This window comes from Astatotilapia calliptera, chromosome 4, assembly GCF_964374335.1.
Source record: "Astatotilapia calliptera chromosome 4, fAstCal68.1, whole genome shotgun sequence".
NCBI lineage: Eukaryota > Metazoa > Chordata > Actinopteri > Cichliformes > Cichlidae > Astatotilapia > Astatotilapia calliptera.
The window spans coordinates 28,111,447-28,183,535 of NC_137425.1; the positions used below are offsets into that span (position 1 = coordinate 28,111,447).

At 42.3% G+C, this 72,089-nt stretch overlaps 2 protein-coding genes and 1 long non-coding RNA gene across 5 annotated transcripts; 1 reads left to right on the forward strand and 2 right to left on the reverse strand.

The window, feature by feature from the left end:
- Window positions 1-31,050: 31,050 nt before the first annotated feature.
- Window positions 31,051-40,840, reverse strand: nfil3-2 (nuclear factor, interleukin 3 regulated, member 2). 2 transcript variants are annotated; one of them, XM_026165863.2, is made up of 2 exons: window positions 40,515-40,840; window positions 31,051-34,161 (listed from the first exon to the last, which is right to left on the reverse strand). In XM_026165863.2, the coding sequence occupies exon 2, from the start codon at window positions 33,624-33,626 to the stop codon at window positions 31,755-31,757; it is 1,872 nt and encodes a 623-aa protein (XP_026021648.1). In that variant the 5' UTR covers window positions 33,627-34,161; window positions 40,515-40,840; the 3' UTR covers window positions 31,051-31,754. The 2 variants fall into 2 exon arrangements, with proteins under 2 accessions (XP_026021648.1, XP_026021649.1); XM_026165864.2 differs by lacking the exon at window positions 40,515-40,840 and adding an exon at window positions 39,262-39,615.
- A 2,089-nt stretch (window positions 40,841-42,929) lies between these two features.
- On the forward strand, window positions 42,930-46,040 carry LOC145428594 (uncharacterized). 2 transcript variants are annotated; one of them, XR_013908889.1, is made up of 5 exons: window positions 42,931-42,969; window positions 43,091-43,700; window positions 44,074-44,226; window positions 44,586-44,673; window positions 45,261-46,040. It is a non-coding gene; the product is annotated as an uncharacterized LOC145428594 (long non-coding RNA). The 2 variants fall into 2 exon arrangements; XR_013908888.1 differs by having other exon boundaries at window positions 42,930-43,700.
- A 4,400-nt stretch (window positions 46,041-50,440) lies between these two features.
- nfil3-6 (nuclear factor, interleukin 3 regulated, member 6) lies at window positions 50,441-53,699 on the reverse strand. Its single transcript, XM_026165865.2, has 2 exons — window positions 53,324-53,699; window positions 50,441-52,581 (listed from the first exon to the last, which is right to left on the reverse strand). Exon 2 carries the CDS (start codon window positions 52,463-52,465, stop codon window positions 51,242-51,244), a length of 1,224 nt encoding a protein of 407 aa, XP_026021650.2. The 5' UTR covers window positions 52,466-52,581; window positions 53,324-53,699; the 3' UTR covers window positions 50,441-51,241.
- Window positions 53,700-72,089: the final 18,390 nt, after the last annotated feature.

Below are 72,089 nucleotides of genomic sequence, written 5' to 3' on the forward strand. Positions count from 1 at the left end.
GACAAAAGACATGCTGTGGAAGACAGCAAGAGATTATTAACTCCCCAACATCCCAAAGGTGCTGTAATGGATTGAGATCTGCTGACCGTGGAGTCCATTTGAGTACAGTCAACTCACTGTCATGTTGAAGAAACCAGTTTGAGATGATCTGAGCTTTTGTGACACTGTGTGTTATCCTGCTGGAAGCAGCTGTCAGAAAATGGGTGCACTGCAGCCATAAAGGGATGGACATGGTCAGCAACTATGGTAAGCTGTGGTGTTGACAGATTGGACTGAGTGTGCCAAGAGTTCAGCCTGAACTGATGATACAAAATTTAATGTTCAGGCCAAATTTCACAGCAGAAATCCAGACTTTCTTTTTCTGTTGATCAATTTTTGATGAGCCTGAATTAAAGCTTCTGTTTCTGACAGGAGTGGCACCCAGTGTGGTCTTCTGTTGCTGCAGCCCATCTGTTTCAAGGTTCCACATGTTACATATTCAGTGATGCTCTTCTGATACCTTGATTAAAACTGGTCATTTGAGTTACTATTACTTTCCTATCAGCTTGAAGCAGTCTGGTGTTTCTGTCCTGAAATCAAAAAAAGCATTTTCACCCAGAGAACTGCCGCTAGCTGGATATCTCATTTTTTTGGACGATTTTTTGCAAGCCCTAGAGGTTGTTGTGTGGGAAAGTCTCAGCAGACAAGCAGTTTGTGAAATACTCTGTCCAATACATCTGGGACCAACAACCATGCCACAATCAAAGTAACTTTCTTAATGCTGTGTTTGAACTTCAGCAGGCCGTTGTGACCATGTCTACATAATTAAATGCTCTGAGCTGCTGTCGGATTAGATATTTGTGTTAACAATAAGTTTGACAGGTGCACCCGAAAAAGTGGCTAGTGAGCTTTAAATCAAATTAATATAACCTAAAGGTGTTCCAGTAAGGTTTATTTATTTATTGCTAATGAAACAAGAACTAATTAAAACAAGACATAGACTAATTGACGTCTTTCTAAAATCAAAAATGCATCTTTCCACTATTTTCATCTTTTTTATTAGATCGACTCATCAGTTCCTCCAAGACTTACCTTTTAAATTATTTTCAGAATCTAAAAAGCAAGTATGACCTGTAACACTTCGAGCGAGGAGAAAACTGCAAATAGACCACGCATTAAAAGATAATTAATCATACTTACATACTTTATTTAGTTTGAAGTGGTTTCCGCAATGTTTGACGTCACTGACCCCTGCAGGCGCTCGTGCGTGGTACATCAATGTCGTTACTGCTCGCGCCTGTTTCTTTCAAAGGTTCAAACACACAAGTTAAAATAAGTTACTGCGATTTTTCCCCCACCCACACAAATATGGCTGCAACAAAGTGTATCTATCTCTTCCCAGCTTCAGTGGAGAAGAGTCAAGCTGCTCACCAATGTTACCAAGTGTTAACTAGCTAACAGTAACATCTTTTGTAAACGTACAAAACCAAAATAGTTACACAGTAACTATGGTATAGCTTTCACCACTAGATGGCGCCAGAGCACTATCTGCTCAGCAAAGGGCGAGTTAATTTACGAGCAAACTGCATTGACGTGGAGTAGCCACTCGGCTGTAGCACTGGCTCACTACACTGAATATCAGGACAGTTGGTTTATTATACACTTTACATCCATCCATCCATCCATCCATCCATCCATCTTCATCCGCTTTATCCGAGGCCGGGTCGCCAGGTTAACACTGTTTTTTAAAAATTAAATATAAATAAATAATACAAATATATCTAAGGGCTCAGCCCAGGAGCTGCTCGGTGGTTTACCTGATCACAGGATAAGCACCGGATGGTGGACCATCTACCCAAACAAAGAACTTGGCAGCAATAGATGCACACTCAGCAAAGGGATGTGGGTTCTGGAGTCATTAGATGAGACCTGCCTCACACTGTGTGTATGTGTGTAAGAGGTTGATGCACAGGTCAGCAGTTCTGGAGGAGAAACAGGACACTTTCTCATGTATTATGCATGCCTGTGATGTCCGGCAGTGAGCTCAGCTGGGTGCGTGAGCTGCATGTAGCCACGGAAATAGTGCATCATCCGTGGCCTTCGCTCTGACTGATCAAGAACAATTCTCATCTGACTTTGGAGCGGTGCTGTGCAGAGGCCACACGAGACGTTCTATGAGGATGGACTAGACACAGAGTCGTTGTCAATAAAACCGATGATCTTCACCTCTCTTGACCATGGAGTGTTTGAGGAAGTTAGAGGGTTTCAGTTCATGTTCACGCACACTCTTAAACTGAGGTGTGTATCCTGTTTTTGGCCCGCTGTGGATACATGTTATGAACATCCGCATGGTCAGAAAACGATGAGACTAATTTCTTTTGCCATTGCTTATAAATCTGCAGGCTTGTGGACTTATGTTTTAACTTTTGCACCCACATCTGTGATTCACTCCATATACATTCCATAGAAGCAACTTCTTTTTATCCAGTGAAAGCCATTAGATAAAATCATGTCATGGTAAGACACACACACACACACACACACACACACACACACACACACACACACACACACACACACACACACACACACACACACACACACACACACACACACACACACACACACAAAATCAACCAGCAAATAAAACTTAGCAGGTTCTGTTGCGGTCAGGTAACTGATCCAGTGACCCCTGTAACTTGTGCATTTCTTTGCACAGGGTGTAATGATATCACATCCTGTGTGGTGGGTAAGGGGGAAGTGCAGCAAGTGCTTGCTTACGGTGGCCAAGCTTGTGATTCTAATTTTTCTTCTCTTGCATCAAGATGAAGTGCAGCATGTGAAAGACGACTTGTCCTTATCTTTATGAAATTCACTGCTGTTTTGTTTGTACTCGTAGGGAACATGTGAGGCTGTGAAAAGCTGACTACTACCATTGGGCAGGTTCCTCACCCACTTTAGAGGGGATGCATTTCCTTTTTTTAACTGCTCAAAAGCTGAGATAAAGTGCGATGATGCTGCATGGGTTGTTGAGGTCAGCGTGCTACAATTGTGGTTTTTAGCACCTCTGCGGATGTCACAGTGTGCTGTAGAAGCTGTAACAAAGCCAGCTCGAAGCCTCGTTTGCATGTGTGGGCCCTGCACGCTGTTGATAAACACAACCTTGTTCCTTATTCTCAGAGGAAGTGGGAGGCGGGGTGGGGGGGTCGAGAATAGTCCACACACTGACCCTCGTGCGCAATTAACACGTGTGCATTAGAAAATAATCACACAGACACCGTGTATACAAACAGCGTATCAATGTGAGTGACAGTGAGTGTGATAATTTGCACCCGAGCACTGTTGGGCACGCTTGGTAGGGTGCAGATTGGTTACGGCATACGTGCACATGGCTCATGCATATGCATAAAGGGCTAAACATGACGCCCTACTTTGATGGCGACTCTGCACGTTTAAATTCATATACAGATGTTTTGACGCCCACGAGAGTTATTCACGGTTTTCCATTCTCACCTCTGGAATGAACGAAGGATGCTGATCAGAATTTTTAACCGCTTCCTCGCCACGGCTGATGATGCCACAGTGCAGCTTCTTTGTCTCACGCTGGGAGCTTGTGAAGCGGGGTTAGTTATAAAGTTCTCTTTTGAGAAACTTTTAATGAAGCTGTGCTACTATGGAGCGATACTGTTGCATCTCTCTTCGCGCTGCTCTGAAGGGTGTAAAAATGTCTTTGTCTTTAAACTAAGTAAGACGATATGTGAGATTCAGGCTTGCCTGATGTTTGTGGGTTACCTCTACTTCTGCAAGTGATCAAGAATCACCATCTTCAGCGGTTTTCAACTGATTGGTCTCGAAGATCTTGGTGGATGTAAGCCAAATTTTAATGGATCTCTAACGTGACCTCACTCTACACCCCTACAGTGTTTTATCAGTATTCATTCAAAACTTTTCAAGCAGTTTTCAGAATGATGACACCCATGCATGCAAATGCTACAAAAACATAACCTCGTTGGCTGAGGTAAGAAAAATGTTTTAGGCGCTTTTTAATCAGCTAAATGTAGCTGGAGTCGGAGACTGTTCCAAAGCCTTTCCAAAACTTGGTTGTTGAACACTTAAGGTGGATTTATGCTTTAGTGGGAGATTTATGCTTTAGCTATGGTCTACCCATATACATCTACACCTGATGTGTACTTCCCTAGAAATGTAGCTACATGTCAGGTCAACGCATGATTGTGATTGGCTGTACCGATGTCCTGTGCTGTTGGTTCCTCCTGTGCATTCCTGGATACTTTTTCACTGCAGTTTTTGAATTTGTCAGTGAGAGAATGACAATCATCCCCTCAGTATAAGCAGTAGCGTCAGTATAAGGACTTCCAAATGTCGGCAAATTTTAGTTTACTGAAACTATCCGAAATATCGGTCCTGGGTTCAAGTCAAATCATTGGACCTGTTTTATGTGGAGTTTGCATGTTCTCCCTACATGTGTGTGGGTTTTCTCTCTGGGTACTCTGGCTTTCTCCCACGAAGACATGCAATTAGTTGGGTTATGTCCACTGGTGATTGTAAACTGGTGGGAGGTACACTCCTGCCTCTAGTCCTATGGCAGCTGGGATCCTGATAAGGATAAGCGGAAGAGAATGGATGGATGGATGGGTCAAGAAATTATACCACCACCCTGAACCCTTTTTTTTTCTAGCTTTTTGTGTGATTTTGGTTTCCACTGACTGACATTTACACAATATGTGTCAAGATCTTCAGCTTCCAATGTGTGAGTAACCTCATCTCAAGCACACAGCTCTGGCTGTGCGCACATAAGCCCCACATGGCTTTGAAGCTGCATGTTTGTTTCTTCATTCAAGTTCAGAAGTGGCAGCGGTGGAACTGATTTTAAATAAGTGTCATCTGACCTTGTTTTCAGTCAGACTCAATAACACCGCTGAGGTACTCCAACACTCTTTTCTTTGTGACATGCTTTCAGATTCCAGGAAGCTTTGAGCATGAGCAAACATCCTGCTGAAGCACAGCTGACCTATCAAAGTCCAAAGGTTTGTAAAATGAATAAATTTATCATTGACGTGAACAGATGACACGTGTGCATTTAAGTAGGTTATATCTCCAAAAGAAAACAACCCCCTGAAAAACTAGTGTGATATCACACTGACTGTGACGCTTGGACTTGGGGAAACACAAAAGAGGACAGAAGAGTAAATGATGCCTGTGTTGACTCAGCAGTGATGAAATTAAATGAGAAAAGAGGGGGTGTAATTATTTGAAAGTAATACAGAATGCCTTAGAGTCTCACTGCATTTATTCTGGTATATGTTGAGCCATCACCTGCCGCTCCTAAGATGCATCTTCCTTATTCCTATCATTGCATCTTCATTAAGTCTGAGGCCTGGCGTGGCAGGGTAGGCCTATTGTGTTTACTGTAAGTTTCTGGTTTGAGTGCATTTCTAAGAGTTATTTATTTGTCTCGTCTATTTTTAGGCGGGCGCGCTTCTGATGGATTTATCCGTGTCTACGTGTGCATCTGTGTGTATGTGAATGGAGATGTGCGAAGAGCAGCCTTCTGTAGTGTGAGTCATGCAGTGACGCGAGCAGCTCCAGTCACTCACACGCCTGGCTCGAGCACATGGCTCTCAGACAACACACTCCCTGCCTTCACGTGCTGTCCTGTCCCCCCCACCCTTCTCCACTCCACTCCCACTCTCTCTTTGAGCCGGGTTTTTTTTCCTTCTTCTGAAGAACCCACCCTTTCCCTCAGCTCTGCCTGTTGCTTCACAGACAATGGCAGCCATTCTCCCATTCCCACTCCCTGATTTAAGCGCACGCTGATAACCTAGTTTCTCCCGAACAACAACAAGCTTTACGTGTGTTAGTTTAACGGGAATAGGAAGTCTGTTTTGTGGCTGGAGCTTTTTTTATTCTCCACGTTTTGTTGCAACTCATGGCAGAGTCCTGCTCGGGCTGAATATTAACGGCTCAGGCACTTGCTGCTATTAATAAAGATTTGTCAGTGCAGGAGTTGCCTCAGAGCAGAGAAAAGGCTTTGCCACGAATCCCAGTGGATTTTTCGGAAGCAGGAGGGGGCTTCTTAGAAGAGCAAGAGGAGTAAAAGAGGAGGTCAAATATAATTTAGGTGGGGGCGGCTTCCACCCTGCTCACATACAATACTTTGGAAGCTATTTTGCTGGTGTAAAAAATACACACTCATGAAAAAAGGGTTGTGTGTATACATCCAAATGCTAAACAGTTCTCAGGCTCTATCACTGCTATTCTAGGATTTACCCTATTTGCTCAGCGCTCAGGCAGAAGGTCACTCTGCAGCCAAGTGTTTGAGCTGAAATGTTAATTGTCATCACCGCTTCACAAGTGGAGCCCAAATCCTCGACCCACACTCTCTGAGGGGGATTTCAGCTGAACTTTCCCACAAGTAGAAGCCTTATGAAGACACTGCCTCTGTGTGAACGAGTGTGTGTTCAACCCTGTTAGCCCATCTCCCTGCGCTCCGCAGCGCCAGACATGTCAGCTATACCTGGGATCACGTAGATCTGGACTACAAAGAGGAGACTTTGATTTTTCATCCAGTCTGGTCATTACACTTCCAGTAAAACCTGCCAGAATCTAAACTGCTGGCACATTGTGTTGTTTTGGTGGCCAGCTTGTGTGCTTATTGTACTGTAAACAGCAGGACAGCAAACACAAACAACAGCTGATGGTTTTCAATCCCCTCTGTCCTATTTGCTGCCACGTCCACCTGCTAACCTAACTAGCTTTTCCCATGCCCTCGGTTTATATATATGTATGTGTGTGTGTGGGGTGTATGTGTGTGTGCTTTACATAACTGCCTGCCATGGCCCCAGTAAAGGTGTTACTGTAACACGTTGAGTCCTGGCTGCATGTGAGCAACCACTCACATGGGGCCTGCTGTTTGCCCTCCCCCCCCCCCTCCAGGTGTTTGGATTAGAGGAGGAAGGATTGAGTGGCTGGGAGGAGCAGGGAGGCCCTTACTGTAAACTGACTCCTTTGCTGTCACTGTGTGCACTTACAGCTCACTTCTGCCTGCTTTACTTCCTCCTTTCCCCTTCAGCGTATCTGCCTCAGGGATCTCACTTTTTGTGTGTTTTTTTCCGCTACTGCGCTCGCTTTCTATTCCATCTGCTTCTGTAATCACAGCTGTTGCTTTTACTTCCAGCGAGGCCTCAAGCGTTCTCCTAACCTTTTTTTGGCAGTCGGCGAGAGGCAGTGCTACTAAATGCAATGCTGCATAAATGTCTTTAGAAGCAGGCAACAGTGCTTCAGCAGTTTATACCAAACATGTGGTAAACACAAGCTCATTTCAGCCCCAAATACTTAAAATTATGTAACAGCAATTGAAGTGATTTTATTGTGAAGACATCAAAGTGGCATGATCAGAGTTTATAATGTGAAAAAATGCAACTGTAAGGCATGCATATGTTTTTGTTACTGGCTTTATGGTGGTCATGGATTTATCAGTGTATATATAAAAGCGTGCCATCGCTCACTATTTTAGCATTTTGCTTCTCCGTCTTAGTTTTCGGATTCAGAAGTGACCTTATTTGGACTGGAAGGTACAGATACAGATGTAACAAGGTTGAATAGCACAGACAATATCATTTGTTGCATAACTTCATTAAAATTGCTCAGGAGTGCACCAACAGCACAAAGAGAGTGGAGGGATTTCATTGATTCATGATAGCAGAGGTGAAACACAGCAGGTGGCTACAGTCACCTATATCTTTATCCACCTGCCATTCAAAGCGACTACACCATTAAAGCAAAAGCTCCAAAAATGTTTCTTCACTCTCAATTAACGTGAAACAATAATTTTTAGTAAAAAGGTTTCTTTAGGCAATATAATTGCGCAGGTGACTTGTTGATGGTGGAGCAATGTAATCGTGCATGGACTGATTTGCACATTTAGAACACAGAAGAAGTCCGAACATGAAGGAACTAGTTGCCAAAAAAAATACAAAGTCGCCAAATTGGGATTTCTTTGGCTTTAAACCAGATGAAAGAGATAAACCTGATTATTTAACCAAAGGGGTGTGCCGCTTGTGCAGACGTATAGTGCCAGCAAAGGACTCAAACACAACTAACTTGCATGAGCATTTACGTGTCCACCACCTGTTATGAGTTTGAGTAAATGAATCACGCACTCTAAGGAGGGTGCATTTGTTCGCAGCTGGAAGAGGGTACCATTAAAACAGCCCCATTGTTTTTTTCGTTGACTGCTTCTCTTAGCTTCGACGAACATTATAAGCAAACTTACTCATTGGAAAATAAATAAATCCCTCTTGTAAAAACGATCGGTGAACAGCTCAGCCTGTCGTCGATGGTCGATAAATTTGTCCAATCGTCCAACCGTAGTATACAGTGATGCACTGAAAACCTCGTTATGATTACTTTGGTCGTGAGCAGTTTTCTGGGGTCTCTTCTTGCATTGAAGATGCCAAATTGTCTGCAAACAGTTGCCAACCACTTGCTGAGCTGTAGTGAAACTATAAAAAGTGCATCTGGAGATTGTTTACTTTCAAAAGCAGAACTTGTTGTTTTAGTGGTAAGGCACACCTTTTACTTTGAAGGTGAAGTTCCTCTGCTGCTTGGGGGTTTGCTGGATAAATTGGCAAATGCATGCCAACTAACCGCTCTAGGCCTCAGAGGTTGGAACGCATGGGAACATTTAAGCAAGAAGTCTTGATCTTACAATTCTAGGAAAAGTTGGTGAATAAAAATAATGCAACTGATGCACGTCAAACTCTAGCACTGGCAGAAGCCACATGCTCACAGAAGAAACAAGGTTCTTTTGTTATGTGACTGCTTGTATTCTGGCACTAACACGCACTATTCGGAGATTTATTCCTTCAAATAGAAACTGTAGATGCTTTTGGAACTTGATTGTTTTAAAGTTTTCGAACTCCAGGCAATGTACTAGAAACTGTTATCATCAAAACAAATTATGAATGTAAAGTACGCAGGCTCAAAGTCTTCTTAACTGGAAAATCTTATTCACCCGAAAAATGAGAGTGACTAACAGGATGCCAGTCATAGTTTACTTTCAGTTGCAGAAGAGAAAGATCAAAAGAAAGACAAGGTAAACGGGTCTTTTATCAACAAAACAGTGAAATTCACCAAATTCTCACTGTTATCACAGTTTATTGTGATAACAGAATACGAGGTGTGCTTTTAAAGTGTATACAATCCATATATTCATTCATGTACTTATTTATTGTCTTACTAACAGTGAATGACAGCTTGTATGTTGCAGACTCTTTGCATTGCCACAAACCTTACAGTTGCAGTTACACTCTACACAGCAGACAGTGACAGTGTCTGCTAACACGTAGGGGCATGTTTAGAGGCTAAAGAGACAAATATTTTTAGAAGTGACGGAGATAAAAGTAATTGCTGTACTGTATCTGATGGATTTATAAATAGGCACACCAAGAAATTGAATGTCAGCTCTGTGTTTCTGTGAGAAGAAAAAAGACAACCCTTTCTGTGTTCATGAAGTTGTACTTTGTTTTGTTACGAAAGTAATGAAACACTTTAAACCAGAGAACTTCCTCATTACATACAGATTAAAAAACGTTTAGCCTCTTGCTGGCTTTACCAGAGACGCTGCAATTGGACACTTCCTGTATATGTTTCAGTCAGCAGTCAAAACACTCCTGGAGGGTTGTTTATGAGGTTATTGCACCAGGAAGCCACCCTCCCCCCCACCCCCACCTTCTCCACCTTCTTTTTGTTGTTTTCTCCCGGTTCATACTTTGACACACTACACAGCAAACAGGATGTGTTGCTTTGTGTCAGCCGCCTGTTTGCTCTAACTCAGCATCGATTGCCACAGGTGTAACTTCACCAGCCTGACTCGGTGCACTGCTGACCGCACGTTCCCTCATGTGGATGTTTGCGTGCACAACTTACAGGTTATCTGTGTGGCTTAACTTGGCCGAACCGGGGGACAGGTACACAAACCCCTGCTGCTCTTCTCATGGTCACTTGAGCCAAGATGGCTGTAGACAGATGGATGGGCCTGTTGACACTAATCCACTATGTGAGGTAATGGAGTTAGCTCGTGTTTGTGAACTCCTTCCCTGCCACTCCTGACTTACTGACTGACCTACTTAACCAGGAACTCACGTGGCACCAAAGCAAGCGCGCACGCATTTGGTCTTTCTTTTCCCAGAAGCTATAGAGGACCATAATATATGTCTGTGGGTGTTTGCACTGTTCACACTGGTACTTCTGCTGTGAGCAGGGAGATAAGACTTTGATTTGATCATTAATAAAGTCTAGGTGTATGTACATATGCTTGTGTGTGTTTGTGTGCTTTTTCCTTGCAGTTGTGTGTACGTGTATATGTGGGTGGATGGGTGGGTGAGTTCGTGCAGTGATTCACTTCTTCAGAATGAACTAAACTCAGGGAGCAGGACTAAAATGTTGCTGTGACTATGCAGGTGTTAGTTGAAAGCCATGATATGGGGTTTTCATAAAACACTGAAATACTTAAATGCTATCAATGTGTTCCTGCACTAAAATGAGGATAATGGACTTATCATTATCCTGATGTAACTTTAACCCTGTTATTCCCTCGATATCATATTTGGAACATGAGTTTCTGAGACCCCTATCACATCAACATGATCAATACTTGCCATAATTTCAAAATATTATGGAGAAAACTCATTTTTTTTGTCTTAAATGATCATTGTTGTTAACAAAAAGTTGCCAAAAACACCCAATGTATCAAATGTGATACAAAAAATATACCGTATGATAAATATATGATAAAAATATATCATACACAACATGATATAGGACATTTTTTGTGGAATTTGTTATAAGGGTTAATAAACATCTCGGTGCCAAAAAATCAGAATTTTCTGGCTATTTTTTGATGGGTTCGGTCTTACAGGGTTAACTTCAAACACCATGGCCCCCACAGCACTACAGATCCACCAGGTCTCCTTCGCTGCAGCAAGGTCAAGAGTTTCTTGCTTTAATCAAGTCATCAGACTGCAACTCGTTAGCAGCAGCATTAAAGTGAAACAGAAAGTTGAAGTCTTTTGTTTGGAAACAAAGATTGCATCAGCGAGCACGGCGAGGCCAGTCTCACTTGTGCCAGTTAGACTCATGTGCCGGGTGTGAATGTGTACGTGCTGTTGTGCACTTGGCTGCATGCCGCTAACTGTATGAACTACTTAAAGGAACAGTTTGACCTAGAGGGAGGGGCACGTGCTCTGCATGTATTGCTTTGGCTGGCATAGCACGGGCAGGTTACTGTGCTGTGAATGGCGGTTAGGGCAGATTTGACATATAATAAATCATTTTATACATAATTTTATACATAGTGTCTGACTCTCCCCCAGTTCAAGACAAGCTAAAGGTAAAAGAAAAGTAATCATTAAGAAGGATTTTGATTAGGTCATGTGGCATTATATGTATGCATGTCGGTCTCTTGCGCAGTACCGTCTTCGAGAATATGAACGCAAGGACGAGACAGAATTAAATGTTTAATGAATGTACAAGTGAGTGCTAAGAATGCGGTGCTTTTGACAAGCAGTTTCACAATGTGGTGTGTCATGGTTGGCCCGGTCACATTCAGCAGATGTTCTGAGGACAGGTTCAGACTCTGACCACAGTGAGCCGATCTCCAGTGTCAGCACGAGTTACCCTCCGGGGAGCTACTCCAGATGTGGCCTGTCTTACCACATTGTTCTCTAACCACACTGTGTGGGTTTACTACTTGCATTTACACACACATTGGCCACGTTATTAGGTACACCTGTTGCTGCTTGTTAATGCAAATATTTAATGAGCCAGTCACAGGGCAGCAGCTCAAACATTTGAGTGCATATATTTGGTAAAGTTCAAACTGAGGATCAGGGAAGAAAGGGGATTTAAGTGACTTTCAGCCTGGCACGGTTGCTGGTGCCAGATGAGTATTTCAGAAGCACAAGGATTTTCTCACACAACCATCTCTAGAGTTTATAGGGAGTAGAAAAAGAGAAAATAGAAGGAAGGAAACAGTAACTTAAATAACCACTCGTTAAAACAAAGCAAACACCGGTGGTCTGATGAATCATGGTTTCTGCTGAAACATTTGGATGGTAAGGTCACAATTTGGCATAAACAGCATGAATGAATGGATCAATCCTGCCTTGTATCAACAGTTCAGGCTGCTGGTGGTGTAATGGTGTGGGGGTTACTTATCTGCCACGCTTTCGGCCCCTTTGTACCAAATAAGCATCATTTAAACATCACAGGCTACCCGAGTATTGTTGCTGACCATGCCAACAGTGTGTACACATCTTCTGATGGCTCTTTCCAGTAGGATAACAGACCATGTTGCAAAGCTCAGATTATCACAAACTGGTTTCTTCAACATGACAATCAGGTCTCTGTACTGTACTGTACTGGTCTCCACAGTCACCAGATCTCAATCCATTAGAGCACCTTTGGGATGTGGTGGAACAGGAGATTAGCATCCTATGGCTACGCCAAGTTTGGTAGAAGAAAACACTGAGAGAAATATAGGTGACAAAAGTGTTTAATATGAACCTTTAGATACAGCGCTGTAAAGCACACTAAATCCTGGATTTAAAAAGAAGCTTCCTTTGTTTTGCACTTTTCTAGTTTTTAGTAATCAAAACGAAAAAAAAGGAAAAAGGACAAAACTGCATAGTTTTTAGGATATAACGTAGAGGATCAGGAGCAGAAGGGAATCAGATATGCTCTCATTTCCTTCCCAAGTTCAAAAACATAACACATACCAAGCGTGTCACCTCATAGTGCGGCTAATCTTTGCAAATACTTTCTGGGGCTTTAACTGTACAAATGATTATTATCAACTAGCTCAAGCTTTGCATCGACTAACGTCACTGCGATGATTAGATCTGCGGTACACAAGCTCCTTTAAACTTCACAAAACAAGCCTTTTATGCCCCAGGTACACCCAGGATTCACACAAGGCAAACGATTTGTTCAAGTATTAAAGCAAAATACAATTAATCTTTAAAATACCACAGCCTACCTGAGTATTGTTGCTGACCATGTCACAAAGCTCAGATCATCTTAAGCTTTGTTTCTTAAACGTGAAAGCCAGTTCACTGCACTCAAATGACCTCCACAGTCACCACATCTCATCATTACAATAGAGCAGCTTTGGGATGCGGTGGAACTGGATACAGCTAACAAATCTGCAGGTACTGTGTGATGCTGTCATGACAACACAGACCAAAATCTCTGAGGAATGTTTTCAGCACCTTGTTGACTTTATGCTGTAAAGAATGAAGGAAGTTGAGAAGGCAAACGCACTTCCAACCCAGTTCTGACAAGGGGTAATTAATAAAGTGGCCAGTGAGTGTACATCTGTACTTATCCAGACAGGATCTCTATATGAAATTGCTTTTTAATGCCGAGTGTAAATAGTGTTGTAATGATACATCACTGACCCACTCAACGCTTCCATCAAACTGCCTTCTAGGGGTTTTATTGCATCACTTTATTATTTTGTATCCATGCACCGAGGTCATAGAGTTGTTACAAACATGATAAATATGTGACATTTGCTCATTGCCCAGATATCAGCCATGCCTTGGAGCTAAAGTGCTATAAAACCCAATACAGAACAAACACCCTAATAAATGGCAGTAACATAGCTGTCATTTGTTGTCTATACTTATTATTAAAGTTTAATTTTATGTCACCCACAGCTCATAAGTAATGTCAGAAGTGGACAAAGCAATATGGGTTTAATGTGCACTCATTTTCACGGCTCCCCTGTTTGAAGTTAGCTGCAGTTTGTTTATCTCAGTTCGTTAATCAAATCAGCGAATCTCTTATTGCTATTATTTCCATTATGCAAGTTGATAAGCTGGCTATTCTGTAATGAGGCCATGAGGAGGAGGTTGTACCAGGCCTGTGTGAGCTAGTCCGTGTGAATTTATATCAATGATTGTTTCCTTTTATCTAAAAACTGCTCTTCTCTGTGTTTCAAATGCCACACACGACATGAATTTCATCTAAACGGAACCTGAGTGGTGATATTTGGCCAAACTCCTGCTGTGAAATCATACAGACCTGCTGTCTCTATGTTAGAGATAATAGAAGATATCTCTCCAAGGTTTTTCAGATTACTGAGTGAACAATAACCACTTAGAAAAGAACAGATGCAAATGCACACGGCATTAGGTTTCCATATGAGGCTACTTTATTGCTTTATTGGTTTGGTTACAAGATGTTAAAGTGTTTTTATTTCACCCCAAATATGATCAGTTTCAGATCCTCCCACAGCACTTTAGTTGGATAAAATGTGTATTTTTTTCTCAAAATCTTTAAGTTCTTCCCTTTGCCATTTCTTCCTGCGTTTGCTTCTATGTTTCAGATCGTTGCCCTCTGTCCGTTGCAGTTTTTTAGCACTATCTTCAATCATTCTTTGATATAAAGAAGTCATAGTTCAGTCATTGTTTGCAAACCACACAGTCATTGAAACCATCATGTTTCAACCACCATGATTCACAGCTGTATGAGACTCTTTTCATTAAAAGCTGTCTTTGCTGTGCAAAACTCTGATTCAAAATCATTGATTTTTACATTTTCTTTCTTTTTTTTTTTTTTGGCAGACTCGTGGAGACTTGTGTTTGGGTCTGCTCCTAGGGGAGTCCCGGGAGTCACGAGTTCGTGAGTTCATGTGTGGATGATTTTTCTTGCTGTGGATTGATTTATTCTGTGTTGAAATAGCTGAGAAGTGGAACTCCACATAAGGATTAGACAATCAGGAAGCTTTGCAGTGTTTAAAACCTACCTCACGCTTCTAATATGCCATTTATCTAAACATCAAATTCAAATTCAAATTCAAATTTTATTTGTCACGTACACAGTCATACACAGTACGATATGTAGTGAAATGCTTGGACAACTGCTCGTGACCTAAAGAAAACAAAAAAGGAAAAGGCTATGAATAAGATAGGAAATAAATATGAAAAATTAAAAAGGGTAAATTTAACTAGGAAGGAATAGAATATAAATTAAGGTTAAAAATGAAATAACTGTACAACACAAATTAGAATGAAGGGTAAATTTAACTGGGAAGAATAAGATAAAATATATAAATTAAAGTTGAAAATAAAATAACTGTTCAACAAAATACACAATACACAATATAGAACTATATAAGAATGTATGAAGAAATCTAAATATAAATAAATATATACACAATAACAGCAGCTGTACAAGTATTAACTGGAAATGAAGAATATAGTGACCAGTGTTGTGCAAAACCAAAGTCCAGAAAGTCCAGTGTGTGTGTAAGAACTGTATGTGTGGGTCAGTACTGTGTGGTGGTGTGATTGAGAGACCGTATCGCCTGCGGGAAGAAGCTCCTCCTCAGTCTGTCTGTGTTGGTCTTCAGGGAGCGGAATCGCTTTCCTGACCTCAGCAGAGAGAACAGTCTGTTGTTGGGATGGCTGAGGTCCTTCACGATCTTCCTGGCCTTAGTCCAGCACCGCCTGCTGTAGATTGAGTGCAGGTCAGGGAGCTCGGAGCGGATGGTGCGCTCAGCTGACCGCACAACCCTCTGTAGAGCTCGTCTGTCCTGCATGGTGCTGTTCCCGAACCAGGTTAAGATGTTTCCCGCCAGGATGCTCTCTATGGTGCACGAGTAAAAGTTCCTGAGCACCTTGGAGGGCAGTTGGAAGTCTCTCAAGCGTCTGAGGTGGTAGAGACGCTGTCGGGCCTTTTTCACCACGGTGTTGATGTGACAGGACCATGACAGGTCCTGCGTGATGTGAACTCCGAGGTATTTGAAGCTGTCCACTCTCTCCACTGGGCACTCGTTGATGACGGGGGTCTGGTAGTTCCTCTCCTGCTTAGTGCTGAAGTCCACTATCAGCTCCTTTGTCTTACTGACGTTTAGAAGGAGGTTGTTCCTCTGGCACCAGTTCTCCAGATTCCTAATCTCCTTCAGGTAGGCCGTCTCGTTGTTATCAGAGATCAGGCCCACCACGACGGTGTCGTCAGCAAACTTGATGATGGTGGTGGAGCTGGTAGTGGCCACACAGTCATATGTGTACAAAGAGTACAGCAGGGGGCTCAGAACACACCCCTGGGGGGCTCCAGTGCTGAGTGGTGGAGGCTGAGACATGTCCGCCCATCCTTACTGCCTGTGGTCTGCCAGTTAGGAAGTTGGAGATCCACTGACACATAGATGAGCTGAGTCCCAGATGCTCCATATATACATATAACCTTTATTAATGTTTTGATGCATGCTCAATCATCCAGGTAAGGAAATCCCCCGGAGAAGTCACCTGGATGAGCAATGAAACGTTTCTCCCACTGAAAACGTTACGTCCAGATGAACAGAATCAACTTTTTGAAAACCTTTATTAATAGACACTATTCCAAAGAAGATCAAATGTTTCTGGTTGAAGTATAATTTCTTTGGCTTGTACGTATTTTTTTAAAACTATGTTTAACTTGAGAAACATAATATGTTTTATTTATATAAGGGATTGATATAGATCCCAGCTGGATACACAACTACCTGCTGAGGTGATGAAAGTAGCTTCTGTAACTGATACAGTGGATTGATGTGATTGGATAATATGGACTATTCTTTTAGGACAGGCCGTAACTTGTTCATTGGTCTTGGATGGGGTTAGCCTTGAAGTCGAAACATGTTGCGGGAACACTAAACAGAAGATGATTTTCTTCGCCCTGCTCTGCCGTTGGCCCTGATGACTGCAGTTACAGCTCTAGTGGGTAAACTGACTGCACTTAGAAGTGTTATTAATGAACTCAAGTCATTATTCCAATTAAATCCCCTTTAATTTCCTTCTGTGAGTTTCCTCAGCGGGCACCTCATCCATCTTCACAGATTGCTGCTCCTCAAAGCCGTGGAGGCGTGGGGCGGGGGTGCGATGTAATCGAAAATGATGGTGACCTACAGAGACATGGACTGAGATACAAGGCCTGCCCTTGTCTGAGCGTGAGTGACTGGCTGGCACAATAAACCAGATCCACACGGAGGCCTAAGAGGAATCCACAGTCATGGTTAATTTCTTTGTTTATGAGGCCATCATCACTGTGGGGAGGGATGAGATGTCAGTGAAAAGGACAGTCTCTCTGCACCTGCAGCTATTGCATGTTTATGTTCATATGGATGTCACTATAAAGGGAACAGATCTGGAAATCTCCATTACACTCCTGCTTCACTCTGTAGCAAAGCATCTCTGATTGTGAGCTAAAAAAATCAGGTACAGGCTGATACAGTCACACAGTTCTGCATCACAGCTGTAGCCAGATGCTGATAATCAGATGCATCTGGTAAACTGATCATCAGCAATTGAGCACATCTAAAGAAGAGGGATTTTTCTATAATGTAATCATTTGTCATGAGCCTAATTTACATAAAAAGTTAATGGTATAAAGTTTGAACATATAGAATGGTTGCTGTGAAAATTTAGCTTCATATATCAAATAGTGTTCAAGACACATTTTGAAAAAAATCTGCAGCAATGTTTGATTATAAGTATCTCAAAAACTATTAAAGATAAAGGCCAGGAATTATCACTGGTCCTTACTATGAAAATCAATCAGGGTCTGTAATTTGGGACACGTAATAATAATAATAATGGATTGCATTCAAAGTCCTGTATTTGAGCAAATACTAACACAAGAGTTTATACTGGAAAAGACTTGATGATTTCTGAGTGATATATCATTCAATCACACAATACTGTAAAATAAAGCACGTGGAAAAGCTCCAGCCCAACAATCTGATGTTCACAAGGCATAAACTTTCTTCTTACAGTTTTCCAATTGTTCTAAATCAATTATTAGATCTTTTTAGGGTGATTTTTGTTGTAAAATACCTGTCTGTGGCTCTTAGAGCACCATGAGGGATTTTATAGCATCCACCTTTTTCATTTCTGCTTGGATTTAACTATACTTGGAAAGATGATGCCCTCAAGGCAGAAAGACCTGTTGCTTCCTCCCTAATCAACTAAAATTGGTTGAAATCTACCAATTTTAGTTTAATTAAAATTGGTTGAAATCAATTTTAGTTAAACTAAAAAATTTGTTGAAATCAACCAATTTTAGTGGACGTAAGCACAAATTCTCCATAGAGCAGGTCTGATCCAGCCTTACAGAGCTGCTAGCTGTAGGCTGTAAATCTAGTTATTCTTGCCCCAGTACCATGTAGCTTGTGGAATAGTACTACAGTCTGTAGTGAATTTGGATTTCTGTCTTTTCTGATTTTAAACAAATATTTTTTTTTCTCTTGTGAAGTCCTAAAAGAAGTTGCACCCACCCAGGTCTGTGAGTATACACAGTATTGAAACAGTATAAGAGCAAAAAGAAACTTTTCATTGAATTACAGATGGACACAACCCAACCTTTCCAGCAAGGTAGTCTGTATTCAACATTTTCTGCTTTAGACCAAAGATTTTTCCCATTTGGAACTGGATAAGGAAATAGATTTGGTGTTTTTGCACGTGTAAAGAAGCATCAGTTGCATCGCAACCCCCTCTGGAGCGGCGAGAGTGGATGCGTGTCAACAATGCAAGAAGAAAGCGGACAACGTGAGCAAAACTTGGGTTTGAGTCTCTGGATGGACGTCAGCGTGTCTGTGCATGGGAATTTAATTATACCCTGTAGAAAAAAACACGTAATGCTTCATCGGCTGACCTGTTTCGCTGTCCCACCAGTCACACGCCGCGTAAACAACCCTTTGCTTTCTAGCGTCTGTTTGTATTTCTGATCTCTTGTTTTCCATTCAAAGGCCTCGGTGGAGCAGAGCTCGTTTCCGTGCCGTCAGTCTAAAACAGAAGTTGCTTTTTTGCTCCGACTTGTGTAAGAGGCCCCAGAATGCTGTTTTGCCTTTCTGCTTTCAGATCAAATTTTAGTTATCTCACATGGAAACCCTTCTCTGAGGTTTATCTTCAGTACCATATCTGCAAACCGCAGTCATGCCGACCCCCCCGCTGCTGTTTGCCGCCCTTGTGTCACTGCTCTCTTTATATGATTCATTTTCTTTTTACTCACGTTTCATGTTGACTTGGGGCAGTGTGCAGCCCCGTTATTATCGTGTCTCTGTGATGTATGGATATAAGAAAGAATATAGGAAGTCTTCAGATCTAGTCAGTTTCACATAAGGTTTCAAAGCATGCCACCACCTTAAAGAAGTTGACTCATCAGCATTACCTCAGAAACATTTCCCTCCCACTTAATATTTTCATAACTGCTCAGTTGGTGATGCATAACCTGTGATTTAGCTTCCCTCGGTATGTAAAATCCACTTCTCAGTCATCCACCCTCTAACGACCACAGCACTGCATCTGTCAGTGGTGTGAAGGAGAGAAAGTGTGCTTTGCCCAGCATGTGACACACTGCCCCAACCAGCAGACTCATAACGGAAGGCTGTAGTCACCCATCCACAGCCATGCAGTCAGCTGCTACATGACCCCCAACTCCGTACTCATATTTCCGCCTCAGGAGACAATATAAATTACTCCTTCATCTCTTTTTCTGTCTGTTTTGTTTTTCGAGCTCAGAGATCAAATACCACCTTTGTTTCTTCCTTAAAAGGTGGCTTTGTTTGTAGTCCAAACACGCACACTGACGGCCATGCAGTAACACTGTGGAAAATGAATTTAACCTGCTGATAGATAGCGGTCACTTCTAACAGGGGTCACTGCACAGACATGACATTCCTGCAGTCAGCTCGTGGGGCTGAATCAAAGCCAGCTGAGACACGTGACTGCAGTTTAGTCTGTTGATTTTTGATCCCACAGGCTGCTGTATATGGTCAGAGTTCTTGGAGCTAGGCAGATATTTCCAGGAGGGAAAAAAAAAGGAGGAGGAGGAGGGGAAACAATTTTCGGAGTGCCAAATCTGAATTTTTAGCATGCCCTTGTTTGCTGGAGTCTCTCTTTGCTCTGGATTAACAGCCCCCACCCCATCCACCCACCATTTCACTTTTACCCCACATTTTCCGTTGCTTTGCCCGGGGTTCATGTGAGGCTCCACTGCTTGAAATCTTATTTCGTCGAAGGGTAAAAAACAAGGTGGGGCCGTGTTGAAGAAAGAGGGTGGAGCTGACCTACATTTTGCCCGTCTGCTTCCAGCGAGCTGGCTCGTGTGCTGTGTACCCACAAAGGACTCACTGACTAATATCTATTTTTGCTTCAGACTGTTTGCTATCAGGCATCAAAAGACATAACATTAGACCAGATGGAAGCTTGTAAAAGCCTTTTAGCTCGTAATGTGTTTCAATGAGATTTACATTTGAAGATAATAATAATGGCCCGTTTCCTGGCCTGTTTTCAGACAGTAATGATAAAGAGGCTTTCAAATATAGCATGCCTGAAGCTTTTGACTAAAGTGGCATATTGTGACGCTCCTATCCATCCTATATTAGTGCCAGAACTCAGTTTCCACCTCAGTACGACTCGGGGGTTGATTGCAGCTGTGCAGACTGTTGTATGTTAACTCTTTTTTCGTTTCTTGAGTGTGACAAAAGGTAAAATAACTATTTTATCTAGTGAAAACGGACAGCTTGTTTCTGATTGGATAGTGGAGCGGAACAACAACAAGAAATTAGTTAACATGGACACACACATAAAGATGAATGAACACTAAGACTATAAGGGATTTCAATAGTTATCACGGTGGCTCCATCGGTGAACTTATTAATAAGTTTAGAGGCCAGTGAGGGAACTCTTGGGATTGTGTGATCACTCTGCATGTTACACCCTTTGGCTGGCATTAATAAATGTGACCTAAAAAATAGATCTTTAGAAGCCTGCAGGCTAGTTCAGGCAGGCAACTCTAGCTGTGTTGAACATTGCATAATACACATAACATGCCTCGCTCTCCTTATGTCATAAAGCAAACACACCCACCCAGTTTGGCGCTCCATTTAAGCTGCAAAATTTCCCACTGCTGTGTCTGCTTGCATCGCCCCCTGTTGTTTCAACCTCTTCACCCGTAGGGTCAAAGGAGACCCTGTGTTGACGTATCACTCCACAGCTTTATATCTCATAGCATACCTGTGGGGAGCGATGAGCTCAAGGGCTAGAATCTAAAATCTAAACTGTGTTCTGCAGCTATAATAAATCGTCCGTTTCAAAAGTGACTTTTAACTCTGCCAGTTTTTTGCTGGTAGCTTCCAACTTCCTGACATGCAAGCGTTTCCTTTGGGGAGTGACAGTGTTAGAGACAAGATGCCAAATACAGATAGTTTATACTGTATATGCACATTTATGCAGTTAACCATTCAACAGGAGTCAACCCAGTTTTATTTATTTATTTAATTTTAGCGGGCTTGTGTTGCCTGATTTTAAATAGCTATTAAATCCTAAATAAAGCTATAAATGATCACCGAGGTTCTCATTTGAACTGTACCAAACGTTGGCGTTCATAATGTTTTTGATAGGTTTAAAACACATGGCTGCGGTTTCAAGTCAAAGCACCTATGTTGTAAGCAAAGGTTTCACAATGTCCCTTTAGTAATGTTTTGTCTGAGGTGGCAGTACTAACAAATGTGACTGAATGTTTAAACAGATAATACTTTTGTACTCGGTGACGCTGAAGATGATCTAATCGCTCCACAAAACAGTCTCCAGTTTTCTTTTTCTTCCATGAAAGCTTTCAGATCAGACACTGGCCATTAAATATAGTTATTTAATTAAGTATAATTATGTTAATATTTATTTAAAGATTAATCTCATTGTCTTCTGTCAGACTGACTAAAATTATATTACAGATGCCACCGAATGTTTGTCGTCTGTATGCGTACGTGGGCAGTTGATGCAGTGTTATATGTTTTCATTCCTGCATGCTTTTTTCAGGAAACTGCTCACACCCATCACAACTTAGCAGTCAAGTCAGCGCGCTCCAATTTGAACCACAACATGAGCCGAACATAAACACTGACTTTATTGTGAGATTGCCAAGCAGGATCCTTTATCTCTGTGACACTTAATGTTTGGCTCATTGTTTCCTCGTTCCTGCCACTCCTATCAGCAGACGCTCGTGTCAGGCATTTAGGCCGCGCGCATGCACTCCGGCACCTGTGACTGTGACTTTCCACAAGGTCACCGAGCCTGGATCCCCTCCAAAGTCAACAGTAAGTATAGCACACGGTCAACTCACATTTCCGTTGAGCTCTAGGGAGAGAAAACCCGTCTTTGTTTTGGCCCGTGAAGCTTTGACCTCAAAAAATCTGAAGCTAGTGGATAAATTTAAAGCTGAGCTACAGACTGCCAAAGAGGTATCTGTTAAGAAGGTTAAGAATGTCTCTGCTTTTCTTTTCCTTTCTTTTTTTCCGTCTCTCGTTGCTTTTTTGGCTTGCACACACAACATGTGACCGCTGACCTAATTTTTAGCCCTGGATGGGGAATTGAAAACAAGAACAGAGGAAAGTTTAGGGTAATTTGCCACGAACGAACCCTCCCCTCTCTTACACCCACCCACACCCACGCACATACACGGACACAGCTATACACACAGCACTGTCCTGGGTCCCCCCTGACTGAGCCTTATAAAATCAAAACAAACATTCCACGCTCACCCTGCCCAAACCCACAGTAACACACATGCAGCTGTATGTTACTCAACTATAACTACAGGCATTCCTAGTATTGTGTAATACCTTCCCCAGTGCAATTCAACCTACACCACAATATTGATGTGAATGCAGATTTCATAGCTAAAATGAAAACAAAACAAAATACGGCATTCAGTGTGTGATAAAACACAAAAACACAACAGAACAACACAAGATTTTATCTCCACCAGTGTGGTTTTGAAATGTGCAGTAAGCTCAAGGAAAGACTTTTTTTTTTCCTCTTGTCTTTTTGTCTTGATAATACACAAACATGTTTTTGGCATTTAGCTCTGCGCACTTCCTTAGAACTGTAATACTCATCACGCATTACCAGTAAAAAAAGATTAATCGTGGTGTGCGTCATAAAAGCTTTCACAGCATCCAGTCAACATTTAGATGAGGTGAGTGCGGCTTCGTTTATCACTCCTGTTTCTGTATGTCCGTCCCCCTTTAGGAGCAGCACACTTATCTCAGTCATGTTTACAACCACTCAGTTTTCTGTAGTAGAGTTTTGTAATCATTTTATGACTTCTTACTGTCCCACTATGTAAACACATTCCTTTTCAGGCACTTAACTGCTCCAGTGTACCACAGAGTACCCAATGAAACCATATCTGAAACATCCATTCAGCCTCACATCATCGTTATAAAATTATTGTGAAACTGATGATAGAAAAGAGGCTCAACTTTTGTTGTTTTGTTGTTAAAAACAATGTTTGTTTAAAAAAAAATACTTTTAAGATTAAAATCTTTTGAATCAGTGACACCTTAAGTCTAGTTGACTTTTGCCCTAGTTTATCTTTGTTCAGCAGTCACACCATCAATAAACACTAGCCCGCTTCACTCTGGTACTAGTTCATCTGGGTTTCATCCGTCTACCTATTATTTTTCAGAAACATGCAGGCTCCTTTAGATCTGCACTTCCTGTTCTTGAGTGTAACAAGTGGTTTTCACCTTGTTGTAAAGCTTCTGTATTTCCATTCAGACCTTGCTGCAAAGTTTTTTTTCTTAACCACGGAAATCATTGTGGGATGTTGTCACTCCTAAAATTACGGAGGTTTATTAAGTATTTTGTTTTCAGTCTGTTGATAACTTCCCTCACTTGCGTCAGTATCTCCTTGGATGTCATATTGAGAGTTTCAGTGAAACGATAATAGATGCAAGTTAAACACTTGAGATCAGCTCCAGATCATTTATTAACTTTAGGCCTCAACCTGGCCACAACACTTCTTGTCAGTCAATTGTTCATTAACTTTTGAGGGTCATGTATGAAAATGGCTGTAATTCCTCAACAGTTAATGCAACACTTTTGTAAAAGAGTTAAAGTTGGAAGGCTTCACATCATGACTGTTGATTTCAAATCCACTGGGGTGGTGCACAGAGGCTAAAACGTTTGGCCTCTGTGCACCAGACTTTGAAGGTTCTTAAAAATATACTGAAAGCTTTACTATTACACAGAGAAAGAACTGATACACTGTGAACTCTCTGACACTTTGTGCTCAAAGTCCCTTTGTGTTCCCGCTGTATGAGACCAGGCATCTCCCCCTGAGAAAGTGTCTCATTGGGCCACATTGGGCTGCAGTGAGTGTGTGGAGAGCTGCAGTGCGGGTGTGCCTAAAGCTGTGATGAATGCACAAACAGCACAATTTGTGGTATTTGTGTCACACCTACCGTTTATGACTTCTGTAAGTTAACCCACGGTTTTACCAAGGAAATGCAGGTGTGTGTGGGTGCTGCTTGTGTTGTTTAGGTGGGGCTGCAGCGGAGCGGGCATACTAAGCTGATTTTTCTTTTTTCTCTCTTTTTTTTCCTCCAGCTGCAGTTATTTGCTGTCCTCGCGGCCTTTCAGGAAGGAAGCCTGTGGGGCAAATGACACAGCAAGCTCTTTGTTTTACTCCCTGCAATGTTTTCCCACTCCCTGTCTGAGCCCTGCAGGCCTCCGTCATCATTCATTCTCTGAATCCCAGCCAAGCTCTTTTACTCTGACTCTGGCTGTTGTGAATTCATGCGTGCACACCTGCCGTTTCTTTCTCCCAGTTCCTCTCGTTCTGTCTAATATGAGCTGGCAGAACCTGGTGTTGCAGATAACACTCTCAGCCAGGTCGGTTGCTGCGTGCCAGCTAGGAGCACGCTCACTGCTGCATTTGCATTCTGCTTTGCTAAGGGGGAGGACTAGTAATGGGGAGCCCGCTGCACTGCAGGTGTAGGTGGCGACATGTAATTGGTGTGTCTTTTGTAGGATTTTATTCACACTGAGGGAAACTAGGACCACAACTAGGGCTGGAATTTTTACTAAAATGGCTTTTCTAGATGTAATTTTTTCATGTTAGATGGGTTATTTTCTGTTCTCATGTGCCGGTAAAATTATATTACATTTGTAAAGCTCTGAAACAAAAGGTATCAATTAGAATACATTTTTTAAAAGGTCTGTGGTATTTTTTATGAAATGCTTTTAATTCTCACGTTTAAGCAGAGGCTGAGGCTGCAGATCAACAGAAATTTCTTTATGAGTGTGTGTGTGTGTGTGTGTGTGTGTGTGTGTGTGTGTGTGTGTATGACCCAGTCAGCTCAGAGCTAAATCAAGGCCAGACCACTCCCTGTCCCGACTCTATTCACTCCACCAGCCGCTTCAAACCAGTCTGAATGTGGATGCACAACTGCACATGAAATGCTTCATCTTCGTCTCTCAATGTGAAAAACGTGTTTGCAAATGTAAAAAAGCTTTTTAAAAACTTCACCTAATTTCTAAACAGCTGAAGTAATGGTAATGCAAGAATGTAAAGCATTCATATACACATTAATAGTTTCTTTCTGATGTCTGAATGGATTGCAACACAACTTTTACATGAAACTGTCCCGGCTCTCGTTTTCCTGTAACAGCTTGTTAGACACGAGAATGTGACATTTATGATCTCACATGAGCAGGGGTGGGTGCCGAGGACTGTTGGCTAATACTGATAGCAGGAAAGTCAGGCTGGCCTAGAAACTTTGAAGTTGTTATGTGTTTCCATTATGTGCTCCACATTCATTGCCAAGAAAAAAAAAGTACTCAAAAGTGTTGGGCTCATATAATAAAGTCTGATAATATGAGAGAAAAACCATCTAAATGCAACATGACCTATAATATAATATAAGAAGGTTGCTGCCCCAAACTAACAACTCTGCTGTGCAGCATTTTTAACTGCTTCAGCAGAGCGACTGCCACATTGGTGGCTCTGATTACCCTAACTCACAATTGGGATGGTACTACAGCCACACTAGTGAAAACAGTAGTCGGAGATCACAGCATTGTGTGCAATGAACTTCCAAGCCAATTGTCTTTGGAAATGACAGCTTCAAAGACAGGGACCAATTCTGCATCCATTGACAGTCAGTTGCCATCTGAGAGTTTAGCATATCAAGGAAGCAATGAAACTGCGATAAAGAGAGAATCAGTCAGCAATCAGTTTGCCAGTTACATGCAATCTGTTTGTGGTAATTCAATGATTAACTGGAGACAAACTAGGAAAAATTTGCAAATCTGCTGCCAGTGCATTCGCAGAGATTCACATTCATAACTTCTATTCAGAGTCCAGCCAGGACGTTGTAGATTTGATATAAAGAATTAGAAATTCCTCCACAGATAGTGATATAGTTGCCTCCTCATGGCATTTAACTCCAAAAAAAGACAGGCACTCAGCAGCTTTGCATTAATATAGAAATATAATCATAAAACAAAAAGTTAGCAACTGTTTGGATCAAGACCTCCAATCTGTACGATACTGTTTTCAGCCAGTCCGAGTGAGACATTGAGATTGGTTTGGTGACAGGTTGCCCCCCACCAGGCAGTTGGCTTGGGATCATAGTAGCTGCCTAGAAGCTGAGGGTGTTGCACACATAACTTATAGACTTTGCCACAACGATTGACATTCAATCTATGACAGTGCAATTGCTGGTTGCTCTTTTCAGTCAGTAATGACTGAGATGTAATGTGAACTGTCCTGGTTTAGTTAACTTATCTAACCTGTGCTTATTATTTCTAGATTACGTCAAGTCGCTGTTTTGACTGAATACTTTGATGAAACCATTAAAAGCCCGAAGTTATCCTGGCATTCATGCTTGTGATGAATATATGTAAGCTCCTTGTCATACCCTGTGTATGCTGCTCCTTCTTTATACCCTACTCACTTGTGCTTTCTAGGGCTAATGAATCTGTATAACATGGATGAGATGTGAACTGTGCCGCAGGCTATGAGTTAGTTATGCAAGAAAAAAAGGGTTTTGGTCTTTACTTGCTCTTTTAACGGCCTCAAATAAATGTGGGGCCTTTTTCCCCCGAAGAAACACTTCAAAGCAGTGTTTTGTTGTCTTTATGTAACCACCATGTGTCATAGAGTTAGTGTAACAGGCTCTGTAATAAGAACCTAGACTTGAGAAATGTGCCTTTAGGGTTCTGACTGACTAATTAGGTCAACAGCACTGTGCTATTGTGCGAATTCTGAATATATACACTCTGTGTTTGCATGAGCACATGTAATGTATGCTTATATGGATGTGTGTGTTTATGTAGAAACTGAAGAACATTTGCAAAGAGTCATAACTGCCCCCAATGACAAATGGAGGAAAATGGGCTTCTGTTGATTTACAGTGTGCAGACCGGGGCTTCTTCAGTCGTCTTACCTGAAGATGTGTTACAAATTTCTTGTATACCACTTCCCATCTTTCTCCCGTCAGCACAAACCAGTCACAGTAGATGGCCGCCCCTCCCTGAGCTCGGTTCTGTCTGAGGTTTCTTCCTGTTAAAAGGGAGTTCTTCCTTACCGCTGTCACCGAGTGCTTGCTGGCTTATAGGGTGCCATCTGATCGTTGGGGTTTTCTCTTTATTATTGTAGGGTCTTTACCTTACAATTTTAAGAACCTTGAGGCACCCCCCTCCCATTCCCTTCTGCTCTGTGCTCACATGCCTCTTTTACTCCTCCCACTGCCTTTCCTGCTCCACTAACCCTTTTACCCCAGACTGAGAAGGGGAGCCAGGTAACACGAGAGCCCTGTTTCTGCTTTGTTTGTCAAGAGTATCTCTGCTGCCACAGACAAACAAGAATGACACGGATGGAGCCTTAACCTTGATCGATCCATCTATCAGCACCCCCCACTCATCTCCCTCTCTCTGTGTCTCCCTCTCTCCCTGTGTTTCAGTCTCATTCTCCTCTCTTTTCCGTTGTTACGCACACTGACCTACTTTCCTGACCTGTTTATGCAGGCTCCGGTGGTGCAGCCATTCAAGTCAAATCAGGAAAATAAGAGACGCAGCAAAAAAATGCTGCCTGAGCTCTGTTATTCTCACAGGGAGTGTCACCTTGGAATGATCCTATGGGTGCTGGGTAGGCTGGCTATTATAAGGAATGCCCTGTAAGAGCCAAAATCCTATGAGATGATACTTTGTATACTTCTTTTTCTTTTCGTACATGTGTGCTCTTGGGCACTGGTGTGTGTGTGTGTGTGTGTGTGTGTGTGCGTGTGTGTGTGTGTGTGTGTGTGTGTGTGTGTGTGTGTGTGTGTGTGTGTGTGTGTGTGTGTGTGTGTGTGTGTGTGTGTGACAGTGCACTGTGAAAGGCACTGATGTGTCAGCCTCAAAGAGGTGCTTTGTTTGGAGGCTTAGATCAAGTTAGCCTACTGGGTTAACTCCCCCCAGTGTTGCTCCTCCCTTTGCCCTTTATGTTATTATGAAAATGACCCATTTTGCTTTAAAGGAGGGTGGGAAAGAAATGATCCAGACAGTTTCTGCATGTGACACCTGAGCCAAAGGGCAGTCTAGTGATCGATCCCTGAATATAGAATCCAAATACTAGTGCTGAACTCCGGCTAACACTCGCTTTGTGTTTAAACGGGGCTCCGTATAGCCCGTGAGTCTGAATGCGGACTTAGACAGGATTACACAGCAGCATTTTCTGTTTTAATACAATAAACGCACTGGGACTTGATCAGGAGGTTGGCAGGACAGTTGAGCTGGTGGCAGCAGTCAGAGGCTCAGACTGGCTCTGCCCTGGCTTTGTCCTCTGCATCACACAGCGCTGACTCTCACAGGTCAGATGCTGTTCAGTCCGGTCTGTGTTGCTCCTCTGCTATAAATATTCACCGACGTTATGTGGGGTACACCTGTTTAAGTTGTTGCAAATCTAAAGCGATCCCTTAACCTTTTGGCTGAACGTTTCACGTCAAGAGTGGGATAGAGTTGATATTTTTGTTTCATTTTAAAAGCCCTCAACGTCACGTGGAGAGAAATCAGAGGTTGAAAGCACGAGTCATAAGCCGCCAGAGAAGCCGTAATCAGAAGAACGCACGCACAAGTGTAATGTTTAGTGGTTATTTCATGCAATGAGCTTGGGTGTCTGTGTAGAAGTAGGCCAGTGTTACATCAGACGAGTTTTCTGGCGCCACCAGGCAAAGTGTGTCAGTGTGTTAGTGCGACGCTCCTCTCTCTGCAGATTGGTCTCGGATGCCAAAAAAGAGCAAGTGGGGACATTTAGCTAAGTACAAGGCTATCTCTGCTTAGTGAAAACAGGGTGTTCCTGCTAAACTTTTTGAGAACAGCAAGAAGGATCTTTATAGGAAGAACCTTTATAAACTTCAAGAAACACAAGAAAAATTGCTCTAATTTAACATGTTTGCGTTCTCATTGTGACTCACTCTCTTATGCCAATCACTGAGTAATTATTACCTAACTGATGACTCTTGCATAAGGTTCATGGATCATCATCTCAGTTGATAGCAGAAACTAGGCTGCCAGCTTGGATATGGTGCCTACAGACTGTGTTTTTGTACACTGCCAGCCAAGAGTCGTACACAGATCCAAACGACTGCTCACTTCAGTGTCAGCCGTGTGCAGCGGGCTGTAAAAGTCAGTGGATAAGGTGGATATGAACGTGCACGTAGCATCAATGTAGGTGCGATTGCATTAAGCCACCAAAACACAAACAAGGACAAACAAGAATTTTTCTTGATATGTTGACGGGTCAACATTATTTCTTTTTTATTTGAGTTTTCTTGAAATGCTCCCATCTTCCACAATGAACATTAGTGTCTTTACATATGTCAAAAGGAAGCGATGGTAATGACCAACCAGACCAACCACCACCCATCTCTACACACCACACTATCTTTGCCTTTTTTCTTTTCTTTTTTTTTGTCCTTGTCTTTTTCATTAAAACCATCAGCAAAACCACAAACATTACTGATTAATACACACTGAAAAGGGTGGGGGGAGCGTAATGAGGCAAATACATGTCATCACAGTCAGTAGGAAAAAAGACACAGTATAGAGGAAAACAGAACATCACCTCTTGACTATAAAACAAAACAAAACAAAACAGGATATAAAAACCAATGAAACAAACGTTACAGTGTTGTTTGAGGGCGGGGAGGGGAAACTTTACATTTATACACAAGCACCAAAAAGCCAAACATGGTACATAGACTTTTTTCTTTTAAAAACTAGAATCCAGTGAAGGCAATTCAGCACTGCCCAGTAGCAGAACTACCACGAATAACCCCTGATAATGAACAACGGAGAAAAATGGGAAACAAGGGAAGTGCCCTCTCTTCGTTCATTTCAGAATTGTTTACTCGATCGAAGAGTTAGAGAACTTCGCTGTAGCGTCAGCTTATGAGCTGTATTAACTCAGTTACGCATGTTGAATGCGAGCCATAGGGGCCATGCTTGGTCACACTACAAAACCACTTTTTCATGACAATAAAAGTAAACAGTAGTTGTGGAGGGCTCTTTTCTTAGGTGTTTCCACAAGAGGAACTTTGAGACTCAGTGCACTGTAGTGTGTTTCATAAGAATGTGACTTAATTCCTCCTGCTTTCGTTCATGCCTCCCAAGCGTCCCATGTCTGACGTGAAAGTTCAAAATCAAGGCTGCAGTATGCATCTAAAAAGAGCTGTACACATTCTCCATCTATGTTCCTGTGGGCTTTTTCTACAGTGATGGGCGTGTGAAGGGAGGGGAAATAAATACACTGGGCCAGTGAATGGTAACAACAAGAAGAAGATATGGTCGATAAAGCTCAAATGAACTAAAGGCTCATAGCCTGCAGCTGGTGAAGTCCACCGAATATTTAAAGGCTGGTTAAAGGTAAGAAAATTCAAAGATTCTTTTTTCTTTTTTTAACGAGGCCTTTGCCTCAGGGAACAACACGTTCTCCATTCAGTGCTGTTGGCGCTCCAAAATGGACGGCCGTTTAAGTGTAAACTAGGCATTAACTAACCGATTAATGCTAAAGCTCAACAATCAAGTGAGAGGTGATTCAAATCGAATGGGTCCTGTAGCCACAGTAGACAATGAAGAGAGTCGATTCGAGACAGGAGGGTCGCTTTCAGAATCCTCCAAAGATTTGTTGCAGTTTTTTTTGTTTTTTTGGTTCAATTTGTATTCAAATTTGTTTTGTAAAATATATGTTTAAAATAGATACATATATTCATATATCACAGTACTATACAAACCAAGTGCTTAAAAAATAAAGGTGATGGTGATCTTTTGAGAAATAATGGAGATGACTAGGGAAAGCATGGGGTGGTAGAGGTAGGGTCTGGGAAGAGGTATGGAACTTCTTATTGATAGTATTGTTGGTGCTTCTTTGGTCGAGGGAATGTCCCCAGTGTATGTTTGCATTTGATTTTAATTAAGGCAGATAGCCATACACGTGTATGCTCCTCTACAGTCGGATATGTACCAAAATTTTAGCACTGATAAAGCCTGAAGCGTTTATTTTTCTACATTCTTTATTTGTGTTTTTGTTATCAAAATGTGCTTTCACTGATGTACTCAACTGTATATTGTTGGATGACAAAAGTAGAAAAAGTGGACAGTTCCATTCCTCTTCTCATCACATAAACAAAAGTGCATCTGTAAGTATGGAGAGGATGTAAGAAATTACAACTCTGTACAATATATACAAATATAATACAGCCCTACAAGATGATCAGCCTCGTTGGGTGGGAGTGGAGTAGAAAAGCTAAGTTTCCTGTCCCGAGGGCTGAAAAGGGGCGAGTCAATCATAGGGCAAAAGGCATGATGGCAGGGTAGTTCTTCGATGAGAAATTGTGTCTTTGAGTCATTGAAGTTGTCATAACGACTTCAACTAAAAGTCCATGTCACCTAATCGCGCCTCTTGTTCCTTCGTCCACCTGTCTCCTTTTTTCCACCTTCCTTCCTGGCCCCCTCCCCTGAGGCCGCCTGTTTACAACCTCCGCCTGAGCTCTCTTGCTTAATGTTTCGTGGGGGCGTCAGGGACAAGTAGGGATGCTGGGGGAGAGGTGGCGGCGTAGCGGAGGGAGGGGTGGTTGGGGACTCTTGGCCGGAGCAGTTGCTGCCGCTACTGCTGCTGCTGCCGGTGCTCATGGCCCGGTGTTTGAGTCTCAGTTTGTGGGGCAAAGCGGTTCCCCTCACCTCCCCCTGAGGGTCCCAGCACTGAGCCTGAGGGCCCTGGGAGGAGGGCAGAGGCGAGGCAGGTTGGTGGATGGTAAGATGCGGGTTGTGGAAGCTGCCCATTTCTGAGCACAACGAGGAGGGAAGCTCATCGTCGTCTGTGGATGCCTCTTTTTCTGGACTGCAAGGATCTCCTTCACTGGATGTGGCCTCCTTACAAGAGGAGGTTGATTGGCCTTGGTAATAAGCCTCATGCCTGGGCCCGCCCTCATAAGTAAGAACAGGTGGCTCCTCGTCTTGTGTGCTGAGGTATGAGTGAGGCTGCTGGAGATGGTGGTACAAGTGTGAGTGGCTGACACCCTCCACTTGTTTGTGGTGGAGCTCCGCAGATGAATCGCTCTCCTGATGCTGCTCCTGCTGCAGTTGCTGCTGGGGGAGTTGGCAAACACGGTACACCTGTCTCTCTCTAGCCTCATTACGGCAGTCTGAGAGCTCATACGGAGGGGAATCTAATGTCTTCCTCTCAAGCTGCTTCGTCACCTCGGCCACTGTTTCCGTGGAGCTCTCTGTAATGGGCTGTTGGCTAGCACACACTTGGCTGCCGGTGCTGCCCTGCTTCTGCACGTTCAGCAGCTCGGCATCCTGCGTCCTGGTCAAGGAGTCCACGGGATAAGAGGCACTGCTGGCACCGTACAGAATGACGCTCCTCTGGGCAGCAGGCGGATGAGAGGCGGCCTGGCTGACAGTGTTGATAGAGGTAACGGGCTCCTGATGGGGTTGGGGCTGTTGGTGAAGGTGGTGCTGCTGCTGCTCTTGGCTGTGATATGTAGCCTCTAACTCCTGAGAATGCTGCTGGATCTGGTGGTGGGTGGGCACAGAGGCCAGTCCACGGTGGATGTTAAACATGATCTGGGTGGTGGTGCCGTTGGCGATGTCCATCTCCAGCCTGTCACCTTCCTGCTTGATCTCAAAGGGGATTGGCTCTGGGCTGTCTCTGGAGGAGCCGTCAGACATGTCAGAGAGGGAACCACGTGGAGAGTATTTCACCAGCTGCCTGTGGCCTTCACTGCGTCCCGACTGCTCCGTTTCAGAGGAGTCAGAGTTCACCATCACCTGAGAACCACTAGAGTAACCACTGGAGTAGTACTGAGTTGAGGAGGAGGAGGAACCTCCATTTCCTGCGTTGCTACCCGCACTGATTTGTTGACTCTTTTCAATGTAGGAGGCAGTGCTTATTAAGCCGAAGCGCAGCTTCAGCTGGAGCAGCTCTGTCTTGAGCCTCACATTCTCATCGTTCAGTGCAATGACGCGGTTCTCCAGAACCATATCATTGAGACGCCGCTTCTCCCGGGAGCGCTTGGCGGCCTCGTTGTTTTTACGGCGCTTCTCCCAGTAGGAGGCGTCCTTTTTCTCATCGGAAATGAACTCCCGCTTTCGCCTGCAGGTCATGTTGGGCTTGGGTTTGATGAGACGCCCCATACGAGTTGGAGTCCCTTGGATAGAAGGCAGAGACTCTTCATAACCGCTGAAGGTCTCAAGGCAGTTTAGGTTATTCCCTGAGTTTTTGTTTAACGTTTTGAGAGCCGATGTTAGATTTTCCATTTTTGTCGAGAGGCAGCCAGTTTGAAATGTTGCTGGGTGAACTGAGTGAAGAATTAGGCCAGAGGTTAAAGGTGGGGGTGGGGGGAGGTTGGGGTAGTGATGAAAACAACTGGTCTCCCAAGGCTCTGGGTCTAGTTATTGTAGATGTGGTATACTTATGCCAGGTAAACAGTCAAGTGTCCAAATTAGCCAAAAAGATAAAGAACAACTGTAGCTCAGCATTAGCAACCCACATTTATCCACTTGAAGGGTTATCAATTCAGTGTCCGAGCTCCTCGGAGTACTACAGACCCAAAGCAGTTCAGATCAGTCCTTTAGTTCCCTCTTTTTCTTCCCAAATTCTTGCTTTAGTTGGTTGTTAAAGGTTTAGCATAGAGCACACGGAGCTAAACTGGCAAGGAGGTGTCCCAGATCTCCACGTAAACAGCAGGATGTAGGTCGGCCTGTCTACCTCAGCGTGTCAGTCTCTTGGGGAGCGCCGCTCTCCCTCCCTCCGTCTTTCTCTGTTTTCTGCAGTTGACTGCAAGATGAAAGCCTGCAGAGATAAAAAACAGAAAAAAAAAAACATTTGTTAATCCACTGCTGACTATTGCTGTTCCATCCTGCAGCCTCACATCAGAACTACAGTTATTTGAACTTTTTTTTTTTTTTTAAATCATTTTCCAGCTTCTTTTGGCATGCAAAATAATATAATAAATACATGTCTATAACAGAAAAGCTTTCCTCTGCTGTTGGGATGTCTGGCCTTTACTGAGTGTGTCGCCCCTGGCAACCAGTGAATAGATGCTAGACCTCACTATCTGACCTTTCGGCCTTGCTATTGATCCGATCCGTCTGGAACCTATGACCCCCGGCCCGGTCATGTTGACTTTTGTGATGCAATGTGAGCAGTGGGTTCATCGCCAGGCTGATGATCCTGTTTTGTTTCAACACCCAGGATTTAAAAAACACACTTGTTCAATGCTGCATGCTAAAATGTCGCAAGGTCTGAGCTAATAAGGTTTTATGTAGGCGGCTGAGGGCAAAACTAAAGCCTTGTAAATTAAATAGAAGTATATCGCAATCGAGGCAGGCACACACACATGAAATAAAAACACAGAAATTGCATCAGTCTGGGACATGCTGAGAGCATGAAAACTAAACTGTTTAAGGATTAGCTCTTTTTTTGTTTTGCCAGATGAATATGTGGGCCAGACAGAGCAAACAGTGAGTCAGTCTCAGAGCCGTGGGGTTCCCTGACACACACACCAGACTGGCTCTCCACTGAGAAACCCCATCCACGAACACTGCTACCCCCCGCCTTGGTTCATCCGCACAGGAATGTGACAGCATTCTTTTCCGAAACAACTCAGTGCCAAATCGATGATGCAGAGTGAGCAGATAAGGCAGACAAAGGCATCGTTAATGCAGGTCAAGGATAAAAAAGCTGAAGAGAGATATGGAGGTGTGGGGGGCAGCTGGGAGGTGGGGCTTTGATAAATATAGGTCAGTGGCCCCAGGAAAGAAGGGAGGCGGGAAGCAGAAACACAGGCTGGGATAACACAGAATCGTTAGATTGGGGGTAAAATGCGAGGGTGGTCAGACCATGGCGAGGAACACCTCAGCGCTCAGTAATTAGCTGAACAGGTGCACCTTTATACCAAAGTAGTACAATTCTGCTGATTTTGAGGCTACGCAGAATTAAGCAAATCAGCAATTCTTCTAAATGCTTCCATCTGTTTAAAGGCTCGGTGGCTCGGTGGTGTTCAAAGTCAGTTGGTTTGTTGGTCCACAACTTTGGATTGGAGCTAAGTATCTCAACAGCTAGGCCACATTTCCTACATTTTCTAGAGCTATCAAAATGGTTCAATTATCCCATTAAGCATCTCAGTATTGCCTGGATAGATTGGCACAGACTTTTTGTGCAAATTGTAATGATCTGTTACTCCCCCAATTTCCACACTGAGATTTGTGATTTCTGACAACTTTTGTGATTTGTAATGTGACCTGACAGACTCCTGTTGCAAAAATAATTAGGCAGCGCATGCAGTTGTTGTTCTTCTGCATGACTTGTTCTTTCAGAGGTGTCAGACAGCAACAGTTCTCCCTGCTCTTAAATGAACTGGTCCAATTGGAAAAGCGCCTAAAAACTCGGGAGGTCAAGCTTATCAAGTTGCATAGAAAATGGAATGGTAATCTCATCCCAAGTGCAGCAAATCATCTGCATTTCCAGGTTGAAGTGCGTAAGCGCTGCTGTTACACTGTGACAATCTGTAATCTCATAATCTAGTGAGATATTTGCAGCGACTGTGCTCTGCTTGTCCTGTGGATTTCATATTGTTACGTAACTCCTCACAATAAACACGGATTTCAGCCCACTTTTTTTTTAGTTCTCATATACAGAAGAAACCAGACTAACTATAAAACAGGGCCACAAGTTTTGGCTTTTTGAAACTGTCTTTCAGAGTAATCCAATAAAAGCTACATTAGAGTTACACCATATTTGAAAGTCTCAGCTGAATGGTTTAAGGGTGTCCTCGTGAGCCTCCGACATGTGGCTGCTGGGCACGGCAACGCAAGAACGAGGGTAGAGACTGTTTCTCAGCCTGTCCCACTGACCCACAAACTGGGGACCGACCGCACTCTGTAAATACGTCTTAGCTGCCTCCAACTGTACGGCCTGCTGGAATATAGGTCAGCCCAGCAGTGGAGAGGTGAAGAGACAAGGGAGGGGCTGACAAAAAAGAAAGACAAAAAAAGAAAAGAAAAAAAGAAGGATGCATGGAAAATGAGAGCATTGTGCAAATATAGACAGAGGTGAGAGCAAGTGGAGCGAAGACAAAGAAACGAAGAGGAATCAGTGAGGGAGAGTTAAAACAAAGAAAAGGGATGGAGATGAGATTATACTGTAGCTGGATGGGGGTGGGTGAGTGTTGGGGGGGGGGGGGGGGTAAACAGTGGCAATTGCGACAGTGTTGGTATTGCATCAGAAGAAGGATCACCCATAGCAACAAAAAGGGGGAGAAAGAAGGGGGTTAGCCAATCATATTGGACTTTGTCTCAATGTTTCTGGACCAGTGGCTTGACACGACCCGAAGCAGATGGTGAGAAAACCATGTTCCGTAACAAAAGGAGGGTCGACTGACGTCACGTGAACATTATTCCACATCTCGCCTACAGTCAGGACGAGCCAGACGCATGAATTAACTCCTCTGTTTAATTAACTCACAGTGGAGGCTCGTGCTTTTTTTTCTTTTTATTTGTCTCTCCCTCTTTTGCACCTTCAAATATTCAGGCTGTGTGAATGAGCATGAATCATAGCAGAAGGTGTTGATGCTCTTCTTTCACTACTGAGCCTGCGTTACGTTTCATGTGTGCGCCATCAGAAAGAAACAATAGATTTCACATCTCCAAAGATGCTTTAAAACCCACAAAGGCATCGCCGCCAAGAACGAAGCGCAAAGTGTTTCATTTTGCATGCGTTTGAACCACACTGCCTAACCTCTGCACACGGTTCCTCAACCTAGACCGCTCTTTCCAGTCTATCATCTAGTCTCCACAAGTCACTGCCAGGTTTCTGTGGCACTTGTGGAATGATAGCACGGTAAAAGAATCCAAGTCGCCCCCGCCCGCACAACCACAGGGGCCGAACCGCAAGAGTCTAAATGTGGCAGTGAGCTTTGGAAATAGTGAAGTCAGTTCAAAAGCCAGCACACGTGTTTCTGTGGAGCACTTCAGGAAATGGGTTGCAGGTCTGACATAAAAGGAGAAGGGTGTGTGCACATGGGTCGGGGGTGCACATGCTTCAGAGAAAAGGCGAATGATGAAACCGCTGTCCAACCCCCCCAACCAGCCACTCACCCTTAGGAAAAATGCAATTTAAGGCACATGGTGCAGTGCCCCTGGGGGGAGGGGGGGGGGTGTCACTGGGCTACAAGTCTTTTTTTTTTGGGGGGGGGGGGGGGGGGGGTGTTAACTTTATATAAAGGCTTGGACAGCATGCCATCAAGGCAAGGCAGAGTCCTCTGTAAGCTTGTTCCATGAACACAGGCCATATCACTCTGGATACTCAGCCTCTCTCCAAAAGGAAAAAAAGAAAAAGAAAGCAGAGGGACTCAGTCCATGTGTTGCACCAGTCACATGTGCTCCATTGGCCTACTAAATGCTGTAATTCGCCTCTGTGCTGGATCCAAACCGCAGCACAATAACAAAGCACAAACCCTCATCTTTTATCATCTTACATGTGCCAGGAAACCCCGAGAAAGCCGAGAGGCCGCAAAGTAGGACAGCATGGAAACCACGCCATACTCCTGACCATGAACTCTATTTAGGCTGGATAAAGAAAGGTTTTATCTGTTTTATTTTTTCAGAACTAGATTAAAAGAGGGAGTTGGCTCAGTCGCGCAATGCAATGATGCAATAGTCGTGGAATGACATGAAAGTTTTTTTGTTTCTTTCTTTCTTCCTCTTTTCAAAAATGTACACGTGTTAAAATGAAGCTGCTCGCAGTGCCACTTTTCTATTTCTGCATGACCGCCTCGTTTCTTTGTTACGGCGGGGCGAGGATTTATTTTGGTGGTGTTCTGATTCTGCCTTCCTCGTCAGCGGCAGTGGTGCGCCTCATCCCCTCCTCTCCACCCACCCCAGGACAGATGTGACCTACATTCTTAGCTGGCATAGAGACCCAGTGTGTGCGCCAACCAATTGGCAGCGACCTCTGCGCAGCAAAGCGCAGCGCTGCTTCGCCGCAGACTACGAGCTTCCGCAGATTGCATAATCTGCCCCTTTCTTTAATCCATTTGTTATTTAATTTATTTATTATGCAACCTGGAACCTTTGTTTAACACACCGCATATACACTGTGGCCACAGCGTGACCCCCAAACTGCGTGAAATCCCTTTAAGGAACGCATCGCTCCGCTGAGGACGGGGAAGCCGACCCACAGCAAAAACCTGAAATCATTTTTGTTTCTCTTTCTAAATCTGCTGTTTATACCATGCGGTGTGTAAAAACACCCGCACGCTGCTGGAGCGGAGATCTGGAAGAGAACAACGGGTACGATGCCCACGTGCTGTGTAAACCGCACAAAGCTGTTTGGGGAGATGAAGCCAAGGTGACTTTCAAAACAAACCCAAGCCGTAGAGTTACTTGTTACTAGCCGTAGAGTTACTAGTGCCTGAATTCAGCCCCCGCTCTAGTTGAGGAATGTTGCGGCTTCAGCCGGTGCTGACCTGCGGTGAAGCGCGGCTCATGTTCAACGTTATAATATCCTGATGCATATTTACACCAGGCGGACCCACGGAAGACCCAGAAATAAATAAATCTGAGCCAGTGAGCAGCCCAGTCAGAGAAACATGTCCCCCCACATTCCTCCTTTGTTGGACCGTCTAACAAATCGTGTTCGTGCACAGCGGATTCTCGGTCATCTTAGGAAAAGCGTGTATCCCAACTCTGCCGCAAAATTTACCCACCGCCTCAAAATCGCCTTCCAAGCGAAACTCGACAAGCTTTCCACGCGCTGCCATATTTACGAAAAATAAGCACGCGTCTATTGTAGCTGTCTGCCGAGCTACTGAGGAACACCAAGAAACATCTGACCCACATTTGATCCAGATGTTCTGATCCACACACACACATACATACACGCGCGCCTCACCTCGCACTCGGCTGCACTCATCGGAGCCCGTGAACTTCACCATTCCTCAAACGCGATCCACGCTGGCTCCCATCAGTCCGAGCCGGGGTTGTAAACAAAGGAGAGACAAGCAGAGCCGAGCGTCCGTGCGTATCCACGCGATCATGCCTCGATCACGCGTGTCGGTGTGCTCCGGTTTGTATTGTGCTTGCTTCAGACTAATACGAGCCTACGGGCCACTAAAGGGTTAAGGAGGGCTGCACAGCCGCGTTAACCTTTACAAAGAGCTGCTACACGTGACAGAGAGAAGTGTGTCCTCGGAGCCTGCATGGGATTTTTCCAGCTGTCTGCACGGACTAGCCTACTAACCCAAAAGAAAGCGAGGACAGATTTGTAGCTGCTCCAGAGCCCCGCAGCACGTAAACCCGACTCTTATTCACGCAGCTTTTGCAAAAACAACAACAACAACAATAATAATTATTGTGAATAATAATTTATTATTATTATTATTATTATTATTATTATTATTATTATTATTATTATTATTATTATTATAATAAGACCAAAAAGAAGGGTGTATAAGCTGGTGGAGTTCCCATTAATATCAAGTATTAGCCTATATATTTATTATTATCAGCCTATTTATAGGTCTGGTAATAATAACTGTTATTAAATATGATATAACTGCACCATGTATTCAGGTTAAATAACAATTACGTGAGCCACGTGTGTTACGAAAGCAGGTGTGCGGGTTAAGCACAGCAGATTGGCTCCTAAAAGCACCACAACAAACCATGAATATTCAATTTGGGCATGCGCGCTAAGAAGCGGATGCGTTGACCCTGCCTACAACTCCGCTCCACGGCGGGCTGTCCGCACTCACCTGCCCCTGCTTCCACCAAGCAGCCGCACCTTTTTTTTCTTTCTTTCTGAAGGAATCCCATAATCTTTTTGCAAAGCCCCCCGATCCCCCCCGGTCCCCCACACCGACTTCCTCCCATCCGCTTCCTCTCTCTGACACAGATCCTCATATAGCTCCATACACTCTCAAGGAGGCGGGGTACAGCCTCGCCTTGACATTGAGGCGAACACATCCAGGCACCAAAACAAATTGTAAACGCGGCGACCAGCTGCTCAGAGGAAAAAAGCAACTCAAGAATATATATATATATATATATATATATATATATATATATATATATATATATATGCTCTGATCCACACACACATACATGTATTGGGCATGTATGCACCAGTCAATAACAACAACTTACCTTTTTGCTTTAAAAGCGACAGGATCCACACACAGTCCGGCTCCTGCCCAACAGTCCGCTTTGCTGGCTCTGTCTCTCTCTCCTTACAGTATCTCCCTCTCTCTGTCACACACACACGCCGTTTGCCACTTTGAAAACACCAGCTCTCCCGATTAGTGCAGGTATATGCGAGAGTGAGAACACAGTGCCTTGTTTTGAGCGCGCTCCTCATGTCATGTTTGCTCCAATTCCTCCCTCCCTCCAACTCTCTCTCTCTCTCTCTTTCGCTCTCTCGCTCTCCCTCCGTGTGTGTGTGTCTCTGAATGTATGTTAGTAGGTCAGTTGTTGCATAACAGGACGCTTTGGGTGCCTAGTCACGTTTTTTTGTTTCTCTCTCGGATGTGGCCCCCTCCCTGTCTCTTTCTTCTTGCCTTCAAATCCTGTTTGGGGTGGGGGTGGGGTGGGGTCAGGGGTAGTGGGGGGGGGGGGGGGGGGTTCAGGGGGAGGAGACAGGTCCAGTAGGGGAGGGACTATGCTCAAAGGCAATTTCAGCCAGATGAGGGCATATGATACCCATAATGAGATTGCTAGATATTGAAAAAGCACACACACACAGACAGGCTGGTCCGGGGAAATCAGAGTCGCATCCTCTGTGCAGATACCCAACTTGACATGCCTGCCACGCAGCTTCTTGAGTGTGCTAGTCAACCTGCTTTTAAAAGTGAAAAGATCAATTTGACATTTCAGCTGAGCCCGACAACACTGACAACACCAAAGCTTCAGCAGCTGGGCAGTTTGGCTTTAACGTTGTAATTTGCACTGTTGCCCCATTTTAACCATACGCCACAACCTTCTATGTAACCTGATGTGCACCTCCTGAGAAACGTAACTACACGTGTACCGCATAACACAGGTGTGGGCAACTCCAGGCCTCGAGGGCCGGTGTCCTGCAGGTTTTAGATGTCACCCTGGGTCAACACACCTGAATTAAATGATGAGTTCATTACCAGGCCACTGGAGAACTTCAAGACATGTTGAGGAGGTCATTTAGCCATTTAAATCAGCTGTGTTGGATCAAGGACACATCTAAACCTGAAGGACACTGACCCTTGAGGCCTGGAGTTTCCCACCCCTGGCATAACGCAACAACTTGAATAGTGTGGGAGGTTGGATAAAAGGAGTTTCCAGTTACTATGTAAGTTAGGACGACTGGAAATAAAGGGGCACCCATCCTACATGGGATCTGCAAAAGTACCCTACATGGCTTCTTACTGAGCACTGGGAAGCACAAGAACTGTGAGAAGTACAGTTTTTGGATTTAATATTCTTGAACATTTGAATATTTCCTCTTTGTATTATTTTATATCAACTTTTCACTCCATTTCCAAGTAGGATGCTTTAGAGCAGGGAAACACATTTTATATTGAAGACTACATAAATTTGATCTTAAGTGAATCTTCCCATCCTGTCTGCATAAAGACATTTACCTACGCATGTAATCCCAAAGCTAGAAGTGCAGTTCCAACAGCGTGTCCTAGATTTCCCACATGATATAGAAATAGTGCTGTAGTGAGTGAAAAAAATCTGAAAATCTAAATTATAAGAAATTGATGTGTAAAATTATAGAAAAAAATTGTGGTAGCTCACATTTTCTTGTTTGTGTACCCAGTGTAGAAAAACTGAAATTTCTTCAATCACTGGTGAAAAAACAGGAACTTCTCTGGTATTTAATGTTTAGTTATTACTTAATTACTGTGGTGGGGCATAGCCAAAAAAAGCTGTCAAATTTACATTTAAAATACATTTAAAAGTACATAAAGTTATGTCTTCTCTCACATTTTCCAACGCCATCCAGTGGGCCGAGTTTTTGGCGGGCTCATTTTGACCCCCAGGCCTTTTGTTTGATACCAGTGTTTTAGAGGCTATGAATACATGATATAAGTCAGCTTTAGAAATATCTAATTATTTAATCTTGTGTAAATCTTGGCAGTTCTTGCTGACATTAACATAAAAAACAGATATGTGAGAGGTAAAGCAGCATGACATTAAAAAATCTCTTAAAAAACAAGTGCCAGTTTCTCCCACAGGAACTTACTTCAGTACTTTGAGGTCATGCTCGTGTATTTCTACCTCAGTGCACATTTGAATATAGCGTTTTAAATGTAATCCAACACAAAATAAGTCAAAGTTGACTTTCAGTAAAAAAGGCAGAGGTATTTCCAGTCTGCTGGTGCAAACTCAAACTGGAAATATGATTTAATTGAGGAAAAAACAATGATAAAAATAATGTCTTTCATTTTTCAAGTTCAGGCAACACGTGACGTGTGTGCGGCACGTGCTGCCTCTTTGGCCTCCAGCTACCTCGCCGATGGGGCAGTTTTGACTTCTTTTGTTGTCACTCAGGGAAGAACTTTTGGGCAAACCTGTGCGTGACCTTTACACTGAAAAAAAGGGACTGGCCATCTCTTGGATTTATGTAAGCATCTTGCATGTATTTAACACAATTGCCTCATGTTTTAAAGATAAATGTAACTATATAGTGTAAAAACTACATGATATGCAGAAAGGGTGTATTAAATTGTTCATATCATGTTCAGGTGAAGTAAGTCAATAAGATAGCAACGTTAAATCTCGTGAAACCACGCGTGATTTCATCTCGCGGGCTTTGGATCGTGGTTCAAAAAAGGCATCCATCTCAGTCAAGTCGAGCAGCCAACTCTACGTTTTTGGTATGTCTTGATTTTTTGAATTAATATTTACCATATTTCAGCCAAATGTAGTTAAACGTCTAGAGTGTCGCCATGTAACATGCTAAAAAAGAGCCGTTAGCTTATTTGCTGTTTTATCTGTTGTCAAAGAATTGGCGCTTTTTCATTTGAATTTGTCTTTGGCACAAGAGCCGTAATATCACATTAAACCTAATTATGAGGCACTCATAACATAATTTGGTTTTCTGTGTGAATAGATTTGCCAACTGACTCTTCAGTTACATTGTGTATTTACTGCACCGTGGTGTTAGTGAGATTTTGGACATTGAACAGCTTTAGCTAATATCATTAGCGGCATTATGCTAGCTTACATCCCTACCCCTCCTGCCCTCACCTGCTGTCCTTTTCTTTTTGTTTTTTTTGCTGCACATTGAGAGACCACATCTATTCTGCATTTCACCAGGAGTCAGCTGATGGATTGTGGGTTCAAGGTGTTATGGTAAGAAAGTATATTCTATTTTCGCTTAAGGTTTCTGTAACTTAATTATAATAGGTTTTGTATAATTATTAGGTGCATGCATACACAAATAGACCACCCTATTAAAACAACTGAGAAATCCAAAATCTGCCATAGGTTTAACTTATACCTGTATGTATTGTCAGAAAGGTGATTACTGGACTCACATTAATGCACACTTGAACTAAAATGAGGTTGTAACTTGTGGGTTCTTGGGTTGCAAATCAGAAACAAACATCTTTGGATTTTTTTAATCCCATAAGATCTGGAAACACAGTTTTTATTCAACAAAACATTACTGATTAACCAAGCACAGTGCCTGCTGTTATTTCAAAATTTCAAAATGTTATTTCAGATAAAATGCAGCATTCCAGTGCATCCCAACCATGCCTTTACAGTCAAGGTTTCTGACGGAGCTGAGTTTCTCTCTGACAGTCTGCTGAAAGTGTTTGCAAAGTGATCGGGGGAACAGGGCACAAAGCTAAAGGATGTAGCTGCCATGATGACAGTAAGAACTTTAAAATTCTTTAACTACAAAGTGCATTAGGTCAGTAAAAGATTTTTATGCTGCATCCATTGAAACAGTCAACTATTACCTGTGAGTACTGATTCCACTGAAAGGATGCCATTCTTTTTTGTCATGCATTTACTGGCCCACTGAGAAAAAATTATCTTTTTTTAAAAATATATGTTCTGGAAACTATATATCCATAAAGTTGATGTCAAACAGGAATTTTTGATATTGCTTTGTAGATGCTGGTGTTGCATGTTGACTGGTTTAAAAAGTCAAGTTTTTGTCTGGGATCATTTTCTTCTGTGCTACTGAAAAGTTCACAAATCTCTGTTTTCTTTGTTATAATACTTTAGGATGACATTAATGCTCAAAGGGGGTCTCATCAAAGTGCTCCGCATCTGTGTGAAAGACAATTGCAACATCTTGGTGCAGGAGTTCATGGTGAGTGTTTTATGAGTAGATTGTGGCTTTGCAACATTTAAAAATGCATTTAGTTATCCACTTGATCCTCATTGGACTGGTTAGGACCAGTAGTCCTCTTTAATAATTTGAAGTTCACATGAGGCCTAGTAGTGAACTCGGCCGCCGGCCCTTGAGGCCCCACCCCTACCCCTGTATTAGGGGTCACATCAGTGTGAAAAAACTTTAAATTTGTCATTCTAGTGAACAAAGAAAAATCCCCCCAATATTTACATTAGCTTTTGTTTGAAAAAAAAAAAGACCAACTGACCAACAGCTAACCAAATTGTGGGGCTGAAAGTCTAAATTCTAACATCTTCTGAGTGACATAACCTGGATTTCTGATGGGCCGGTGTCTTTCTAACAAAAACTAATGTAAAGCATTTGAAATTATTATGTTTTTCACTCTCTCTTAGAAACTCTGTTAGACCATGAATGGCAGCATGGCAGGCAACTCTTTGGCTATAGCTATTTACTATGGTTTAAATTACTCTAACATTAGAACTGGTAGATTCAAAAGAGATGAGTTTAAAAGGGAATCTTAAAAAAAATGTTTTGTGTTTAACCAGGACTTGACTGAGGCCACTGCACAGATTGAGAAAACCACAATGAACATCTGTCTCCAGAGATGCGCCAGGCAATGACTTTTCTGATGTTGGCATCATCATCGAGGGTATAGTAGTTCTTCAAGATCTGGATAACGTGACCTTTGCAGTAGCCATGTTGTTTGGACCTTTTTTATTCCTTCAATATGAGTTACCCATCACAGCTCTGCTACACTTTTGAGGTGATTCAATGGGTGGTAATGGAGTTGGATGCAACTCAGCTCTCAAGAAAAGCTCACAACTAAGACAAAACTGCTCCTGCAAGGAAAGCTCACTGTTATGCATGCAAGGTGACCAGCTCTAGGTGAGAGGACATTTAAATCTCACACTTGTTCTGCTGCATTTTTGAAGCTCAATTCCAGGAACGGATCGCAGGGTTCATTTTTATATACTCTGCAACTGCCATGAGGACAAGCTGTTTTTGTTGTTGTTGTTTGTTTTTCCTTTTGCTCTGTACAAGTTCTCTGTTTGTCTGTTTGGCAGCATTTTTCAATTTCTGTTTGTATTTTTTCTTTCTTTTACTAGTGAAGAGATGTAGCGTGAACAGTTATACAGTCTAAATATCCCATATGGGTCGTGTGAAATGGTATTTTCAGTTTCATTCAGTTGAAGTAAAGAACGTTGAATATTTCTAAGTATGCTGTTTTGAACCAAGATGTCACAGTATGATCAGTGCTGTAATTTTTGACAGTCACTGTATCAATGTTATTTTTGCGTCTCTTGAATAAAGTTTTTGACCTGCAAGTGCTAATTTCTTTAGTTATTGGGGTAAAATGGGTAATGTTAATAGGAAGGTGTTTGCCAATTCAGTAACCTAATTTAATGTTAATGGAAACTAACATTTCCTCAAATTGTTTAGTTATAATTGTTGTTTAACTGAATCTTGACGTCAGAGGCCTTAAATAGAATGTTTTGTATTGTCCTGTAACATTTTTCAAAAGAAACAGTCTAATTTCTTTGCTGTGATTGATTCCAGAGAACACGGAAGAACTGACATTATTTAACTGTTGATTTATATAGATTCAGTGGAGGAGTAATGTCAGTTTAATTCTTTACCTACTGTCAATGCAGTGAAATTAGACATTTTGTTTTTAAAGGTTACTGGTGGATGCCAGCAACCATCTTGGAAGAGAACAATACAATCTGTTATAAGGCCTCCATTTGAAAATTGTGTATTTGATACTAGAATATAATAGCAAAATGTAATTTGAAGATAACATGTAGTATTTAAGTGACCAAGTAGTATTGGGTAAAAGTTATTGAATGGTGTTGGGATAAAGTGAAAAAATTGTGAAGGATTAAAATATTCCAAGAGCTCAAATTACTTCATCAAAACATGTTTAAGTCACATTTTATCAACACAAATTGCACAGGTTTATTGAACATGAATAAATTGTGTTAATTTAACTCAATTGTTTAAGTTGCTGCCAAAGCAAAACATCTGTGTGCAACAAATGTCCACCATTGAATTAAGTAAATCCAACAACATATTTTTTTCAGTGTAGAGGAAACCATGGACATTTTAGTCAGTGTTGCAAGTGGACGAACGCAAGTGAAAATCTTTAGTTTTGTTATGTTGGAGGTGTTTCCTGGCAGTCACGGTTCTTGCATTCGCAGAACTGCTCCGCGTACAGTATGTTCCCAAACGACTGTGCTCAATAATCCAGTCAAACCAGCTCACCTGGACTCATTGTAAGCATGTTGTGTAATTTTGATTAGTCCTCACCGCAAGCAGGAATGTGTGTCATGCTCAGAGGTGTAAAGTCTGGAGGAGGCTCAAACAAAGAGGAGAACAGTTAAGCTATTTGGTTCATCTTACTTCTCCACTTTAAACAACGCCCATTTGGTTTGGCTTATGAGTGGGCTGAATGGATACCTGTCAGTGTGGCATGCAGGGGGACTGGATCAGAGACAGACTCACACCAGGAAGTGTGACTAACGTACTGGACGGGACTAATCAGCAATGTAATTGAGTTGTGATTTACAAAGACAATATATCAAACACTGCAACACCTTAAAACAAACAAACAAACCACCAGCTAGAACTACAAATATACTCACTAGCCTCTTTATTAGGTATACCTGTTCATCCGATTGTTATGCTACAAAAAATTAAGGCCATTCTGAAAACACCCAACTATTACATCCCAGTACTATAGCAAGGTGTACCTGAAAAAGTAGCATTAGTTGAAAGTTGAAACCCACCCAAAACAAAACGCAGGAACAGAAGCACATTTCCCATTGTGGTGCATCACCCCTACTTTCAGGAAACACAGCAGCTGCATGTTTCTCTACATCGTTCTGCAGATGTTTTCACTGGGTGACAGGTGAGGAGTGCAGATGGGCCGCACTCTTTTTCTGCAGAAATATATTACCAGCGTCCATCTTTGTTTTGCCCATTTAAAAAAAAAAAAATGTTACAAATTGAAAATAAGCATGTATGTGGTAATCTGGGCGTAAAAGCCTGGTGATGTACCCTTTGAATGCAGTTTGGATCATCACCGGAGCGCCTCTGTGTGAGATAGCCCTGCTGCAGACACAGTGATGCTTCAGGCTCTCGGTAAAATGTGCATTATCCACAGAGTGATTTAAATTGGCAAAAGATTGCCTGAACGGCTGCCTTAAAGGCTGACTTCTGCTGCGGATGTGTTCATTATCTCCTTTTATCTTCAAGGCTGCGCTCTTCTTTTTTATGTCAGTGTCAAAAAAAGAAAAAGAAAGAAAAAGAATGGTTTGTGTGAGTGTTCACAATGAGAAATTGATCCTCTTTCACTAAAACATGAGGAAATTCCAGCGTATTACTTTAAGAATTGCAAGTTAAATACGTGTCAGTAATCGCAATTAGGCCATCTCTTTTTTCCTCCCCTGGCTTGAAGCATGTGTACGACTTTTCACCTTTTAAATGAGGAATTCCTTTTTTCCCTCTGAGCTCTAGTTTGATAAAAACACACCACCTAAATTGCTGCAACTTTTTGCATTAGATGCTGAGATCCTTTTTCTTTTACCCACATGTTTTCAGATTTGTGAAGCTGCCACACCGCCTTGTCTTTGTTCCAACGCATCATCAGAGGGTAACCCCCTAATGAGAAGCATCATTTTCAACATGTATGAATCACCATTCTTTCACTTTATCTCCTTCTTCAGCCGGAGGAGACAAACATCACGATGTGAGCAGAGGCACCGGCCGTGAACTTGGGTCCCCCTCCCCCATTCAAACCACACACAGACTCACTCTCTCTCTCTGTCTGTCTGCGCATCACTCCCTCTTTTTTTCCCCCTTGCACCCCATCCTTATCCCCACCCCAACCCGACCCCTTCTAGCTATGTCTGCAAGCGTTCCCATGGCAACTGTCGCACTGTCTGCCTAGCAACAGGCTTTATCCTTTCACTAGAAAAAAAGAGGGGAGCAGAAAGAGGGGGTTGTGTGTGTGGGGAGGGGAGGGGGGGGTGTATGGGTGCATGGATGTGGGTGAGGATGATCGTGGAACGGCAGCATGTTGCAGTGGATCCATTAAAGCAGACTCCCTTTCTCCCCTCACCACACCTGCAGCAACTGCCTCTACCTTGTTCCCTTTCAGTTTCACCGCAGGCTTTCTTCACTTCACTCTCAGCCTGTTTTACTAATCAAATCTATTCTAATCCAGTGTTTGTATTTCGACATTTCAGAGGCTTATAGACAGCTCATCTTATTGCAGGGCGGATCTTTGTGTGTGTGTGTCTCTCAGCTGCTTTCTAGTGTATTTAAAAGCTTTCACAAGTCTTTGTTTTGCAATAAGAAAAAACAGTTACGCTGATTTTATGTCATTTGATTTCATGTCACTTTTCCATGTAATTTGGTTACATAATTACAATGTAAAACATCCAGTTAAATGAAATGTACTTTATTGGTGTTTATTCAGTTTACACCTTAATGATCAAATATTCAACCAAATAAACCTTTGATGTTTATATACTTTAGCTGCATTTTACTCGAAATTGTTGCCTCATGATTGTGAGTGCAAATAATCACAGTGACACACGACAAGCTGAATAAGCAGTTTACTACTCATAACAAAATAATAATAAGACACTAATTGAAGGCTCAGCTTTCTGCACGTTTCTTCTGATACATTAGTTGGCTTTAACTCTTGTGCATCACCATGTGAACTAGCTTCCAACATGTACAGGAACAATGAAAACTGCAGCCATCCACAGTAGGATTAACAAGATTTGGGTTAACGGTGAGGGCACACAGTGAAGAGATTGTCTTTGCTGCCCTCTGCTGACGCCAACGAGGCATGATTCGTTATTATTTTTCCAGACCGAGCACAAGGTGACAGTCTGGGGTAGCTACTGAGCGACAGGCATTTTTGTTGACTGCTAGCAAATGTATGATAACACACATATACTTGTACATAATGTCTGTGCTTGTGTGGGGTGGTGATTTATGCCGCATAACCATCAGTGAGGTCGTGTTTCTCCTTGTGGCTCAAGGAAGCAGAGCAGGTCATTTACAGCGTGTGAATCTTAGACAGGAAGCACTGACAGAAAAAAAGTGCTCATAAGAATGTGTGTGAATAGGCGAATGAAGCATGTAGAGTACAAAAGCCCTTTATGAGAAGTAGTCCATCTACCATTTACATGCATTTGAGTAGGAAAGCTAAGATGTTCTTCACTGCTGTTTCATAGTATTACATGAAGTGGATGAAGGAAATGAACGGCAGTGTATTCCTTCCTTGTTGAGGACTGTGCAAAAGGTTGTCAAGGTCTTCTGGTGGCCTTCGGGGTGCACATGACCTCACTATATTCATGTTAACCCTTCTTCATGACTTGAATTCTCTCCTGTCACTTATATTTCCAGCTGTTATCTTTGAGCTCTTGTGTTTTCCAAGGTCTGTAACAGAACTGTTGAGTAACAGCGGGCTCGCCCACTGTCTCTGTCTGCCTGGCTGTCAGCCCATCTTGCCGCCTGCAGGGACTGTGGGAGAGAAACTCCTCTTCTCTTCAGTCGACCCTTCTCTCATTCCCGTTCGCATTCTTCCTTTTTTTCTGCAATTCACTGTCTGGGAAAGAATTTCCAGCCCCAAAAGAGGCTGTGTTAAGTTTTTTAAGTTTGATAACCATTTATAATACCAATGAGCAATGATTGACTCGCCACCGTGATGCTGGATCCATCAAACGTTTCTTTTATTTTTGAATATGAAAACGCACAGAGAGACATTACTATTTTATCATTACCTCGGCACAGAAAACAGGGAGGTAACACAAATATGTTGAAACCCAGGCATGGAGAAAGATCAGTAGTAGGTGTGAAACACTAAAACAGAGCAGAAGTTACAGTGTGGTTCCCAAAAGACACACAACAACACCAGAGTAACAAGTAACACCCCGCCCTCCCCGAGACCCGGGGAGGTTTTGATGGCTATTAACCTCACCTCTGTGTGTGTTTACTGTCTGTCTCTGCCTGTGTTTGCGGGTTTTTTGCAGACCCATCTCAGCGGCGGGAAACTGTTTGTGCAGTAAGTCATACCGCTCTAATTACCGGACTGCAACTTCCCGCATCTCAGTGTGGCAACGACCTGCTGGCCGACTTCCAGCCGCATTTTAATCTGGCATCGCCGAGCGGTGTGAGGTTTGTGCTGTGATGATGTGATGTAAACAGCTTTGTGCTGCATGTTTTTAGTTGTCACAGTGTATGTAATAAAGAAGCTATTATCCACTTAACACCAATACAGTTAAGACTCCCTGTCTGGGGGAACATAGATTGCTCAGACTGAGTGTTTGTTATAGACAGCAGGTTTATGAGATGAGCTTTAAAGACATTTATTATAATACAATACAATACTTGAGATAAAAACAACACATGATGAGCTAGACTTAAAAGTCCTTTTTGGCTTTCTTAAAGTAAACTTTGCCCTTAAAAGTCTAGACGCCGGCAAATGCTGACTGGCTCACAGCATCTGTCCTCAGTTGGTTTTGGCCATGAGCTGCTCTGTGAAAAGCTTTTTCAGCTGAGCCACCTCCTCGCTGAGAGAGTTTAGCTGACACTTCAGGTAAGTGTTCTCGTGCTGGTACTGGACCTCAGGTTGCACTTGAGCAGGAGGGGGCTGGAGGCTGTAGTTGGATGTCGGAGCACTGTATTGAGGGGAGTGTCGCCCCCTCCTGCTTTCCTCCCCCTCGATGTGCTGGATCCAGGAGCTGGCACATGCTGGGCCTGCTCCTGCCTCGCTGCCTCCGCTCAGTCCTTTCTCTCTTGGAGCTTCCCGGCCTGCAGTAGATAGCGTGGGGCTGCGTCTGGCGACGCCACCGTCTCCCTGGGCATCGGTTCCGTCGTTGCTTCCGGGGATCTTGAAACGCAATTTGTGAGGAAGGTTTTTCATCGCCTCTGCGTGATCCATCTTCCCCCCAGTTAGTCCTGCAGCGTGGTGGGGATCTGTAGGCGAATGGTGGAGGTCATACCCCAGCTCCTCACCCCGGTGTGGGGATAATTTCCCATGGTCGCTAAGGCGGTCTTCAAAGAAAATCGGACTGCCCACACTGGACCCACCTGGCGTAGAGAAGCCCGAGTCTTCTGACATGTTCCCAGCATCCCTGGAGCCCCTGCTGCTCATCTGGCCTGCTTGGTTGTTGGGATGTGGTGCTGAGGAGCCTTGGAGGCCTCCGTCCCCCCTTTGGAGGTAATATTGAGGAGTCAAGGGTTGAGGGGTGTGCTGGGGAGCTGTAGTGAGGGGCAGTATTGGGGCGTTGGAGGGGTCTTTAACCAGGCCAAAGCGGAACTTGAGTGCCAACAGCTCTGCTCGGAGTCGCGCGTTTTCCTCCAGCAGAGCCAGCACACGGCTCTCCAGGACCATGTCGTTCACGCGCCGCTTCTCTCGTGAGCGCTTAGCCGCCTCATTGTTCTTCCTCCTCTTGTCCCAGTAGCTGTCGTCCTTCTTCTCGTGAGGTATGAACTCGCGCTTGCGGCGGGCACTGGAGGAAGGGCTCTCTTTGCGTTTGACGGCTGAGGTGCGGCCCAGCAGCGAGCGCGCCAGCAGGCTGCTGGAAGTCAGGATGGACACAGCTTCATCTGTGAAAGACAAAGCTCCTCCCGCTCCCCCTCCAGCAGAAGCCACTGCTGTGGGTGATTCCACGGCACGGAGCACTCTGACGTCTTCTTGGCCCCCCATCTCCTGGGAGTCCTCCTCAAACATCTGGGTAGTTGGATGATTAAATCCCGGCTGGCGATGAACGTCAAGTGCCACTGTGTGGTGCTGAGGGCTCACTGAACTCTGTTGGACGTCTGACGGGAATGTAGCAACAGCGCCTCCTGGTGATCAATTTGAGAGAGAGGACAAGGGAAGAGGGATTTAGTGGTTACGCAAGAGCTATTACAACACAATATTATGTAACTCCATTACGGCTCTCCAATAAAACTGGAGCAACTTCCATATAACCTTGCAAGCCCTCACTCACTCAGTGTGAGACAGGAGAGTGCTGGAAACTCCAACTGCCAAACACATTTTTTGGCAGTACTCCGAGTATAAGGCAGTAAATAAGAAGTACATGTAAAAATACATCTAGATAACAAGGTGACCCGATCACAGTCTAACCTACATTTACATTTAGTACTTCAAGTTTGTCCTTCTTCTGCAAATTCTATCGGAACCCCTAATCAACGGATTCACGACCGGTTTCCGGTGTGTCCGTCTCCACTCGCTCCATCAGCGCTGACCCACATGTCTGACACCGACATGCTGATCCCTGACCGGCTGCTTTTCTTTTTTTTTAAAATCATCTGCCATCACCCTACTCCTCTTCTTCATTTTTCTTCATCATGAGCGCAGTTTGAGGCAGCCGTAGGTGCTTTTGAAAAAGTCAAAAGTGCGACGATTTTTATGAAATACATAAAACATAAAGTGAACATTAGCGAGGGAGTAAAAATCACAGTCCCGCAGAAAAGGACACCCAGGTGTTTAAACACAAAAATACATTTTTAATTTATTGGTGTTATAGTAGGCTGATCAGATCACTGTAAGGAAACTCTGTTTACAAAATGATAATAATTGTACCTCAGTGGAATGAGGAGTTTCCTCCGCGGGTGCGCATGGCCGCTCTCGGCGTTTCCAAACGTGTTTTTGGTCCTGTTCAGGAAGAACGCGCTTTTCCTTCCTCTGTGGTGTCCACAAACCGCGGCTTCACTCGCCTCTGTTATCCAATATTATCATCGGTGTAGCGCACCTCCACTCTGCTCCACTTGGAATGCCGCAGCTCCTATTTGTAACGTCGAGTTCAGCTCAGGACGGTCCCTATCCTCACTTGAACCAGATGGGCCCCTGTTTGTGTGTGTGTTCCTGAGTGAGACCGCCCCCCTCCCCCGTCACCCCTCCCACCATCCAAAGGAGCGCTCTCATCGACCGTTCGCATAACACGGCGGTTCAGACACCATCATCATCACCACCACCATCATCTGACCTCCCTCGCCCCGCCTTCTCTGAGAGGATAATCTTCCCATAACAATTAGGTAATATTGCGCCTTTCTCTCTCTCTCGCTCTGCCTTTCTCTGGAGCATAATGAGACACCGGCTGTGAGTCAGTCTTACAAGAAAAGCATATAACCCCTTATATCAATCACAGGCTATGGAGCATTTTTTTTTTAGAAGTGTGAAGTGTGATTACAGTTTTTATATAACACCCTGCTGGAGCACTCTTGAACCCCGGGTCCTCTTTAGTAGCTCTAATACAGCATGTAACGTTCTTGATCAGCTTCGAGAGTTTTACTAATTGTCAGGAGAACTGCAGATTCTCCCGTGCTCCAGCTTAGCACATAGCACAATATAGAAATATCTTTCCTTATGTAACTATACTTTAATACACTTGATTGTAATGGCTCCACTGTCATGGAGGTTTCTTCCTGGTAAAATGGACTTTTTCCTTCCCACTGTCACCAAGTGCTTGCCTGTGTGAGGGTGTCATGTGATTGTTGGGGTTTTCTATATATTATTGTAGGGTCTTCACCTTACAATATAAAGTGCCTTGAGGTGACTTTTGTTGTGATTTGACGCTTTATAAATAAAGCTGAATTGAATAGAGCAACAAATAAATAATCTGCAATACTAGATAATGGCAAAAGCATAACGTATAATAATAAAAACCGAACAGGTTTTGCAATAATGGGGAAGTAAAAAGAACCTGGTATTATGTTCTTAAATAACTCTAAGCTGTCCTAACCCTTCCTGGTGTTTCAATGTGTTTCAGCATCAGTAACTGCAAATTATTTTGGCAAGGCTACACCCTACAAGCTTAATATCAGGACGTGTCATGCAGGAGGAGTGCAGTGTTGAAGTTCAATTACATGACCTGCAGCCTTTTAGTTTATCTTTGTATGTTTCTAATGCAGTTTTTAATGCAGTTGGCACAAAGTCAATGGCAGTTATCACAGTGTAGGGATACTGTATGCAGAGAACATGGAGGTGAACTGTGCACACCTTCTACATAGGTAAAGTAAGCAGGAGTTTAACAGCATAATTTTGCATTGCATGTGACTTCTTTTTGCATCGCAGTTGTTTGCAACATTTATATGAACCCTTGAGTTTTGCGAACATTTTTGTTATTTCCTCTTTTTTTTCTTTGCAAACCCACTGCTGAATGTTTGATAGTCATTATTACAAAATCATCCATTTTCCTTTTAAACAAAAAGCAGAAGTTATCCATAACTTTTTTTTTGTCTTTGCAACAAATAAGCAAATGCTTCAAGTTTCGAATGTCGTACGAGGGACCCGTGAACAAATTCACACAACGTCTTTTTGTCTTTGTTCCCCATTATGTGTCAAAGGCATGTGTACAGGTTTAGCAGGTTCCTCTAGTAATGTATGTCACAAGCAGATTTCAGTATAGTTAGAGCAACATTGCACAATACTACCAGGAACTTTAGTTAGAATGTAGTCCGAGTTTCTTTCTAAGAAACTACAGGATCCGTAAATAATGTTTTCAAAATAGTTTATAGAATAAAAAATTTGGTGTGTACGGCCAAAATGTCATCGTCTGGTATACAAAATGATATTTAGTGCGTCATTTTGAAATAAAGAACATTTTTAGAACTGGGAAGTTTAAATGTTGTCTGTTGGTTTTAACAATGCTTTAACTGTTGCTGAAGTTGAGGGTGTTCGATCTTAGAGTAGCATCTTGGACACTGTACATCATATTACACATTGTTAACCCAGAGTGTCATTAGTCCATTTGAAGTGCCTTTGATTCAGACTGTACGTTTGTTGATACAGGTACTTATTCCTGCATGTTTGTGGCAGGGAACACGTGGCTTTGTGTGCTGAGTGTGACAGCTGGGGCACAAAACCTCATCTGACCCCAGTTTTCATGGTGAACACTGCATGTGCACAAGCGACAATGAACTGCATGCACACCATCATATCATAAATGTAAACCCTCTGTGCAAACACGCTCATTTTGACAGTGCGATACACTTTGAGCCGCTTGCTCTTTACTGTTTGACCACCTTCGGTTCCCGATAGAGGCCAGTTATAGCATAGGTGCTCAAAACAAGACTTTGTTCATGTGGACTTTTCCACCTACAGTAAAAGCTGCATTTTAGAAAATGCACTTTTTAAATTTTCTAAGTTTTGCATCAATACTTAGCAAATTAAATAGGTATTTGTGATGCTAATGACAGTTCTGTTTTAGAATACGTTTGTGAGGATTCAGTGAAAAGATTTTTATCACAGGAAGTGCACATATTGGAGCTATTCTGCTTTCCCGCTGAGAGATACAAGCTTGTCTCCAAAAAGGCTATATTTAATTGAAGGTGATATAGCTAACTTTGTTCTGTGTGAACTGAATGCCAAGAATGCATTTCGCAAAATTTGGGACAAAGGCAATAAACAACCGGAAAAGGCCACATCCGAGGGAGACAAAGTCCAAAGAGGTTGCTGTCTTCTCTTGGGCTAAACGTAAGATGGAGTGAGATAAAATGCAAAACAAAAAGAACAAAGACATGGTTACCATGTCCTAAAGAGTAGAGGAACTGTTCAGCTTGTTATCAGCACACAGTTCAAAAGTCAGCATGAGGGTTAGTGGGGGGGCGTTAACTGATATATTCAGGGTTTGTACATATGTGTTTTTTGTGGAAAGAGCAAGGGAATGCTAAGCCTCCCTTTGTGTACATGATAAAACCATGGCTAACTTGAAAAAGTTTTGGTGCTAATCTGGCCTCCATGCATTGCAGTGAAAATGGTTGGTGCATCCAACTTTTGGAAGTGGGTTTGCATGCAGGTGGTTAGCTTAGCACAAAGCTAAAAAGGCAGGAAGGAGGAGAGCAGGCCTTTAAAAGTGACGGGCCCTTGAAAGTGGTCAAGTGAACTGAATAAACTTAAAAGTTACAGTGTCTAAAATCTCACCTGTAGACATCAATAATTTGCATTCAGTTAAGTTTTGTTTTCTTACCCCTCTAAATGTATAATCGTAGCTACAGTGGCTCCTGTAGGACAAACAACTCTGACCGCTGTTCCCCAGTAGTGAGTGTTGGCTGTAGATATGCTGTTTATCTGCAGGAGGCTGTAAAACTTTGTGAAAGGAGTCTTATGCGAGTCAATAAATCAGTGAAGTTCACTTCTGTCTGATGCCAGCGATACTGAGGTGAGTTGCTGAGGATATCCTAAAGTTTTCTGTCAGTAAGTGCTGTTATTAGCTGCTGTTAGCTGCTTTGAAATGGATCTAACACTGTTTGGATCTTTAGGACCTTTAGTGAACTCTCATACGATGTGGGAATTTAAACTGTTGATCAGCGAGAAAGTGTAATTTTTTGGAAACTCAAGCCCAACATTAGCTGGCATAATGTTAGCTTGTAGTGGGCCTGCTGTCAGCTGTCTGGATACGGGAGGATGGTGTATCTAATCTGCTGACAATAAGTAATTGCGACAGTATTGGGAATGAAAAAAGCATGTTTATGCATCTTTTCTCGTGTTAGAGCCTTGACTTCAGTTCAGGAGATGAGACTTGAGGTGAGGAGGAAGAAGATGAGGTGGTAGAGGAGGAGGGAGACACAATGAGGAATAGATGATGAAAATATACATGTTTATAAGACTTACTATGTATCCCTCACAAACATGTGGTCATTAGATAAAGAAAACACCATCAGGTGGAATGTCGATGTCCATCTTGGCCACTGTATTTAAGACACCACAGTAACATGGTGGCTTCCATAAAGGCTCCTATATATTTGTAATGGTTTCATTCTAAGTTTATGAGAACGCATCAGTTTGTTGGAAGATGTAATTACACGCTATTCGGTGTATGTTTATGAGTAGAACATTTTTGGATTCTGATAAATAACCTAAAAAAATTACCTACTGTACCTTTAAGGAACAATGACTGAGCAAGATAACAAAGAAAACATAGTGAACTAAGTGCTCAAACAAAACAAAACCATCCAAACAAACAGAGAACAAAGAGGAACCAGAGCCACATACAGGAAATCAAGTATCAGCAAATAACTATGCAAAAACAAGAGCAACAGTGAGTCAAATCAAGTAAACATATATTCAACTATTAATCGAAGTGACAGCTATGATATGTCAGACACATAACACACTCTGGTTGGAACTATGATTACGTGGCCATCACACAGGAATGCACAGATACTATATCGGTGGTACACTGGTGTCAGCCTTTCAGCAAACACCAGTGTTGTGTCAGCACTGGTTTAACATGATGAAGAGTTAAAAGGCGTTACAGCAGTTTATGTGTTTATTTTTCAATATAATGAAACTTTCTAATGAAAAATGCAAAATAAGTAACCACATGAACCAACAGCATTACTGTGAGTTTAAACATCACATCAGTAACAGCATTGCTCTGTAGTAGGGGTTCAGTGTTGGCTCATCGTAGTGTTTTTTTTTAAACTAAAACAAACAGCAAAGATACATTAAGTTCCTTAGATGTGTGATCTTACATTATAGACTTGAGCAAGTAGCCCTGCTTAAGCATTAACCGGTCAGTTTGATCTCAGTTCTGTCAGAGTAAAGCTTTTTTTTGTTCTGGTTTTTCGTGTGACATCAGTTTGGGTAAACAACATAGATCATCGCCACTTATGGTTAACAACAGTGTGTTCATGCAATGGCAGCTTAGAAACATGACTGAGTGTAACACTAGCCTGATTCTGCTTTTACAATATGCATTGTGGATACTTTGCAACAGTGTGTGCATCCTATCTGCACACCTTACTCCTTAAACTTTATAAAATTGCACAATAGTTGGCACAAGCAAGAAAAAACACCGTGTTCATAGCTGTGTTTATTGGAGCACACCATTTAGGTACATTTGGAAATAATTGACAGGGGAAATTACAGTAGCAGCGAGCAGGCTTTATGAGCTGCTAACACCCGTGGGTCTCATAATTCAGAGTGTCGGGAAGGTTCTTAGGTAGAAAAAGTCAATTATAAAGGCAGGTGAGAGGAAGAATATTATGATTAATATTCAACTTGATAGTCAAAAAAGTCTGTAAGTGCATAAATGGAGCCTTTGGTCAGAAGGCCGTCCTTCATTTAACGTATAAACTGAAAATGATCTTTCACCACTGACTTTGTCGTAGCCATTTTTTAAAAAGATCATTATTTTAAATGATCAGTTTGCGCACAGTTTGAAATATTTAAAATCGTTGGAGAGATTTAATTGAGAAAGTTTTATTTTGTATTTAAAAATAGCACTTATTCAATAAAAGGTCATTCTCACATTCGTGTTTGATCTGTGCAACAGGAAGTGAGTTGTGCCATGCACAGTTCACAGTTAAGCTTTTGAAATATGTCAACACATTTTCTCGAGAAGGTTGTCTGCTTTAGGTTTCTGTGGAAGTGAACAAAAAAAAAAGAAACAAAAAAACATGTAACCACAGTGTGACCCCTAGCAACAGCAAATTTGACAAAAATATGTTACAAAATGACTTCCCCATGATAATTTGTTTGGTAAGCTGTTCGCACAAGATGCAAGACATTTTATACAAACAGTTGACTGTTTTAATTATCTTTCATTTCCTCAAAATGATCCAACTGGCAAGTCAGAACCCTTGTAGTCGGTGTTGAAAGAAAACAATGTTAAGAGAGGTGGAGGCACATGAGTTCAACCAGTTCGTGCTGAATTCTTAACATGCTATTAAAGGCTCTTATGGAACAGCTCACCTTGTAGCTTTGACCTGCAGGGGGAAAGAGGGCAGATAACTCTGCAAACAGAGCATGCTGTCTCAACTGGAAAACATCTCATGTCTCGGGGGGAACGTGAATATTTCCAGGGCTTTCATTTGATGCAGTGAAAATTATGTGCCGTATTATAAGAATAGAAGAAAAATAACAAGAGCTTAATTCTAATCCCAGAGTGCACAGAGGAAGGACAAGAATAATAAATGTGAAGTTTAGAAATGACTAAAGTTTCTCCAGGTTGTGTATTTATATAAACTCAGTGGCCACTCTGTTAGGTGCACCTTGATAATAGTGGTTTGGACCCCGTTTTGCCTTCATTATTGCTTTATTTATTTGTAGCATGGACTCAACAAAATGCTGGAAACATTCCTCAGAGATTTTGTTCCTTAATGACAAAATAGCATCAAATAATTGCTGCAGATGATCTTTGTTCTCCATGTTGATGGATGCTTGGTATGAATTTCAGAAGGTCATCTTGACCATATATACAGGGAGTGCAGAATTATTAGGCAAGTTGTATTTTTGAGGAATAATTTTATTATTGAACAACAACCATGTTCTCAATGAACCCAAAAAACTCATTAATATCAAAGCTGAATGTTTTTGGAAGTAGTTTTTAGTTTGTTGTTAGTTTTAGCTATTTTAGGGGGATATCTGTGTGTGCAGGTGACTATTACTGTGCATAATTATTAGGCAACTTAACAAAAAACAAATATATACCCATTTCAATTATTTTTACCAGTGAAACAAATATAACATCTCCACATTCACAAATATACATTTCTGACATTCAAAAACAAAACAAAAAAAAAATCAGCGACCAATATAGCCACCTTTCCACGCTGTGGAGTACTTGGACGCGTGTGATGGAGCATTGTCCTGCATGAAAATCATGTTTTTCTTGAAGGATGCAGACTTCTTCCTGTACCACTGCTTGAAGAAGGTGTCTTCCAGAAACTGGCAGTAGGACTGGGAGTTGAGCTTGACTCCATCCTCAACCCGAAAAGGCCCCACAAGCTCATCTTTGATGATACCAGCCCAAACCAGTACTCCACCTCCACCTTGCTGGCGTCTGAGTCGGACTGGAGCTCTCTGCCCTTTACCAATCCAGCCACGGGCCCATCCATCTGGCCCATCAAGACTCACTCTCATTTCATCAGTCCATAAAACCTTAGAAAAATCAGTCTTGAGATATTTCTTGGCCCAGTCTTGATGTTTCAGCTTGTGTGTCTTGTTCAGTGGTGGTCGTCTTTCAGCCTTTCTTACCTTGGCCATGTCTCTGAGTATTGCACACCTTGTGCTTTTGGGCACTCCAGTGATGTTGCAGCTCTGAAATATGGCCAAACTGGTGGCAAGTGGCATCTTGGCAGCTGCACGCTTGACTTTTCTCAGTTCATGGGCAGTTATTTTGCGCCTTGGTTTTTCCACACGCTTCTTGCGACCCTGTTGACTATTTTGAATGAAACGCTTGATTGTTCGATGATCACGCTTCAGAAGCTTTGCAATTTTGAGACTGCTGCATCCCTCTGCAAGATATCTCACTATTTTTGACTTTTCTGAGCCTGTCAAGTCCTTCTTTTGACCCATTTTGCCAAAGGAAAGGACGTTGCCTAATAATTATGCACACCTGATATAGGGTGTTGATGTCATTAGACCACACCCCTTCTCATTACAGAGATGCACATCACCTAATATGCTTAATTGGTAGTAGGCTTTCGAGCCTATACAGCTTGGAGTAAGACAACATGCATGAAGAGGATGATGTAGACAAAATACTCATTTGCCTAATAATTCTGCACTCCCTGTACATACCTAAGCTCACTAGCATGCTGCTCCTGGCTGATTAGATAACAAGCAGCTGAACTTTACAAAGTGACTGGTGAGTGTAAATATCATATGGTGATGAGATGCGTAGCAGCTGGCACTGATAACTGACAGCTTCTGAAAAATCCCAGTCAAAATGTTCTTTCTCGGTTTTAATTAGCATGCTTCTCATTTAACAGTCACACTTTTCAAACTTACAGTGAAGCATCCAAGTGACTGATGAGTAATGCAGTCGGTGTATTGTATTAATGTAGCTTCTCTGTTTATAATAAGACCTTTCTGGAAAACCAACAGTGATAGATAAGCAACAGTAACTAAGCTGTGCGGTGTTGCCAGATGTAAGACATTTTTACAATAATTATTGCATTCGTATGATTGTTTTTGTCTTACTTTTATCTTAATTTAGCCTTCTTAGATATTTATGATCATTAGCATCAAATAATAAAACTCCATATTGCACAGCAATTTGAGCATTTTGTAACCTTTAGCATCACTTATCTCCCAATGCTATCTGCTGCGTTTTAAGATTGTAATATGTGCATATGTGATTACGTGTTTCACTTTTAATGTGTGACATCTTTAGAGCCCTCAGAGCAGGAGGCTGAAGTGCTCTGCTATTCCTCCATTACAACGCTTCGTTAGCTTGTCAACATGTGGAAACATGCTGAGAAGCTAACATGTGTGCTCAACATCTGTTCCTGTGTGTACCTGTGGTTTTAAGAAGAGCAAAAAGAATTAAATTCTCATTGTTTCAAAGTTACAAAGAATCTCTAATTATAGTTATTATTTATACTGCATGGACAAAATGTGGAAAAACAATTGCACTATATGGACAAGAGTACAGGTTCACCTACACATTACACCGAGAGGAGTTGCTCTGGAAACCCATACCATCTGAACAGTCTTTTTACTGGTACAGCAGGTCGGTTGAACGTGCATAAACGTGAACTTTTTCTACAGACCAGCAAGTTTGCATCAATAAATCTTTATAGTGCAATTTCTTGATTGCGTTTGGCAGTCAGTTTCCTTTTTTCCACACATAAACACTTGTTATGATTGTCAGTTGTTATTGGATATCTTTGAGTTTTAAACAATGTGTGTAACAAAAACAAGACACTTTTCTGAGTAAAATTCACACTTTTATGACTTTTTTACTTAGTGGCTCAATAGATACACCAAAAAAGTAGCATCTAGTTGAACTTTTTTTGTGTGATTTTCTGCCTCTTTGGAGCTAAAAGAGGCCACCCAGGCACATGAGATATCATTGGGAAGGCCAGGATGTCCTCTATTTAGCACATCAGGACTTAGTAGGGTAGCTCAAATAATTCAAAAGATATAGACCAAAACCAAATGTCCATTACAGAGGATGAGGTCTCAGGAGAATATTGTAAATACAGATTATTTGCAACTCTTCTTGAAAATGTACTTCAGTTTAAATTTATCTCTGACATTCAAGTCAAGTCATCCACGAGTTTATTTCACAGAAATTTTTCTTGAAAAGAGGAACTGCTTTCACCCTCTGTTTCCCCTGTATTTAGTGTGACAAAAAGCACCTCACAGTGTGTAATTATTAAGAAATTACACAACACGTACAGTAGCAGAACATTGCTAAGTGTTAACAGTAGAACAAAAGTTTGAAGAAGAAGCTGGTAGACAAAACACAAACTCTGAAACTGCGTTTGAGTCATATTTCACTGGATTTCCTCATAATTCGCTTGCTCTGGGTTGGAATCTATCTGCAGCGGTGGGAAGCAGGAAGGACATAAATATCTGTTCCCTGTTCTTTCAAAGTGGGTGGCACAGATGAGACTCACAGCAAGGTTGTTTACACCAGCTGACCGGTTTCACAAAAACAGCCACTGGGAGTCAGACAGATGAGCCGGGAGGCGTTAGTCAAAGATGACGGCTGAAGGCTGAGGGTTATGTAAGGTGCACTGCTGGAAGTGCTCGGGATGAGCTTTAAATACACTCTGCATGTAACCTCGGGGATAGTCCAGCGAGGAGGACAGGAATGGGAGGGGGCCGTCACTCCGCTGACACACTTAGCTGTTACAACGAGAAGGTCATTTTGAAAGCCATCTCGCCGCTGACCACGTTCAGTGAGCGTCACCTGTCAGAGGCCCTTTATCTGATCCCTTCTCCTGTTTAGCATGCTCATTTTGTCCCCATACACATCTTCTGTTTCTGTGTCCTCTCTGATCTTTAAGAACAACCTGCTTTATTATGGCTTTGCACAACATCGCTTTGCAGCGCCACAGTATCGCCTGATGACACGAACTTGGCCTCATTTCACCTGCTGTATAATGTTATCTAATGTGATACACACTGTGCTAGTCACTTGGTATTATGAAAGATAAAAACAGCCTACATTGCTGTAATATTGAATATTAACAAATATGCCTGCTGCTTAAATGGAGTTTTATAATCGACTTCCAGCTTTGCTGATTCCCCTCTCTCGTTTTCTCACTAACTTTAGGCTCTTCCTAGAATTGCACACACACTGTTATATACTTGCTCCTTTTGTGACACATCCTGTGCCTCCTTTTACGATGACTGCCAAACCGAAAGTGTCTGGAACACTGCCCTCAGAGAAATTACTCTTTGAGAAAAATGTGAAGCAGGACAAGATTGGTAGCAAGCAGCAGCCAGTTATCTTAGACTGGAGGAATTCCGAGCAAATTAAACAAACATGAATATTTGTGGATACTTGTACTAGCAAACAGTACAAGAAGTCTGCACTCCGGTGTTTTTGGCAAGTGAAATTCTCATGATATATGTATTATAATACATATAATCCGGGCCACGGACTGGGCCGCGAGAGTTGAGGCTCGGGTGTGAAATGTATGGTTTTCAGGGGTTTTATTGTTATTTTTTTAATCGTTTTTATCATTAACTCGGTTTCTCTGGGCCTTTTCCCGTGTGTTATGAAAAGATCTTCTTCTTTTTGGTACCAGTACTAGTTTTATTTTGTTGTATTTATCCGTAACACCTTAAAGGCCAGTTTGTGAAAATATTGTCAGACATAAACCGGTCCGTGGCGCCAAAAATGTTGGAGACCGCTGTAATAAGTAATTATTTATTTATATGTTTCCACATCTGTGTCTGCAGATGCTCCTTGTTTAAGACCTTAGTGATACAGGTCTAGAGACCAGCCAGAAACCCCTGGCAACCTCGGGTTGTTAATTAGAGATGTATATTTCCTGTCTAGCAACCTGGTTGCTGGAGATTGCTGCATATAGTTTGCTGGCAAGTTGTGTCTATTGTGCAAACCACTGGCAGCCATGGGAGCCTACTAATGATCAAATCAATGCAGGGAGGCTTTCGACATGCTCCTGTATACTTCCTTTGGACCAATTTCATGCTAGTGATTGCCAGGAAACACTCGCCGAGTGTGATGCACTCCACTCTCTTCCAAATGTGGTCACTTGCTGATAAAAACAGAAAGAAAACAAAAACAAAAAACCCTGAGATGTCAATAGTACTCCACAAACAAAAGAGTGAAGTCACAGAGCCCACACCCATCTTTTATATACAGTTTGTGCTTCATTAATATCAGTATGAATATGTTAGTTTGGTTCTCAAAATGTTCAGTTTTTGCTGAAAGAACATTTTCTTCAGCTTTATATAAAGGACGAGTGAGTAAAACAATTCCTACATCCTACCTCCAAATTTAGCCTTGCTGGTAATTATTTATGGTTCGGCTGATGACTAAGAAAAATGCAGTTAAAACGAGAGCCATGCTCATGTTGTGAATCATCAATCCCTCGAGACATGTATGCAGAAACATGTTTATGTAACAGCTTGTCTATACCAGGACACGTAGCCTCCATCCAAGGCTCATACACATGAGAGATGTATCGCAGCGGCTATAAATAGGCTGTGACTCATTTTGTTTGACTTGGGGGGCTGTTTCATAACAAGCAGACGTGTGCCCATGCGGGTATATGTTTATTGATAAGTTGTTGTCACTGCCTCTGTTTGTATGCTGCCCATCCAAATGCTTCAGTCGGATTACTGCATCAATCGATGACCTTAGTGTACTCAACCAGCCAGGTGGGGTGTTTATTTGTTTTTTTCTCACCAGGGAAACCACGAGCAGGTAACCTCACCAACGACGGTGTCGGCACAGAACTTCCTGCCGGCTCCGTAATCACACAAAAATGTCAGCATCATTTAAATGTTGGCCTTTGACACAAATTAGAGGGAAACATTTGGAATGGCATTCAGACTTATTGTGAGGCTGGAGCCAAGAGCCTCAGACCCGCTTTCCTCTTCATGCTTCTATTCTTGGGCTCTTAAATACGTCACGCTGTTACCAAAGCAACCACTTCTGACCGTTTGGGGAGGGGTAGGGGAGTGGGGGGTTAGGACTTGGGGAGAAGTGGGGGTGGAGACTTATGAAATGCTCATAAAACAAATTACATTTATTAGCGGGGACATGTCTCGGGAGAATGTGAGGGGATTAATCAAAAAGGCAGCTGCAGAAGGAATGACAAACCGAGCCAGCGTTTATTTTTAAAAGGATGTTTCGAAATGTAATCAAGCAAACAGAACAGTTACCAGAAGGCCTCTTTCCTATGACCTGCCATCGACCAAAGTGATGCAGGGAGAGTGCAAAAATGTCCTCCCAGATCTGTCTGAGTGTTGAGCTTTATCCCGTAGTGCCAAAGAGGTGTGAAGAGTCAGACTCCATGTGATAGAATAATGACAAATGACTGGTTTCCTTGATTGACCCACCATTCAGAGGAGCCACAGCACTGTATAAACCAGTGCTCTCCCATTTTCACTGAAATACAAACAAGCAACAGGACCAGAGTCTTTTCCCAGATAGCATCCTCCCCCAACATCCTCCACCAAGTCATTCTGAAATAAAAAGGGTGGTGAGTAAACAGCAATTAATGACAGTCACGGTGTTTAGCTGCCGACGGACTGCTGTGAGATCTGTTAGCAGGCAAATCAATAACACAATGCTTATTTGGAGACATTTAGACACAGCTTTCAAAGAGAGTTGTTGGGTCTGTGTTTCCACAAGCCCCGCTAGTTTAGAAACTTATTCTCGTTAACAACATAAACAAGACGAACATCTTTTACTTGCTAGCAAGGGAAGTCTTTGGTCAAGAACCAGCTCCTGGAGCTCATGCTAACCTGTCTCCAGCCCAAAGTCATAAAAGCAGGAAGCAACAGCACAAGAAACAGATCTTTCAGATAGCATGTTTCTGCAATAAAACCTCCCCCAGCACAGAGTGGCTGGAGAGGTGCTCAGGATCAAAGGAATGTGTTGATCCTACTGCTTGAACCAAGACTGCAAATTTAAGAACATAATGACAGCATTCAACAATTAGACTTAACAAGAGTTCTTAGCTGAATAGCTAGCTTTGTGATGCAACTGCATGACCTTTAAGCACATTTTTTTTAAACATTTAACCTTAAATGGCAGAAATGAATCTGGCAAGAGAAAAAGAGAAGGACGTAAACGTTCAGCAACATGAATCATGCAAAACTTTCATCCCCTCCCCTTGTTTGATCCTCTTTTGTTCCCCTGGAGTGTGGACGGAGCTGTAAAACTTTTTTAAAACGTTTGCACACAGTATTACGGAGAGATTTGGAGAGTCACATGGTGTTTTTACCAGACATTTGCTTTTCCATGTAATTGTAAATGAATTGTAAATGTCCTTTTCTCTCAGCTACCCGTCTGCATCACAGTCGCAACGTGGCTGAAAGTTAATGTGGTTGAAGGAAATAGGTGTTAGAAGTGAATGACATATTTGTTTAGATGTCACGGGGGCAGGTGACTTGGGTGAATAATTATTCCTTTTCAAAGACTATATGAGTGCTATAACCAGTTATGTAAAGCATGCTGTGCGGTTGCATAATCTCTTCATAATCAGAGGGCAGTCCAGATAAAGATGGCCCAGTTTCCACCTAGCTCATTGCAGAATGACAGTGGCACAGTGTCCTTAGTGCTCAGGTTCACTCAAGGCTGCCTTGGCAAAGCTTTGGTATTCTTGAACTTCAGTCATCAAAACAGCCCTCGATAGCCCCATCCAAATGAATGCTGCCTGTATTAACCGCATGTATATGAGCAGATGGCAGATGAAGCTGTTTGTGGTGAGTCACTATTTGTTAATTTGCTAACCTTTCCACCCTCCAAAAACTCTTCTCAATGACATTACATGCTAGAAATAATAGAATCTAAACCCTTTAAGCCACATGACAAATGGGTGTTGATTTCACAGATTAGATCCCAAGTAGACATGCAACACAGTGTTGCAACATCTGTTTATACTGGCCAGGCTCTCATGTATCTGCCCAGTGTTTGTTTTTAATCACTCCTTATGATTGGAATTTGATTATGAAATATTTAAAGCTGTACCTTCATAGATATTTTCAGTTATTAAACGATAATTATGTGCTTTGATTGGAACCATTAAAGTAGCATTTTTACTTTTTACCCATTATTTGCATTTGTTCTAAGTCTTAATTCATCAATAGTAGTCCCACACAGTGTGCCAGTCACATACCTCTGTGTAATCAGTGATGAGGTTATTCAAAAGAACAAAAAAAATAGTGTGTAATTACATCTTCAAACAAACTGATCCATTCTCGTAAACTTATAATTAGTGCATTATAATCACACAGGAGTAGGTTTTCGGTTTGTGGAAGCCGCCATGTTTCCCCACCATATTTAAATATAGTGGCTGTGATGGAGCTCTCCCTTCCAAGTAATGGCGTTTTACATATGTAACTATGGAATGCCAGGACTGCCAAAGTGAATTAATTAAATACGCCATTAAATAATGAATTAAATGTGTCAATAATTAATTAATTAAATATGTATTTAATTAATTAATTCCAATTTTAATTAATTATTGACACATTTAATTAATTTTTAAAGGTGTATTTAGTTAAATTATTTTGGCAGTCCTGGCATTCCATACTTAGCCACTATCTTGCCACAAAACGTCAAAGGTGGAGGAGAAGAGAAATCATAGGTGTTCTGGGACATTTTAATTTGTGCCTGCACCTATAAACTCAAGATATGGAGGATCATACTTATGTTTTATTGTCTGAGAAGGGGTCTACTTCACCAATGAAGTCAAAACATGAAGGAAAGAGACAACGTGATTGGCATTTGGATGAAATGTCATCGTCTTCCTTCTCGTCGCAAACCCCATCTCCCGAACTGAAGTCAGGGCTTTAACACATAAAAATGCTTATTTATTCCCAATATTGTTGCAATTACTTAGTGTCAGCAGACTTGACATGTGATCCTCATGTCTCTGGACAGCTGACAAGAGCCAGCAAAACAATAGGAGCTGGTTATAAACCATATTACCATAATACATAACATCAGCTAACAGTGGCAAAAACAGCAGCACTACTGACAGTTCCGATTATCTTCAACAACTTACCTCTGTGTGGCTTTAGCATTAGAGCTTTAATTTAGCAGAGAAGTGAGCTTCTCTGACTCATTGACTCGTATCAAACTCCCTTCACAGAGTTTTGCAGTCTCTTCAGGAGTAAGTAAAGCTGGACGCTTCTCACCCAGCATTGGCAGCAGAGGTAAACAGTAGACTGACAGCCTGCCACATATAGGACAAAAACTCTGGGGCAGATCCTGATCAAACAGTAGTAGAAACATGCCGGCCGGAGTTATTATGGGATAACTGTTTGCCGTACAGTAGCCACTATAGCTAGGATTATGGAGTTGAATTGGGAGCGGTAATAAAACAAAACTCAATTAACTGCAGTGGGCAGTTAACTGACTTTTAACCACTAGTGACACCCAGTGGTGAAAATTTTTTAGGTTAACCCTCTGAGGTCTAAGTCATCACTGGTGATGACCCAAACCCTGGCTCCTGTCGCTAACCTGAACTCTGGCTTGGAAAGTAGAACATTTAGATTTAGGTTTAAATCATTTTATTTTCCAAGAATTTGGAGAATCATCTAAATAATTAGAGAAATGACACATTCTCACAGTGTTAGGGTTAAGGTCATCACAGATGAGGGTTAGGGTTGACTTAGATTTAAGAGGATTAATTAAACTTTAGAACTGCTCTTCTCTGGTTCTCATATTTTGACTTTTTAAAAAAACTTTATTTATAGGACAAGGCTCATTCAAAGTCTGATGTAAAAACATACTTTTAGAATGATGTCATTTTTTAAGGACCTTTGAAAAGGAGCTGTTATCTGTCTCCCAAGAGTTTGTAAGAGTCCGTGTTCATAGATTTGTGTACAAATGGAGGGAAGAGACTGTTACCCTCCCCAGATGTGGTTGACCAACAAAAATCCAATAGCAAGAGTTGTTACAATCATACAAAGATCCCACAGTAACTTCTAAGCAGCTAAGGCCTCTCCAAACCGGTTCCAGCTGATGAGCCAAGGACTTGAGGTGAGTCGTTCATGTAAGAAAACCTAAACATCCAAACCTCCAAATCAAGTCATACTTAGCATGATAAATCAGGGCCAATGATAGTCAGTTTTATTGCAGCAGATCACATTTAATGCAGGAGATCAAATCAGCAACGACTTTTATTGATTCTTTACCTCACAAATGTGTATTATTCAGTCTTTTTCCTGGATAAAACAACAACCAAAGATAATTTTTTTGTTTTATTACTTTAATTGGACTTTTAAGAAATCCCCCAATAGATGAGTATAGAGAAAGACCAGAGAAAATGCAGTAAACAGTCTCAGGGTAGATTTGAACCTCTGCTCTGTGTTAGTTGTGTGGGTTGCCTGCTCAACCCAGTGAACTAAACCAGCTCCACAACAAGTTTTTAGATCATTTTTATGCAGAAACAGAGACACAGACTTTTCCAGTAACTCTAGGTGAACTGATTGTTCAGTGCATCATTATGCCATCAGTAACCTCAAGCACTGCTGTCAAAAAATTCTTTCACATCAAATAAACAGCTCATCTACATCAAACCTTAAACTGAGCTGGATGTTGGGTGCTTTATTTAATCAAATGATTACATCAGGCAGACTGTACCATATCTAGACTGAAAGTGTACATTAAACGGTTACTTATTACATTGTAGGACTAACTGATATGTTCTGCCAACAAATTGCTATCTAGGGTAGCTTGCTGAAAATTGCTGGAGTGCAAACTTTGTTAGCCCAGCCTAACCTGATAGTTTCACAAAGCAGGAAAAAAAAGAAAAAAGGTTCGGCACATTCAGAAATGAAGGATTTTTAATGTCAAACATGACAACTGGTCATTTTTTACTCTTTTCAGGTAAGCACGCTATGATACGGAAGCTTTGACCACATTAAGACAAGAGGAGTTTTCGAGCCTTCATCCTGATTGCTTTAACCTCTGATATTGTTTTAAAGAAGAAACAGAATACATTACATGAGAAAATCATTACCTTTCATAACAAGAAGTGGATCTTGCACAGTCTCATCCTCCTGTAACCAACCAAGGCTATGAAATCCCTTTTGCGCCACTCTTATATCTCATTTTCAGTGCTTGTAAATATTACAGTGTGACACACAAAAAAGAAGCCGTGGTTTTCAGCTGAAAACAGGTGCCCAGCTTGGGGAGGTGACAAGTGATGGGAACTGGGCAGGAGAAAGACAGGTGAATTGGCACAGATGTGCTATACATCTGTGCACAAAATAGTTTCCCACCACAGGAAATTTATTTAGATGTGCTATACACATCGGGAGGAAAAAGGTCTGGGAAGTTCCTACTTCCACAACTTCCACAACCTGGACCTTGACAAGCAGTAGAAAGTGGATGGATCCTTATACTTCTTATACTTGAAATATGCTGGATAGACTTTATAAATTAATATAATTTAACAGGTTATTAATTTGTTTATTAAATAATGAGGTTTATGTATGTGAAAGTAATCAACAGATGTCATTAAAACAAACTAAATACAGGCACTCACTAACTATCTATGTCTACATCTATCTATATAGCTATTTATATATGTATTGAAACACATCCGTCCTTTCCAACTATAACTACTGTGACGTACACTTATCAGTGAGTGTCCCTATTTTGTTTGTTTTCTAATTTGTCAAGACTAAACCCCTGATACATGTTTAACATTTGGAGTTGAGTGCACTGCTGCTTTCTATTACACTTGCTGTAAATGCTCAGAGTAAATTGTTTTACTTGGATCTGTTTGAAGTGAGACGAGATCATTAATTTGGGCATCTCCAGCACACAGCGCTGGCTGGGAGCACAGCCGCCCCTCCCGCCTGCTCTTCAAACCTTCTGTTTACGAGCAGCTTGGCTTGTTTTAGACAGAGGGGGGAACTGAGGGGTTGTTTTTGTTTGGTTGTCTTTTTGTTGGGGGGGGGGCTGTGAATCATGCAAATCTACTCAATCCAAAAACAATTTAATTGCAGCTGGAGCTGATCACAGTAGGTCTACTTTTCAGCTCATTAGATTTTTTTTTTCATTCATTTTTAAGAGGCAAAGGAGGGAATTTGTTAAAAATCTTTTTGCAGGCCGCATGTGTCTGACTTCTATTCAGTTTACAAATCCTGTTGAACTTGGAAAGTATTTTTGTTATGATCCTATATCCACAACGGCCTGTACCACAGTGCTATTGTTGTCTCACGGGAGGACCCCTTTTTGGGTTTAACATTTACCAAGGATGTAATCTTCAATTTTATGTAATACAGACCGAATCCTAATCCCATACAGGGGGTGGATTTTCTAGATAGTCGAACGAGAGGATCGGGATTCCTATAAATCCTAAAATGGAATAGGAGGCAGTTCAGCAGGAGAAGCGTCTAGTCAGGCAAAGCGTGCAAAAAGGGCTTTGAACAGTTGGCTGAAAAGGCT

Excerpts from the sequence above, each read along its gene's own strand:
- nfil3-2 (XM_026165863.2), bottom strand. The coding sequence starts at position 33,626 with ATGGAAAATCTAACATCGGCTCTCAAAACGTTAAACAAAAACTCAGGG.
- nfil3-6 (XM_026165865.2), bottom strand. The coding sequence starts at position 52,465 with ATGTTTGAGGAGGACTCCCAGGAGATGGGGGGCCAAGAAGACGTCAGA.